We start from the raw sequence: 72,089 nt of genomic DNA, 5'->3' as shown, positions 1-72,089 counted from the left end.
GAGATTTAGTGTGCTTAGGAGGGGATTAGGAGTGATTGATCCATCCTAGTGGTAGTTTCCACTAGATTCATTGATTTTGATGATTAGATTGTGGTTAAAATAGAGTTTCTTTTCAATGATCATCAAATCAGATCATAATGTAGTGATTTTCCCTCATTCGGCACGAACATAGCATGATTTTTAGGTGCGTGCCAAAGTTCGAGACGACTCGAGTAAGTTTTAGAGTCGGCTCGTAAGGGGGAGTCGACTCGCGCTTAGTCGGGAGTCGACTCGAGGTCGATGGCAGCAGAGGTGGAGTCGACTCGCATACAATCGGGAGTCGACTCGTGCATAAGGAGAGTCGGGGTCAATAGGCGCATAAGGAGAGTCGACTCGCGCATACTTTGGAGTCGACTCGAGGTCGAGTCGACTCGCGACTCAGAGGAGTCGACTCGCAGTCGGGATCCGACTTTTTAACCCTAGCTCCATCGTTTTCAAAACATTTCTATTCTCCGCCGCCACTGTTCACAAGCCCTAGAGCCGACTCCTAGGTCGTCTCCGGTCGTCCCCAAGCTTTTTCCGTCGACTTTTCACCGTCCATTAGGGCTTTTCCTCCCATTCTAGGTCACTATGCCTCGTAAAGCCGTCGTCCGGAAGAGGCCCCAACCCGAGGCCGGTCCCGAGAGGCGCTCCAAGGCTCGGCACGATCCCGCGAGGTCACAACCTCCGGCTCGTTCCCCGCCGAGGGCGGTTCCCGCGAGGCTGTGCGCCGGGAAGGCGGTCTCCACCGGGAGATACGTCGATTTCGACTATCTCTCCCGGGAGGGCTTCACCATAGGTGAGAGATTGCGTGTCCAGGGCTTAGAGTATTTCCTTACATTAGATCTCCCCACTTACCCTGAATTAGTTAGAGAGTTTTACGGTACCGTCCATCGGGGAGATGGGGGTATCGAAGGCACGGTAGCCGGTGTCCCTTTGTTCGTTACGAAGGATCTTATTGCCCACATCCTCCACCTTCCACAAGTAGGGGTGGCTCCCACACACCCCGAGGATAGGACTGAGGCCCTTACGGCCATTCTAGGTTATCCTCCTCAGTTCCCTTTAGACGAGGTATCCGCTAGCTCACTTCCTGTTGAGGTGCGGATCCTCCTGAGTATTTTGTCTAGGTCCATTTTTCCGAAGACTGGCCGCTTCGATTTTGTGTCTGAGAGGGACCTCGCCCTTATGTTTTATATTCTTCAGGACACCCCAATCAACTTCCCCAAACTCATTTATAGATATCTGTGTGAGCCCCTAGATAGACCTAGGCTCACCCTCCCCTACGGTATGATGTTCACTCTGTTGTTTAGGGAGTACGAGATTCTCATTCCTGAGGGGGAACCCTCTAAGGCGTTGCGATGGACTGATCGCATGCGTCCGGGGACCCTACACAGGATGGGGTTTCGGAAGGTAGAGGGAACATGGGTTAGGAAGTCATCCACCTCCACACATACCTCCAGACACTCTCCTAGTCCTGAGCCAGATTCTGACTATCCTGACTTTCCCTCCACTTCTGCTCCTACCACCTCAGCCGGACCTTCCACCTCAGCTCCACCACCTATGGAGGTCCGGATCGCTCCTGAGCAGCTCCTGGAGTTGCGGCAGGAGATTGTTAGAGACCTGCGAGATGAGCTACTTCGGGAGCTCCGAGGTTCAGTGCCAGCTCCCACTCCTGCACCCACATCTTCTGAGTTGGTCCCTTCCTTGACAGCCGTGACTGACATGACGGCCCATGTACGGGAAGAGATCTACAACGTGAGGAGTTTGATTCAGGCTCAGTTCTCCAGTATGAGTGAGGTCACGGGCATCACTCGGAAGATGCGCGATGACATCCGGAAGGACATGAGCACCACTACCCAGGGGGCCGAGCGCTTGTCGAATGTGCTCATCGACAAGCTGGACGCACTGCAGAAGTTGGTCCTCGAGCTCGATACGACACAGAGCAGGGTCATTCAGGCCGTTATCCGACAGCTCAAGAACGTCACCAATGCGGTCCAAGCACTGGTTGAGCGCATGCCTCGGGGAGCCACATCCTCGAGAGGAGGAGCTACATCCTCGAGGAGACCGTAGCTGCTTTTGTGTTTTATTATGACATGTACTGTTTTGCTTTACTTATTGTATTCTCAAATGTATTCACATACACATCAATACAATGAGTAGACATCTTATCTTCATTTCTGTGCAATTTGATCTATGATTGATTGTGTGTTCTGCTTACCTACTTTTTGCTACGATGACAAAAAGGGGGAGAAATATTGAATAGATATGTAAATGGAATCAACATAAAAGAAATCAAAATGAGAATCAAAAATTAAAACATAATTTGTTCTTAGTGGATTTGGTACCTCGAGGCTCATTATCTCTCTTTTGGGGCTCCTAATGGAGTAATCTCCAGAATCTATTCAAGGGATATTCGGAGATTAGCTGAATCCAACTCAAGAACAAATTGACAGATTTTTCCTCTAAATACCAAAATTTAAAATTCAAAAACTTCAATATACTAAAAGGAAATTCAGAGAATCAAAACATAGTAGAATGCATATGTTGAGGGGGAGAATCTGAATTTTTAAGAAAGCCAAATCATTAAATATATATAAGCCAAACAATTGATTGCATGATATAAAGGCTTATTTAATTCCAAATGAAAGGGGGAGCTTTAACTCCAAAATTTATTGTTTCACACCTTTCAAGCTTGGATAAATTAAATATCCAGACATTTGAATTCATTTATGGATTTTATCTCCTTGTTTATTAAGCAATTCACTTTACATATACTCAATGTTTTGTCATCATCAAAAAGGGGGAGATTGTGGAGTGATTGATTGAAACCCTATTTGATTTTGATGAGCTCAAAGCATTTGAGTATATCTTATATTTTACTAATGAATTCAATTGAGTGTTTCAGTGAAAATCTTGTCTAAGTGTCTCTAGATTTGGTTCAAGGTATTTTGGATAAGTTAAGAAGTCAGTTTGAACCAAAATCTGAGACGCGAGTCGACTCCGAGATATTACGAGTCGACTCCAAGCGTATCAGAATCACTGGCACTGGCTCGAGTCGACTCCGGATCAGTACGAGTCGACTCCGACTGAGAACAGACAGATGGACAGAAGGACACAACTTAAAACCTGTCAGCGAGTCGACTCCTGAAGTGCGCGAGTCGACTCCGATGTTTACCGAGTCGACTCCGGAGAGGTATGAGTCGACTCCAAGGAGTTACAGGCAGAAAAGTCAGAGAGCGTTTTCGACCCTGAGATTCGAGTCGACTCCTGTGGAACGTGAGTCGACTCCGATGGTTGGCAGGTCGACTCCAAAGATAGTGAGAGTCGACTCTCAGCAGTACACAAGGCAAAAGTCAGAGAGCGTTTTTCGGACTCTGAGATTTGAGTCGACTCCTGCATTGCACGAGTTGACTCTGAGACACCGCGACCCCAAAGAAGACAGAAGACCAATTTGCTGTCTCTGAGATTCGAGTCGACTCCCAGACAGCTCGAGTCGACTCCAAGGCAGCGCTTCACTAAAAACACAGAAGACTAAGTTTCGGAAACTGAGAGCCGAGTCGACTCCGGAACAGTTCGAGTCGACTCCAAGACTGGACGAGCCAAAAGACAGTAGATCGAGAGTTCGGGCTCTGAGCGCCGAGTCGACTCCCAGGATTGTCGAGTCGACTCGAGTGGACCAAGTTCAAAAATAGATTCACGGACTCCATGGGATGAGCCGACTCCGAAAATGCCAAGTCAGCTCCAGAAGTTGGCGAGTCGACTCCGGGTCAAGTCGAGTCGACTCCCAGTCGAAGAGGCGACTTTAATTCAAATCCGGAACAGTTGCCGAGTCGACTCCAGAAAAGCATGAGTCGACTTCCGCTACAGCCGAGTCGACTCCTGATCGCGCGAGTCGACTCCAACCCACCAACGGACATATTGTCAGGCTGTGCAGAGTGTGCAGAACGGGCAGAAAAAGGTCTCTAACGGCTAGTTTCCGTGGGGGATGGCTTAAATAGCCACAGAGGACTGTAGGAAGGCAGAGAACAACTATTCCACTCAAAGTAATCAAGCTTTCAATCTCTGCAACCTGGTTTTCAACGAAAAAGAGGGAAGAGCAACATTAACTGCATCCACCTACTTCTTCCCAACATTGAAAGAGATCTCCTCCTGCATTCAAGTCGACCAGACATTCAAGAGGAGACCCGAAGTTCAAGAAGCCCTACTCTACTCCAACTCAAACGTGTTTGAGGGCTTCTAACTTCTCTTTTGTTTATATTGTTATTTATCTGCTTTTGAGAAGCTCTGTTTTTCTGTTACTTCTTTTTACTTCCATCTTGTCTTTGGTTGGTTCAATCGGGGGATTGAATCAAGGGTATTGAGGTTGGTTGGTGAGCCGAGTGTAAAACCAACGTGTAAGGGTTCGATTGTGATCCCGGGAAAACAATCGGATTGGTTCTAGTCGGTGAGCCTGGGAAAACCGACCGAGTTCGTTGTGAGCTCGTAAAACAACAAGTTTGGTTGTGAGCTTGGAAAACAACCGGCTGTAATCCAAGGAGTTATAGTGAATTTCCAAGTGAGACTTGGGGAGTGGACGTAGGAGCAAGGGTTAGCTCCGAACCACTATAAAACATTGTGTTTGTGATTGTTTGTCTCTCTCTATCTCTCGCATTTCATTCACCGCACATAGAAACTAATTAATCATCTCGCAAAAGCATTAATTAGTTATCCACAAAAGTTTTAATAGCCAAATTATTTTAAAACCCAATTCACCCCTCCTCTTGGGTTGTCTATCTGGGCAACAGCTTTGTTCACGGCACCTGACATATGCTTAAGGACAAAAGTGTAATCCTGGAGGAATTGAACCCACTTGGCATGTCGATGATTAAGTTTTTTCTGGGAATTAAGAAAATGAAGTGCTTCATGGTCAGAATAGAGAACAAATTCATTAGGAAGAAGATAATGTCGCCACTACCGTAGGGCCTGGACTATGGCATAAAATTCTTTGTCATATGTGGAATATCTTTGTCTAGCCTCGTTCAGCTTTTCACTAAAATAGGCGATAGGATGACGTTCTTGACTAAGCACACCACCTATTCCTAAGCCAGATGCATCACATTCCACCTCAAAAACTTTGCTAAAATCAGGGAGCCGCATAACTGGCGCCTCCGTCATTCTTTCTTTATGGCACTAAATGCGTTAGCAGCTACGCGTGTCCACTGAAAATCATCTCGTTTAAGGCAATCTGTAATAGGTGACATAAGTGTACTGAAGCCCTTTATGAAACGACGGTAAAATGTGGCAAGGCCGTGAAAACTACGGATGTCAGTAATATTCTTAGGTTCCGGCCATTCAACAATTGCAGTGATTTTCGCAGGGTCAGCAGATAAACCCTCAGAGGAGACTATATACCCTAAGAAGTTGACGTGAGTAGTGAAAAATGAACACTTCTTAAGGTTAGCATAGAGGCTCTCGTTGCGTAAAGTCGTACAAACTTGCCTTAAATGACCTAAATGTTGCTCCTTAGATTGGCTATAAATAAGGATATCGTCAAAGTACACGACTAAAAATTTGCCCATGAAAGACCGGAGTACTTGAGTCATCACTCGCATAAATGTACTAGGAGCGTTTGAGAGGCCAAAAGGCATTACCAGCCATTCATAGAGGCCATCTTTTGTCTTAAATGTTGTCTTCCATTCATCTCCTGGACGAATCCGGATTTGATGGTAGCCACTTTTTAAGTCAATCTTGGAGAAAATCGTGGCACCTGCCATCATATCCAACATATCATCGAGCCGGGGAATAGGAAAACGGTACTTGACCGTGATTCTATTAATAGCCCGGCTGTCTACACACATTCTCCAAGTCCCATCTTTTTTTGGAGTAAGAAGGGCAGGTACGGCACAAGGACTTAGACTCTCCCGAATAAATCCCTTTTGTAGAAGCTCGCTAATTTGCCTTAGGAGCTCTGCATGATCAGAAGGGTTCATCCGATAATGGGGCAAGTTAGGAAGGGTAGCTCCCGGGACTAGATCAATGGCGTGCTGAATATCACGCAAAGGGGGTAAATGATCCGGGAGATCCTCAGGAAAAACTTCTTTGAACTCCTCGAGGATAGCGAGGGATTCAGCCGATAATGTGCTTTTAAGATGTGGCTGAAGTTCTTTAACTAGCAGGGCAAACACCGGAGAGTCCTTAAAGACGTTCCTCTCAAATTCCGTGGGATTAAGGATATGCAGTTCCTTCCCCTTTGATTTACTCTTGTTCGTACTCTTATCTAGCGTTTTGGGCCGTAAAGGATTAAGCTTAATCTTTTTACCCTGGAATACAAAAGAGCAAGAGTTAGTTCGACCGTAGATGGTGACATCGAGATCGAACAACCAAGGTCTACCTAATATCAGATGACCTACGTCCATTGGGAGTACGTCACACCAGACGGTGTCTGTATAAGAAAGGATTTGAATAGGTACAAGACACCGTTCCTCAATGTGAATGGACGACGTGTCGATCCAGAAAACCTTATATGGTTGAGGTTGGGACACAGGAGTCAGACCCAAGCGGGCGACAATGCTGGAAGATATCGCATTAATGCAGCTCCCACTATCAATGATAACTTTACAATCTTTTTCTCCGCATTTAATGTAAGTGTGGAAAATTGAGGTTCGTCTCCAGTCATCAGTCTCCTTAGGCTGGGTAATTGCACACCTTACTACATTCATAGTGGATTGGTCAGGTTCGTGGGCAATTATCTGGGAAGTAGGTCGGATACAACCTAAAGTGTGTGATTCTTCCTCGGGTTCGTCTTCGACATCTTGAATATCATCTAAATTAGGCTCATAAATTTGTTCCTCCAAATTATCTATGTCATCCTTCTGTTCATGTGCATCAATAACAAGGGTCTGATTTGCACATTGGGAGGCAACATGACCAAACCCTTGGCATTTAAAGCACTGAATTCTTGAGCTTGTTTTGGGAGGTTCACCTAAAATTCCTTTGCCTTTAATATCTCGGTTTTGGATAGGTGGAGAAGAAAAGGGTTTAGGTGGGACAGAACCGACTGGGGGTCTGGGTCCAGATGGTTGGGCACTAGTGGGAACACGCCTGGTGTCAGGGCGCCTAGCAAACATAGATTTGGAGAATTGTTCGTAGTTTTGCACAAATGTATATGCTTGGTCTAAGGTGGCCACTTCACGAAGGACAAGTTCTTTCCTAAGCTCATCATTTAGGCCTCGTCGAAACCGGCTCAAGATCATACGTTCATCTTCAGCTATATTACTTCGCATCATAAATTCATCAAATTGGGCGATGTAATCAGTAGCTGTGCGGCTACCTTGTCGTAAATTGTTCCATCGATCTAGGAGGTCAGCTTGATAACTTAGTGGAAGGTATTTTTCTTTCAATTTTTCTTTCATTTCTACCCAATCTGTAATAGCAGGCTGATGTCTCCTGGCTAACAGTTGTTCGGTATTTTGCCAAAACAACTTAGCTCGACCAAGGAGTTTCATTCTAGCGAATCGGACCTTTTTTCCCTCCGACAGATTGTACCACTCAAAGAAGTGGTCCATTTCGTGTAGCCAATCGGAGAAGACCTTTGGATCAAGACGACCATCAAAAGTGGGGGCTTCAATCCTAATGCCTCACATTATATCTTCATCAGGGTCACGAGGTTCTCTGGGTTCTACGGTATGTCGGTGACCTTTATCAACATGAGGAATGGACCAGGTCCTCTAGGGCGAGGGAAGGCATAATGTTGACCTGGAACAGACCTATTATCAAAGTTGTCCTGCCGAACCGAGCCTTGTTGTTCTAGGATTTGTTCTAAGGTGTCGTCCTCATCAAGACCCGGTAAATGGGGAGTACTATCTCTTTGGGATTCAATAACCCTTTGAAGTGAAGCCTCAATTGAATCGAGTCGGGCATTAACCTGGGTGGATATTGTGGTTAAGTCATGAATTTGGGCATTGTTTGCTTGGACTTGGGCATTGGTATTTTGGACTTGAGTATTAGTTTTTTGAACTTGGGCATTAGTGTCGTGGATAGCTTTTAGTAGGGTTTCAATTTTGGAATCCATGTCTAGGTGGGACTCAGGATGAGATGCGACACGACCACTACGTAGATGCATAAAATGAATGACAAAATGTATGAGCCGACCAACTATAAAAGGTTCCTAAGTAGACCTAATGCATGAAATGAATTCAAAATTGCAAAGTAGATGCTCAATATAAACTAAAACTACTCCCTAGCAAATAGTTATTGCAAACTGAAAATTAATATAAGACGCAGGCCAACAAGTAGCTGCAAACAAGTAATACCAAGTTCTCGGACTATGCAAGGTGTCACGGAGCCACATATGTCTCCTCGATTTGATCTAGCTCCACAGTTAATATTAAAGAAATGTGACTACTAGGGTTTCTGGTTGTCTTGTGGATATATGTGGTTGCATGTGTTGGAATATGTGGAACTAATCACCAAGCACAAAATTTGATAATTAATGCCAACTTAAATGAACAAATTTAACCTGCGGGGAGGGGAAACAGAGTTGACCCAAACCGGATAGAGGCCTGTGCTTGCAGAAGATGTTCAAGCTGAGATGATGCTGGGAAGATGGTCACGGCATTGCAGGGTCTGGTGGAGGTGGTCGGAGCAACTGATGGCAGGGACGGTTGGAGCGGTCTGCGGTGATGGCTGTCAGAGCTGACAGTGGTGGTGCAACAGTCGACGGCGGCGACGGCAACGCGGCGGCGCGGCGGTGAGAGCAATCCGGCGGCGCGGCGGTGCGGCACCAACTAGCAGCGGCAAGCGGCGGTACGGAAAAGGCGTGAGCGGCGCGCGGCGCGGTGGTGCAAGCAGCGGAGATGGCAGTGGCGGTGGGACAAGGGCGGTGGCGCAGAGAGCAATGGAAGGCCGCGGGAAATGTTGGTGGTGGGACGGCGTGGGAACTGGCGTGGGGCGGCGGGAGGCGGTGATCGGAGACGAAGAAGAGGATCGGGAGAATAAAGAAGAAGAGAAAAGGAGAAATGAACACCGCGGCACGTGCGTGACTTACGCGTCACGTGCAGCGCTTTTTTTTTTTTTTTTTTTGATAACCCAAATGGACTCGGGTTATTGGGTTAACAGACCCAACCCGTTAAGATAGTCCGATCCGCAATATTGAAATTTTGAATTTTGAAATTTGTTTTTTTTTGAATTGAATCGGGCTAATGGGTGATGGGTTAACGGGTCTAGATCTTACCCGCACTGTAGATCATCTTCAACCTTCAACCGTCCGTTCGCTTCCGCCGGATCTCGCCTAATTTTGCGGTAGTGGGTGCGGGGAGGCGTTGCACCGACGGAGGAGGGTGCTGGGGCGGCGTCTCGTGAGGAGGTGGCGTCTTTCTCCGAGCTTCGGCCATGGGCGGTGGCCCTAGGGTACGGCCGAAACTTCCAGGGCAACGTAGTGGCTTCCAATGGTGAATCGGCGGCGCTGCAAGGTGAAGGCGGTGGTTGGTGCATGCGTAGCGGTGGCCGGAAGGGAAAACGGCGAGGGGGGGGGGGGGGGGGCTTATTTGCCTCTCGGTCCACTGTGGGGGTAGCCGGCAACGGGGTCTTCCCCTTCTGTGCAGGAACCGAGAGGGAGGGAAAAAGGAAAGGAGACGGAGGCGGTGGTGATGGGGGACGAAGGCGACGACGGAGTATGGTGAAGAGGGCCGGTGGAGTGGCGACGGGTGGGAAGCGACCGACGGGAGGGTTTTGCCCTTTTTTTCCTCACGGGAGATGAAATGAGGGAGAGGGAAGAAAACAAAGAAGAAAGGGAACGCCCCTTCTTCTTCGAACTACGTGCCGTGCAGCGATCCTCCGTGCGTTCCGGCGTTTGCGGTGCAGCTACTCCAGCAAAATGCAGATGAGGGAAAGGCCGAAAAGGAATCGGCGGGGGTCCGTCCATAAACTGGATCCCTTGACTTCAGCAACAGAGGTAAAGTCAGCCCTGCTCTGATACCAAAGCTGATGCAGGACGGATGTAAAAGATGGAAGGCAGCGTGAAAGAGGAGAAGAAGAGGGGAAGAAGAAGAAAGAGGAGGGGAGGAGGAAGAAGAAGAGGGCTAATTTTCTGGAATTTATTCATCCAAAATTAAGCAAATGCATGCCCTATATATATAGGGCTACCAAATAACAAATAAGTCCCTATGAAGAAAACAATTCGAAAGAGGCCCTCAAAAGACAATATGCAAACTAATCCTACCCACATAAAATAAATAATAAAAATGACATCAATCAATCCAGCCACAACGAAAGTGGCTGGACCGTCTTCCTGCGACAACCATGATCCTGCAAAATAATCAGTCCAGTACTCGTGTCCGCACCACATAAACCATTAACCTTTAACCACTAATCAACTATTACCGGAAGAATACAATTTGTAGACATTTTCTCACAAGAAATATAATCCGACCTTCTTTACTTGTCAATGTGCAAGCTTGTAGGAGTTCAACTAAAAAACAAAAGGATGGTTCAATAAATAGGGTTTTTAATACATAATTAAAGATTTTCCCATCCCACTTCATCCGCATGGAAGTTCAACCTCTGGCTTTATAAGCATATTAATATTCTGAATCTTCAACGACATGCTAATGATATTGGAGACGTTAATGATATGGTCTTTAAAGTTTGTTTTGCTTTATCCTTGCATGATGAGAAGTTTAGTTCTGTTAGGAAGCCAATAAGAAAGAGAGAGACAAAGCCCTTTATGAGGTAGTGCTACCACAATGGTGGAAGGGAAAGAGACGGCGGCGAATGATAGAAACCTTGACCGTCTGACGTCCCCTATATCAGGCCATCCAGTCTGCAGCTCCATTAACCTTTCTATAAATATGCCCAACTTGAAACTCAACATCGTCTCTCACCATAATCCGGATATCTCGGAGTAGGCGATGACACCCATCCGTGCCACCAGTGCCTCTCTGGATTCAGCCGATCACTATGGCCAAGTCACCTTCCAACAAAAAATGTTCATATATCCAAAAATTGGTCATATATGAGACCTTGGATATGTACTCTAGAGCTTGAGATCTCATACTAGAGCTTAGACTTCATATTGATTTGCTTCGATTAAGTGAGGTCTATAGACTTTTCAACAAATAGAAAACCAAGCTTCATGGATCCAAAAATTGGTCCTTATGCATTTAACCTAGACCTTTTCAACCAACAATAACTTTTAAACAATGGCTGGATAAAGTAAGTAGGGAACAAATAACTTTTTATGATTAGCTAATCAGCATCCAAACACAACTTAAACAAATAATCCAACAGATTACTACTCTCACCTCTTTTTCTGCTATACAAACGGCTCTTAGGGGTGTTGAATCTAGAGATTGTAAGTCCAAGATGCTAATATTTTCCCGGATCATCATAATTAGGAAGACTTCCTCTCTTTGAAAAATTTAAAGCTTCTTAAGTTTCCAGGACTTCTATCCTTCCTTTTTTTTTTTTTAAGATCCTTTTTACAAATTTTCTTCCGGTTCCAACTGTGAATGACAATTTATGATTCGATCCCCCTACCCAAACCCCAATCATCTTGACTCAAAATTTAAAAAAATTGCAAATAATTACCCAAAATTCAGGATGAATTCATGTAAACAAAAATTTTAAAACATCAAATAAACAATATAAATTTATTAAAATATGTATATATCTACTCATGAGAAAATAAGTCTGTGAGAAGCAAAATCAAGCAATAAGCCATACCATCAAGAAGCAAGCACATAGCTTCATTAAGTTATAATTCACAAAGGTTTGATTAATGGATAAATCATAAAATTCATAAATATATATAATAAATGACTGGATCATTTTTGTTATTTCATCCATAAAATATTTCAAAGATTAAGGAAAAACAAAAAAATACTGTAAGAAATTTTCAACAATCCAGAAAATTCCCAACAAGAAGTGCAAGCAGCCACGGTAATAAGACAAGTAGCCAATTCCCAACAAGCCCAAGCAGTAAAAAGGTAAGAACCATAAAGATTGTGGATTGTGGAGAGGATAAAGCTCATCCTTGGGAGATCTAAAATGAGTACTTTGTATCTAAGCCATACCCAACGCAACCCTCCCCACATAAGAAGGACAGCTAACCTTTCCAGAAGCAAGGGTTTTAGGAGCTGGAATCACATCAGGTTGGCCAAGCCACAGCGAGAGATACATAGAGAGAGGGAGAGACGGACAAACAGAGAGGGAGAGAAAGGTGAGTATAGTTTTCCCTGAGCCCGTGTTCTAAATATGGTGGAGACAGCAAGATCGCTCCCCATAGCTGTAAATTCTCACCCCGTGGTCAGGATATTGTTGGGTAGGTTTGCTGTTGGCTCGCTAGTTTTTTGGATTTTTATAAGTTTCTTTCTTTTGATGTGTAATTTCAAAACTTGTTCTCTTCACGGGCATGATATATGTTGGTTTTTGGTTGGATCTTGAGCTTGGTTTTGGACATCGGAATTTGATTGTTGGTCTTCGATGGGTCACAGATTTTTCTCAGGATGGTTTTGGTGGTTGTTTTGGATTTTGACCTTTCGATTCTGTAGTTCTGGCTCTGTTTATTTGAGAGGACTGGCGATTTTTCCCCCCTTATATTTTTTGTCTGGAATTAAGGATTCTATGGGTGTCTATTTGAATCTATGTGTTGCTGTATCTTGTAACCATGGTTAAAGGCATATTTTTCATTGATTATAGATTAGAAAAGTTCCATTTTTTTTGAGTGAAAGATATTGATTTTATTTTGTCTCTTGGAAAATTAATTGGGCAGACGACATCAGTCTTACATTAGCTATTTCTTGTTTTTTTTTTTGCCTCTAAACTTTCTTCAAGTTTGGGGAAGATGAATTACTGTTCATCTCAGATTAGTATATCTGTGCTACTTCTCTTGTATAACTTTTTGTTGAAATTTTAATAGGATGTTCATTATTCAGTGTTGGAATTTGGAAAGAATGGATAGATTAGGATGTGTGATTGGTTTTGCTTTGAATCTATATAGGTTGTATTTTTATTACTGCAGCATTGTCTTGGAGATAAAATAAAGGAAGAATGAGGATGAGGAACAAACACCGGAAATCATCTGCTTTCCATTGCAATGCAGGAAGCAGATGCTCCGTATCGTTAATTGTGTGGAGCTTGGTGGGATGCATCCTCATGATTCATTTCTATTCCCTGATCCATCACAAGGATAACGAAAAGATCCATATTGGTTCGAGCCATTTGTCTGTCACCAGAGAATTGGAAGAGGTTGAGGAGGAGAATTTATATTTTCCACGCCCTAGAGGAAAGCGGTCGCCGCATGCACCGAAACGAAGGGGACCACGAAAGCCGCCTTCGGTGGTTGATGAATTCTTAGATGAATCTTCTGAAGTGCATGCCCTTTTCTTTCCTAATCGAAAGAGCACAGTAGACCCAAATAAGAAAGGGAATGGCAGCATGTATTACTACCCAGGTAGACTGTGGTTGGACACCGAGGGAAATCCTATTCAAGCACATGGAGGAGGAATTTTATTTGATGAGAGGACAGAGACCTACTATTGGTATGGAGAGAACAAAGATGGCCCAACTTACCAGGCACATAGGAGAGGAGCTGCACGGGTCAGTTGAAAGTTAGATTTTGTTTTGCTTAATTTTTGGTTTGGCAATTTCATTTCCTTTCATTAATGTCATAAGCAATATGCGACACATTTTATATATTGAAAGGTATCCACAATTTTTCAAGACTGGCAACTTTAAATTTCTCTCTCTTTTTTTTTTAGAGAATGGCAACTTTAAGTTTTTCAAGGACCATCCCTGGGTAATAACTCAAGGATTGATGTGATATATGTTATCAAGAGGAATTAGTAATTTCAATTCACTTACCATTAGGCTTTTCATATTCTACCTCTGCGATAGTCATTAAACTTCATGTCTTTTCAAGAAAGTGATAAAAAAATTAATTTCACCCTTAATAATTTTGCTTTCTCTTATCTTGATTCATTATAGATTGTATCACAAAATCCAAGAACAGGAAAAAAAACTTTGTAAAAGTTATTGTAATAGTGAGTAGCAACATAATTAATTCCTTTTGAATGTGAATGCATTTTGCTTTTCTAATAGACAATCTACTTTGTAAAATGTTTACTTGCCATGGGAATCAACAAGGAATTCTAACCTAATAGAATGATAATGTTCATTTTTTTTGTTAGGTACCAAGGAGCATGAAGTGTTTATGTAACTTCAACATGAGCAGCCAAAAAGGTTTTATAGGTGTGTAAAATGCCATTGACTTTCATAAATAAGGTATTAAGGAATTGGATAGCCATGTCGAGACGAATATCTGGCTTCTCCTAGCTTGTTTTGAACTTACAACCTCAGGTTTGGACTTGACTAGGATAGATTGATATTTAGTGGACCTTAACTGAGTGACATTACCCACAATCAGGAGCCCAGTATATAGTAGTGCAATTACTGCGATTAAAATAATAATTACTAAGGTGTAAAATATTAATTAAAACTCATGGATCTAAATTTATATGATTTTCAAGGTTCACCCTTAAAAAGGTATATCATCTTTTAAGTATAATTTATTAAGTATCTACCTTTTTGAACTTAGCTAAGTGTAATTAATGGTTTTAAGGCTGAGACTTGGCTTGTGAACCTAACAACTTAGCATGGATTAATAATAGTATATTTAGCCTTAATAAACTCACCATGCCTCGGAATTGTTGAGGCATCAGGAGCTTCCTCATCTAGCCTGGGCACCTAGGCAGGCACCGGGAACATAATTGACAACATTGCTTCTTGCCCAGCCCATTAGCCTTGTTATTTTCTTTTGTTAGATAGGGATAAGCCCTTTTGTTGTATACTACAAATATCCACGTTCCACATTCCTCTTCCTTATTTGAATTAACCTAGGGCCTTCTTAAAGTTTCATGCCTTAGGAATGGTCTCTTAAAGGATTTGGACCTGTATTGTCTGTATAGATTTCTATTTTTGGACTTCTTTTTTTGTATTCTTGCTGCTTGCCACATACACTTAGTTTGTATGGTTCAGCGTGGACCTTGACATGGAGAAATTATATCCTACCCCATGTGCACCACGTGGCGGTGCACCACACCAATCATACTATCCATGATTGTGACAAAAATCAGGCATCTTGATTTTCAGAGAAACTGCCTTTTTCCAAAGATGTCAGTTTTCCCCCCACTCCAGCAGGCTCCCTGAGGCACACACACACACACACACACACATGAAGGAATATTTGGAGAAGGCAGAAACAAAGACCTGGCCCTAAATGACAATTGAGGTCTGAACTTGTATACTGTTATCAGAGCATTCTAACCAAAGTAATTCACTCAGCTTCTTGCTTAGACATCCTTCAGATATTTCAATGAACTAATTTATGTAAACATTTCTTGGTTCATCTGGGTTCCAAGGAAATGAATCTGACATCTCGGCACATGCACATGCATGATCAACAACATCTCTATTGTCATCATGCTCTTCATTATTGTATTTCTAACGATATTTCATTGGAGATCATAATTAACGATTTGGTAAAATGATTTTTGGATAACATGGATTAATATGAGACCTTGCACCTCTGCCAAGAAAGACCACAATGTTGCCTTTATTTTAATTTTTTATTGTTCATGGTTCATCCATCTATTAGATGAATCTATAGAATGTCTTTCTTCATAATGACCTATTTGAGGATGATAGCCTGCAACTCCCTCTTGGCTTTTCCCATTCTCTGCTCAATGTTTTTTTTTCCTGGTCAAGTTCTACGCTAAATGTCCTTCACCTATATTTGTGCTATTTACAACATTAAAGAAGCCTTGTTTGCCTAGTTTAAACAGTTCCATTACCATATTTTCTGCCACCATTTCATGAGTGCGATCGTTCCTATGTTATTTTAAGTTGAAACTCAGTCAGTGTATTACAGTTCTTTTATTGGCAAATTGGTGATACTACTGTGAATGATGCACATCTGAATCTGCATTCCCATTACTTCCCATTCGAATCATCATATCAACAGTACGCTGGTCCTTTGACTCCTTTCATTGCTATTTGCATTGACAGTTTGACTTCTTTCTCATTGTGGTTATTTGTAGCTTTGCACAAATTTGATCTAATTAGTCATGCTTAATTTATCATAAATGCATCATTGTTTCCTCATGTAACTTTGTTTGTTCATTCTAATAATGGCAAGCCCCTTATTCATCCTACTCTCATTATTATTGGATGTTTATAGTAGCTCATGTCTGCCTTGACCATCTCTGATAGGATATGTGCATGTTGATTTCATGCTGAACCAGTTTAACAGTCCTCCTAGCTCTGTCTACCTTGCAGTCCTCTTGCACATTCTCTAGTAGTACTTATGCACCTGTGATTTTCTTTTATTTGTTTTTGCCTTGCTGGAACTCAAATCCTTCACTTCTGTTGCTTCGGCTTGTGATTCTATCAATTGGCATTACACCACTTGCTTTTGCATCTTCTCTCTACTTCTTGTCATATTCTGAAAAAGCAGAAAATGAGAATTTTCTCTTGCTCTAGTGCCAAATCTGGTTACTGTTGGTAGCTCATACAGCCATACAGAAATTATTTTTCACTTATGCGTTCTTCTTTCTTAGGGAATCATAGGGCTACTTCAATTCTTTGTATCTGTAATAACAGTAAGTTCTAATCAGATTAATAGCTATCCAGTCCTTTAAGAGTGAATTACAGTTATGGTTTGGTGCCATTTTGTTGACAATTCTATTTCCTTCCTTCTAGTTTTCCTGTCTCTTGTCTAAAATGCAGCTGGGGAACTTTATCGTGGACATGTATAGTAATGCTCCTTTATACATTGTGGACATGAGGGTTGTCTAAGGGATACGTTTTCTCACTTTTGTATGAGAGGGCCTTTACCTATTTTAGTTTCTCGTAAGAATCAATCAAATAAGTAATAGCTGGTCCTCTAGTTAGATACAACAGCATTCTGTACATTAAAGCATAGAGAATAAAAAATGAAGAAATATACACATTTGTATGTTTGTGAGTGCGTGTGTGCACACACACCACTCACAGAGTAGATCTTTATTATTCATGAGCTCCCATGTACATAGAACAAGTATTTGGCAATCATGATGTTTGACCATGCTACTTGTTGTAGTTTCTTAATGTCATTTAGAAAGTGATAATTATTTATGTCAACATGTCAGCAACTAGCATTTATCATTCAGGAGAATAAATTCTGTTTTTTTCTTCTTTGGCGGAATATGATGACTATTGGTATTTTTGTAGCCTCAAGGCCCCCAATATATGTTGGACATACCGTCTGCCAAGTACTTTTATTTTCTTGATTAATAATTCTAGTGATGATTTATAAGATTTATATGACAAGTAAAGAAAATACATAGAATTGATAAAAGTAATTATTGATTTAGTAGATTAGGCATATGATTAGTCTGTGGGTAAAGCTCTCTTGGACAAACTTAAACTTCAACTAGGCTATAGCGGTCGTGGTTATGTCTGTATTGTGGGCATTTTTGGTGGTGAGGTGCCTCAAGGACTGGTGTTCATTTTCACTGAAGCTGGAGCTTCGTTTTTGAAATTGATATCTGACTAATCAATATCTGAAGTTAACTATTAAGTTGTCAGACTTTTTCTGTAATAAGGTAAAAGCAAGCAGTGCACTTAGTTCTATGCTTGATTAGTAGAATGATATGGCTCCATCCCTTAAGAATTTTTTGTTTATCCATTTTTAAGAAATCAGCTGTATGGCTGGATAGACAATTAATGATAGAACTTTTGTTTGTCCGACATGCTAATGGTCACAGTCTGCATGTTAATATTGTATGGGTTATGGACTGTTAATGGGGAGTTGATCTAGAAAATGATTGGATACTACTGGTGAAAAATTGCACAGAGGTGCAGTTGTAGGTCCAGAGTCGTAATTTTGTGTGATTATCTAGTACTACTGAACAAGGCCAATCTCTCATAGGGTTGGTGGCATTGATATTACATGAGAGGAGGTTGAAGGGTTGTGTACAGGATAGTGAAAGTACATAAAAGAGAAGTCACTGAGGCTGAAATGAAATGAGTGAAAGGAGGATCGGTTGTGATACAAGTCTGTTTTCTCTGTTTATATTAAGGAACTGGATTCACGGCTTAGGCTCGCATGACTTAAAATGAATAGGCCTCAGAGGCTTGTGTTTTGTTGAGGTCTGTGTACCTCACGAGCCACACCTTATACCCATATCATATTCTACATTTCTGATATGATGAAGAGAAAAAATCCAAGAAGTTGTAACTCCTATATTATCCATGACATTGTAGGATGTCCGAAGAGCCTGCTTTATATGTGCTTCAAGCTCAACTAAAATGTTTACTTGCATCCCACAGTCATATCTGGATATGATATCTCCTCATGATATCTCTAGCTTTTACATTTTGGGGCTTAATAGGCTTTCATAAATTTCAAACTAAACTCATAAATGTTCCATTGTTCCCCAGGTTGACATCATTGGAGTTAGTTGCTACTCCTCGAAGGATTTGTGGGAATGGACGAATGAGGGTATTGTGCTCTCAGGAGAAGAAACCAATGCCTCCCATGACCTCCACGTGTCCAATGTGCTTGAGAGACCCAAAGTGATATACAATGATGTGAGTGGTCAATATGTCATGTGGATGCACATAGATGATGCTAACTACACCAAAGCTTCAGTGGGTGTCGCTGTCAGTGACTCCCCAACAGGACCTTTCACATACCTTTATAGCTTCCGCCCACATGGTTTTGAGAGTAGGGACATGACCATCTTCAAAGATGATGACGGCAAGGCCTATCTGATCTACTCTTCTGAGGACAACAGCGAGCTCCATGTTGGTCCATTAACTGATGATTACCTCAATGTCACAACAGTGATGAGGAGGATTCTGGTGGGACAACATAGGGAAGCTCCTGCCCTGTTCAGGTACCAAGGAACCTACTACATGGTCACTTCCGGTTGTACTGGGTGGGCTCCAAACAGAGCACTGGCTCATGCAGCAGAGTCAATCATGGGCCCTTGGGAAACAATGGGAAATCCTTGCATTGGAGGGAACAAGATTTTCAGGTCGACCACATTCTTTGCTCAAAGCACATTTGTAGTCCCGGTGCCAGGGTTGCCTGGTTCATTCATCTTCATGGCAGATCGGTGGAATCCATCGGAGCTGAGGGATTCCAGGTATGTGTGGCTGCCTTTAACCATTGGGGGAGTGGCTGATGAGCCTCTAGAGTACAATTTTGGGTTCCCATTGTGGTCCAGAGTGTCCATTTATTGGCACAGAAGATGGAGGCTCCCAGAAGGGTGGAGAACTGCATAAATCTGGAGTCTTTATAGTTCTTTCAAATGATACCGTCTAGATCATTCAGTTTCTATTGATAGTGTGAATATATTTTCCCAATATGTGCAGTTTTTGGTGATTACTCTCTTCTTTGGAAGATTTGATCCTCCTCTCAAAGGCGACTGTTGTAATGTATGTTATGCTGTTGTGGGATAACTAATCCAACTTCATGTTACTTTCTATCAATAAGATAGGGAGGGAATGCTTGGAAGGTTAAATTATCATGCAAATCTTTAAAGCAATTTATTTTTTATGGAGTTCTTGGGCACATGGAATTAGCATTTGTCATGTTTTAGATCTGTTTTTGCTTCCTGGATTGGTTCATATGCAACCTGTTGTCTCTGATGTAGGTAACATGCTGTGTTATTATTGCCCTTTTCTGAGTGCACTCCAGTAGGATGCTCGGTAAAAAATATTCTGGTCAGAATCTGAGCAATAATGTGGTCTAATTTTCTGAGTAGAGCCAGGTTAAACAAGGTTATCCATGGTGTCTCATTCTTTTTCTTTTTAATCTTTATCTTAAAATTTTCTACACATATTCTTGGAAAGCATTACTCCTTGGGCAATTTAATACTTCATTAATGTGAACCTGGTCAGTATAAAGATTCACAAAGGGTCGAAAGAGACTGTAGATCACTGAGACTAATTATTTGGGTTTCAACACAGCAACAAATATCCTTTTAGTTGTCAAGGTGGTGGTGACTTATATCAATTTCGCAGGCTTTTCTAAGACTTGTTTCATTCAGTAGTATGCTTGTCCCTTGTCTTCAGATTTAGAGAACCTGAAGCCTCCTGAGAGATTCGGAAACTTAGTATCTGTGACTTAACCTATTGTACCTTCTTCATTGCAATGATAAAATTAGTACTTAAGAGCAAGGGTGGCAATGTGTGTGCTGTTTGGTTTATATTGGATCAGGTCGACCACCACCATCAAAAATAATATGTTTGATCCAGACCGGAAATGTGGAACGTATTAAGTAGCTTATCGATATGTTCGCCATCAGTCTATCTTTAATATCTGTTGACTTGCCCTATTATATCTCCTTCTCTTGCATTGGAATGATAAAATTAAGCACTTAATCATAAGCATGGCAATGTGTGTGCTGTGTCTGGTTTAGATTGGATTAGGCGGCCGCCATCATCAAAAGAATGGGTTCGATCCAAACCCGAAATGTGGAACATAACAAGTAAGGTTTGCCGGGTTTGAAAGTGATTGACTGGATCAGGTGTGGGCATGCCAGATCAGATCTAAACCCACTAGTCTGGGATGTTTGCCATCTGTTGGAGAGTCTCAACTCAATTGGGATTGTACTTGTACTTCGAGAGGCAAACAATGCGGCAGACTGGATCGTCTCTTTCGCAGCACATTATTTCAGAGCCTTCTCTTGGAATGGCTCTAAGGCCATTGCACGGGGACTAGTCCATGTTTTGCATTTTGATTTCTTTTGGCGTACTCATATTTGACAATCGTAAGATGCCGACACAAAAAAAAAAAAAAAAAAGCAGGTTAAATAGATTTCTTTGTATCAAAAATTGCTAATTCTGTTGGGCAACGGGTTGGGTCAGGTAAATATCCGTTATCAAGGCCAATTGTACATGATCTGTAGAACCCAAACATTAGGCAGGCTTGGTCTGGTTATGGTCCATTGTCTTTATTGCTGCCATGTTACCATTTCCCAAGAAACGTCCCCATAAAGGGTGTGAACCTTGTCTTTGGTGTCATACACCAGCTTGGGGCATTAGTTTGGGGTCAAAATGCATGCTACTTTTGTCCTTGGCTATTCCTACAAAACCATAGTTTACAGCCAAAATACAGCATGCCATATAACAAAAATATAATAACATGGTTGCTGCCGGGGTTCCCCGGTCAACAGCATAGTCCCACACCGGTCCGAGTAGGAAAAACGAGTGTGTCCCTCTGAAGGTATTGTCCACTCTAGGGATCGTTGACTGCTCCGGGCGCTAAGCTCGCGGAGGGAGCCACCCCTCACGGTTTTGCCCCATAAAAAGGCGCTTTCTCAGGGGGATACATACTGAGCGCCTGTAATTCGAGTGGTAGAGCTCTCCTGTTTCAGTATTGTCTGCTTTGGGGATTGTAGACCGCTCCGGGCGCTAAGCTCGCGGAGGGAGCCATCCTTTACGGTTTTGTCCCTCTTACGTGGGCGCCTCCTCCTCAGCCCGCAGAGGGAGCCATCCCTCACGGTTTTGTCCCTCTTACGTGGGCGCCTCCTCCTCAGCCCGCGGTCGCCCCCGGGTCCAATTTTCAGCAACAATGGTTATAGTACAAATGGGATGTAGAAAAAGGAGGTTGTGCTCACAATAAAATTTAATGTCATCATGTGGCAAAATGAAAATTCGAATTGTCGTATATGATCTAAAAAACTAATAAAAAAAAAGGGTATGCATAGCTTATTTGATGCATAGTTATTTTCCAATTAAAAATTGGATAACTAAAATAAGTATTTGATGCATATTTTAGCCATGTCCAAAGTGTATACTATACTATTCATATTGGATATGACTAATACATGTATTTCGAAGAATCTATCCATCCATCCTAAGCAGAAAACTAGGCGATAACATTTACTTTGATGTGTTACAACAAGCAGCTCTCAAACTAGAAGACAATGGCTAAAACCAAGTGATCACTCCAAAATCCAAATGTGCCACGTAGAGTTGGAAAGCTTGCAAAGAGTGACTTTACTAAACTATGCCATGACCATTATGTCACATTATAACAGGGAAAGCACCTTATGTGAAGACTTCGACATGTCAATTTGGTTACAACTTGTAGCAGATGGACGTTCCAGATTGAAGGAATACATCTAATGATAGACACAAGTCCCCCCTGAGCATATCCTTTTATTTCCCAGTAATCTCATGATCCCTTTTCTTTTTCTTACACAGGAATGCTTAGCTGCTTTCATTTTACTTTTAAGGACCCAATATGCTGCAGTTATTTCTTCACAGGTTTTTCAATCATCAAACCCCATTCTATGGGTCACAAGCCAGGCTCCAGAATTAAATGATGTTTATTGGCCAAATCTTTGGATGCCGTACAAACAACTTTTGATTCATCAAATAATAATTCTTGTAGCTAGCATTTTTCTCATGATTTTGTTTAGTTCTCTCTAGTCACATTTCTACAAGGTTTATCTCAACCAGAAGAATTGAAGGAGATGCTAGCCTATGTGAAAGTTATAATTAAGAGGTAAATAAATCTTATAATTATTTTTGCGATTGATAATGCCTATTCTTCATCAATTAATGCTTTTTGTTAATCATTAGTTCTTAATTGTTCCTTCGGGAATCTGTTTAGAAACTAAGCTAATATTTGAAAAGGACATCCTAAGTTCTTATAAATGCATTAATATGTTGCTGACTTTATTCGTCCTTTATTCCATACATTTCTTTTAGGTCATGATCTATTACGGATAACGTGGTAGTGCAACATCCATTAAACGTCTTGTACTTGAATTTTTTCAGAATTAGGTTTTTTCTCCCCATTTACATAGCAAGATTAATGCATTTTTCCTTTAGTAACGAAGTAGCAGACCTTTTGAACTACTAAATTGATGTGAATGATGATGCCTCCATAATGTACCCTTCAAGCTAGACGATGAGCTATGACTCGTTCAAATTTCGAGCGACAAGCTCGGGCTCAGAGTGTTTTGGATGGGTATGGACCTGATTTTTAAGCCTAGGCTGAGCCTGGTATTTAAGCTCGTCTTTTAAATGGCTCAAGCCCAGGCTAGATGGCTTCACTCTCTCCTAGTCCTATGTTATTTCTTCTCTCACTAAAGATGCCAACTAGTTACACTCAGTTGCCAATTTCTCGGGTCTCGATTCCTATATCTCTATTAACAATGCTGTCATCAATGAGTACAGCAAGAATTGGAACTTGGATGAAGCTGAGTTGGTTTTTCAAGGAAGTGGGCTTTCTCGCGAGATGGAGTTTCCTGGAATTGTATGCATGTTCACTCTAGGGAGCGTGTCAATGGCGTTCACTACTATAAAAGATTTGTTGAGCTGTGAACTCATGCTCAACGACAGGATTCTTGATGCTTGAAGAGGTACGTAGGGTTCAGGTTGTGTCTTTGGTCTTATGCATGAAAGAATAGTTGATCTTTTTTTATGACATCAATCATTGGATCACATCTTGCACAATGCACTCTGAACTCTTTCATTCATTTGCTTACATAGATCTCGAAGCAGTCATTGCACGATCCACTAGTGGATTCGTGTGCAGAAAGGTGAATCCTTCTTTCACGCAAAAGATTTAACACCTGTCTGAGGTAGATGATCCCGACTTTGGTTTGTTGGCTTCAATAATATCAAAGTGCTCCATGAATGATGAGGGTCTCGATTGTTTTCAAGAGATGCAACAGGCAGGGTTTCGGCTTGATGACTGTAGTTTTGTATGCGCAATCAGTGCGAAAAAGTTGAGTGATGACTACGTTAATATCTCCATATGGTAGCCTCCTTGTGATGGCCTACTCTAAACCTTCCACAAAATAACCCACTTTAGACATTATTAGTCTCTGAGCTTGCTAAAGTTATTTCTGATGCTGATTTTTTTTTTGTTGTTGTTTATAAATAAGCACTTCAAGGAGGCTATGTATTGTCAAACAGCATACATGTATGTTGGCTTCTACCTACAGCAGTTTACACTCAGCTCCGACTTTTCAAATGAGCAAGATATGTTTCAAAACAGAAAAATCGAAATGAGTGACATTAACAACTTATGAAAAAGTATATGTAAACTGAGCCTGGCAGTTGCCACAATCTCACTAATATACTGCTTGTGACTACTCATACGTCTCTGTTGGGGTATTGGCATCAAAACCTAGGAGCATCAAAACCTAAAGAATGGAGGCTCTTCCCGGTCTTAACATGGATTTGCATTTTCGTAGCAGTATTGGACGTAGTCTTCAGCTTACATGAACTTTGGAGCATGCACGTTCCCACTGCTGCTCTTTGTACCTATACCTACCAATAAGGAGGCTAATGACTTGATTGTAACTCTTATGTTCTTTTCTCCAATAAATAAAACTTAAGACGTTCCAGTCCTCTTTTCCTCACAAAAAAAGTTGGAGCAAATTCTGCAGCAATCATAGTAGTTATGAAACACCTAGATTTTACAAAGATACAACATAGTGTTTATTTTTTTTTTACCACAGCAGACGACTGGCGCATTCTCAACTAGCTGATTCCGTAGCTGCAAAGGAAACAGATAGGCAGAAAGGGCTGAAGACAGAAGAGGAAAAGTTCTAGCGGGGAAGAGGGACTCCATCGGGGATCGAAAAAGAGATGAAGAAAGAGCCTACCTAAAAGAGGAAGATGGAACCCTCCCGTCAGTCTCAGAGGCAGCATCATCTAAGGTATAGAAGAGATATCTCTTGTATAGATACATTCAAAAAAGTTAAAATAACATATCACAAAATATACTAGGCAACTCTCTTTCTCCGACCTACAGGGTTCCTCCAGAGTGATCACCTACATACGAGGCCACCCAGTCTGCAGCCCTATTAGCCTCTATATAAACATGCCTAGCTTGAAACTCAACGTTGCCTCTTACCATAACCCGGATGTCTCGGAGTAGGTGATGGTGCCCATCCGTGCCACCAGTGTTTCTCTGGATTCAGCCGATCATTGTGGTCGAGTCACCTTCCAACAAAAAATATTCATATATCCAAAAGTTGGTTATATATGAGACCTTGGATCTGTACTCTAGAGCTTGAGATCTCATACTAGAGCCTAGACTTCATACTGATTGAGGTCTATAGACTTTTCAACAAATAGAAAACCAAGCTTCATGGATCCAAAAATTGGTCCTTATGCATTTAACCTAGACCTTTTCAACCAACAATAACTTTTAAACAATGGCTGGATAAAGTAAGTAGGGAACAAATAACTTTTTATGATTAGCTAATCAGCATCCAAACACAACTTAAACAAATAATCCAACAGATTACTACTCTCGCCTCTTTTTCTGCTATACAAACGGCTCTTAGGGGTGTTGAATCTAGAGATTGTAAGTCCAAGATGCTAATATTTTCCCGGATCATCATAATTAGGAAGACTTCCTCTCTTTGAAAAATTTAAAGCTTCTTAAGTTTCCAGGACTTCTATCCTTTTTTCTTTTTTTTTTAAGATCCCTTTTACAAATTTTCTTCCGGTTCCAACTATGAATGACAATTTATGATTCGATCCCCCTACCCAAACCCCAATCATCTTGACTCAAAATTTAAAAAAATTGCAAATAATTACCCGAAATTCAGGATGAATTCATGTAAACAAAAATTTTAAAACATCAAATAAACAATATAAATTTATTAAAATATGTATATATCTACTCATGAGAAAATAAGTCTGTGAGAAGCAAAATCAAGCAATAAGCCATACCATCAAGAAAAAAAGAAGCAAGCACATAGCCTCATTAAGTTATAATTCACAAAGGTTTTATTAATGGATAAATCATAAAATTCATAAATATATGTAATAAATGACTGGATCATTTTTGTTATTTCATCCATAAAATATTTCAAAGATTAAGGAAAAACAAAAAAATACTGTAAGAAATTTTCAACAATCCAGAAAATTCCCAACAAGAAGTGCAAGCAGCCACAGTAATAAGACAAGTAGCCAAATCCCAACAAGCCCAAGCGGTAAAAAGGTCAGAACGATAAAGATTGTGGATTGTGGAGAGGATAAAGCTCATGCTTGGGAGATCTAAAATGAGTACTTTGTATCTAAGCCATGTCCAACGCATCCCTCCCCACATAAGAAGGACAGCTAACCTTTCCAGAAGCAAGGGTTTTAGGAGTTGGAATCACATCAGGTTGGCCAAGCCACAGCGAGAGATACATAGAGAGAGAGACGGACAAACAGAGAGGGAGAGAAAGGTGAGTATACTTTTCCATCAGCCCGTGTTCTAAATATGGTGGAGACAGCAAGATCGCTCCCCATTGCTGTAAATTCTCACCCCGTGGTCAGGATATTGTTAGGTAGGTTTGCTGTTGGCTCGCTATTTTTTTGGATTTTTATAAGTTTCTTTCTTTTGATGTGTGATTTCAAAACTTGTTCTCTTCACGGGCATGGTATATGTTGGTTTTTGGATGGCTCTTGAGCTTGGTTTTGGACATCAGAATTTGATTGTTGGTCTTCGATGGGTCACAGATTTTTCTCAGGATGGTTTTGGTGGTTGTTTTGGATTTTGACCTTTCGATTCTGTAGTTCTGGCTCTGTTTATTTGAGAGGACTGGCGATTTTTTTCCCCTTATATTTTTGTCCGTAATTAAGGATTCTATGGGTGTCTATTTGAATCTATGTGTTGCTGTATCTTGTGACCGTGGTTAAAGGCATATTTTTTTATTGATTATAGATTAGAAAAGTTCCATTTTTTTGAGTGAAAGATATTGATTTTATTTTGTCTCTTGGAAAATTAATTGGGTAGACGACATCAGTCTTAGATTAGCTATTTCTTGTTTTCTTTTTTGCCTCGAAACTTTCTTCAAGTTTGGGGAAGATGAATTACTTCAAACAAAATGCCCTAGCAAATGTAAAATTATGTGCAGTGCCCCCCACCCTTATTAGATTACTCTCGGTGTCTAATTAGGTTCCCTGAATAGCTTATGTGATAATTTTTCACTTGGCACATGAAACTCCTTATGGATAGCTTAATGTTACTGTTCATCTCAGATTAGTATATCTGTGCTACTTTTCTTGTATAACTTTTTCTTGAAATTTTAATATTTTCCACCCCTTAGAGGAAAGCAGTCGCCGCATGCACTGAAACGAAGGGGACCACGAAAGCCGCTTTCGGTGGTTGATGAATTCTTAGATGAATCTTCTGAAGTGCAGTCCCTTTTTTTCTCCTAATCGAAAGAGCACAGTAGACCCAAATAAGAAAGGGAATGACAGCATGTATTACTACCCTGGTAGACTGTGGTTGGACACTGAGGGAAATCCTATTCAAGCACATGGAGGAGGAATTTTATTTGACGAGAGGACAGAGACCTACTACTGGTATGGTGAGAACAAAGATGGCCCAACTTACCAGGCACGGGTCAGTTGAAAGTTAGATTTTGTTTTGCTTAATTTTTGGTTTGGCAATTTCATTTCCTTTCATTAACGTCATAAACAATATGCGACACATTTTATATATTGAAAGTTATCCACAATTTTTCAACACTGGCAACTTTAAATTTGTCTCTCTCTGTTTTTTAGAGAATGGCAACTTTAAGTTTTTCAAGGACCATCCCTGGGTAATAACTCAAGGATTGATGGGATATATGTTATCAAGAGGAATTAGTAATTTCAATTCACTTACCATTAGGTTTTTCATATTCTACCTCTGCAATAGTCATTAAACTTCATTTCTTTTCAAGAAAGTGATAAAAAATTAATTTCACACTCAATAATTTTGCTTTCTCTTATCTTGATTCATTATAGATTGTATCACAAAATCCAAGAACAGGAAAAAAAAACTTTGTAAAAGTTATTGTACTAGTGAGTAGTGACATAATTAATTCCTTTTGAATGTGAATGCATTTTGCTTTCCTAATAGACAATCTACTTTGTAAAATGTTTACTTGCCATGGGAATCAACAAGAAATTCTAACCTAATAGACAATCTGATAAACCGTCAGTCAAATGATAATGTTCATTTTTTTTGTTAAGTACCAAGGAGCATGAAGTGTTTATATAACTTCAACACGAGCAGCCAAAAAGGTTATATAGGTGTGCAAAATGCCATTGACTTTCATAAATAAGGTATTAAGGAATTGGTTAGCTGTGTCGAGATGAATATCTGGCTTCTCCTAGCTTGTTTTGAACTTACAACCTCAGGTTTGGACTTGACTAGGATAGATTGATATTTAGTGGACCTTAACTGAGCGACATTACCCACAATTAGGAGCCCAGTATATAGTAGTGCAATTACTGTGATTAAAATACTAATTACTAAGGTGTAAAATATTAATTAAAACTCATGGATCTAAATTTATATGATTTTCAAGGTTCACCCTTAAAAAGGTATATCGTCTTTTAAGTATAATTTATTAAGTATCTACCTTTTTGAAGTTAGCTAAGTGTAATTGGTGGTTTTAAGGCTGAGACTTGGCTTGTGAACCTAACAACTTAGCATGGATTAATAATAGTATATTTAGGTAAATAAGACTTTTTTAAAAGTTGATTAGTTTAGAAATAAGTCATGCCAGCATGATTTCATTTACTTTACCATTAATGCTACTAGGAAGTCACAAAACTTGTAGGTGAAGTCTTGTTTATCTTTTGTTTGTACCTTAGCATTGCTCTATGATGATAGTAGATTTTCTGTTACACTGTTGCAAGAAAAACAACATGTTAAACAATTTAAATGGCACACATGTGCTATTGTGCCATTCTCATGGAAACAAGAAATATTAGTGCATGAGATATACTAATTAATTTTTTGAAACAGTTAGGAAAAAAAAAAAGAACTACTATAGTTTCATTTGAAAAATTCATCTATACCCAATGATTTGAATCTAGGTTGCCTAGTTGAGTAGGAACTAGTATTGGTTCATTTGAAAAACTCATCTATAACCAATGACCTGAAAGTAGGTCAATTGACTTGAGCCATCACCTACCAAGCTTTGGTGGTTGGGTCGAACCAAAGCCTGAACGTGTCCAAAATCTATTTGACCTGACTAATAGGGTGGTCCAACTGTTTGGATTGTTTGATCAAAGTAGATTTGTCGCATGAAGATAACTATTTACTGGAAAATGGAACTCCTTTGAGCATTTTTCCTTCTATCAAGGCAAACTAGAGAGTGGGGGATAGTAATGGGAGGAGGGTAGAGGCAGTGGCTGAATGATGCAAGGCATTATTGTCGATAAGATGTAGAGGTTGGGAGGGCCAGAAATGGATGGAATCTAGGCATCATCTTTTATAAGGAGGGTAGCAATTAGAGGAAAACTTGTGGCAGTGGAGGGGCAGGAGGGCCAGAACTAGGATGGGAGTAGCTAGATCTACTAAGGCCCCGTTTGTCATTGCTGTAGGTAGTAGAGCCTTGGTTAGCATAGCTTTCGCTAGGAAAGCTTTTAATAAAAAGACTTTTGTTGGTTGGTAACTATGTTTTTGAAGTGCTTTGGAACTTTAACATCTTTGGGTAATGAAATTGAAAAAGTACTTTTAGTATCAAGAAATGATAATTAAGAACATTGTATAGTGCTTTCAATTGTCTAACTGCTTGTACTATCAAAAACTATTATTATAAAATATTCTTAGTTTATAAATTATTTGTCTTGATTTTCAAACTAAATAATAAATAATATTTTTATTATAAAATATAATAATATTTTTATGATTTTATTGTACTATAATAATAGTAATATTCTAATATATTAATAAGATATTATTATTTTAACATAATATTATTATATTATTATATATAGTATTATTATATTATTTATTATTATGTATAGTAATATTATTGTATCACACAACATTAATATGCTATACTATACTATACTATAATATAATTTTATTGTATTTTACTATATTATATTATATTTTTATTAGTTTGTAGTATCAAAACTATTACTATAAAGTTTTATTAATTTAAAATTTTTCTATATTTTAATCTAAATAATAGAGTAAATAATATAATTATTTTTTAAAGGTGATTACCGAGTAAGAAAGAATATTATGAGGTTGAAACTCAAAATCCTTAAAATCATGATTATGGCAAAAAGAGACAAAAATAAATGATTATGTCAATTAAAGTATTTTAGATTAATTTAAAAAAATTTCATTGTAGGGATTCAAATCTAGGTTTCTCGGGTGCTGCCCTCCGAAAAAAGGGGCTTTTCAACACATCTTTGGTAGAGCTTTTGCTTGAAAGTTCCAAATTAGAGCTTTTCCATAATAGACTTCTATCAACTTTTGAAGGAAGTGGAAAGCTATTTGAAGTTTTTTTCCCAAACATATCAAAATCACTTAAAAGAACTTCTGATCCTCCAACAAATACTTTTTGGCCTTCTAAAAGCAACACCAAAGGGGGCCTAAGTAGGGGAGCTCATTATCCTCTTTTCCTTTTTTTCTTCTTTTGCTTTAAAGTAGGATTTCAGGTGGGTGACCACTATGAATGACTCGGACACAAATTGGGGACAACGTGATTTTGGGGTATTGGCACTTTGGCCTCTTGGGAACAGAAGTTAAGGCTACTGGTCTGGTCATGGTTGAACCAAGGAATATCGTACCGTCCTGAACTGCTCGATTCGAGGCGTACCGAATTGTATCGAGGGCGGACCAATATAGTTCAGCTCCTTGGTTCGAGAAACCGGTGAGGGAGGGGGAGAGGGAGAAGAAAAGAGAGGAAAATAGAGGGGGGAGGGAGGTAGGGCTATAAAGGAAGGAAGAGAGGGAGAGGTAGGGGGTGAGAGAGGTCGAGAGAAGGAGAGAGAGGGGGCTTCCTCGGTTTGAGAAACCGGTCAGGGAGAGGGAAAGGGAGAAGGAAAGAGAGGAAAAAGAGGGAGAAAGAGGGAAAGGGAGGGGGTGAGAGAGGTCAAGAGAAGGAAAGGGAGGGGGCTTTTGAGCCTTCTCTCCTCTGGTGCGGCGTAATAGGGGCGAAGCCTCTATTTTTGAAATGAAATAGGGGCTCCATTTTCTTTATAATTTTTTGAAATTTTTTTAAGTGATGTCGGCAGTTGTTGCCAACTTAACATGAAAAAAATTCAAAAAAAGGTAAAGTCAATAGTCACTATTGTCTTCACTTAAAAAAAATAAGATAAAAATCTAAAGGGGACAGAACCCCTATTTCGTTTCGAAACAAGGGTTCCGCCTTGTTACGCTACATCAGAGTAGAGAGGGTTCGAAAGTCCTCTCCCTCTCACTCTCTCGGCCTCCCTCTCCCCCTTTACCTCTCTCCATCTTTCTCTTTTCATCTTTCTCTAAATAAAATAGGGGCTCTGCCCTGTTATGCATCATCAATGGAGAGGGGGCTCAAAAACCCTTTCTCTCCCCCTCCCTCTCCCTCCCTCCCTCCCTCTCCCTCTTCCTCCCTCCCTCTCTCTCTATGTCTCTTTTCCCCTCTCTCTCTCCTTCTCCCTCTCCCCATCCTTTTTCAGTTTTTCTTTTGTTGGTACGGGCCGGAATGACACTACACAGTACTACAACACTATACCGTTCTGCCGGCCTACTGACACGGGTGCTAGTTCTGGTACTGTGGATCTCTATTGAACTACCGACTTGTGGCCCAAACACCAAATCAAAGTTGCTAGGTTTTGAAACACACACTGCATCTTATAAGATGGGTAAAGTTCAAAATGTTGCAGTAAGTAAAGGAAAACTGAATAAAGTTCCAAATGGTATATCCTTCTTTGCAAATTGCAGGTCCTCTTAAATTCCCCACACAGTATGCATTAGCATAAGCTTCCTTCTTGGCAAGGCTATCAAAAGCAAGAGACATCCTTAAGGCAACAAGACTCCTATATTGCTTGAGGTGCTAGGCACCAAAGAGGCACTTGCCTGAAGAAAGTAACATGGTAATTTAATAAAAGTTCAATAAATGTATTTGAAATAAATGCTAGATGTATCTGGAAGCAACACAAACATTATAAGATTAGTTATTCAACTGTCAACACTAAAATCATAATCGCCTTGTAAATTAGATGTAGCGTTTCATATCTTTCAGAATATCACATTAAAATCCCCCTTCCCATATTTTCTTTTTAAACAAAATCCAGCAAAAACCATTGAACATCGTTTAGTAGCTTCAAAATTCAGTTATGATAGCAAAGTACCACTTCCAAAAATCTGTTTGAAGTTTAGATCAAAACATGATAGTATGACACAAAAATGTAAATCATTGGATATCCTAGAGTAGCCCTTTTTATAATAATTCTAATAGATCAAAATAACCTCAAAGTACAGCTAACAAAGCTCTAAAAAATAGGCAAGAAAGGGATATGAAGAGTACTGCTGGAAATTGGAGAGGTGCCTGCCTGGATGCTTTTTGCCTTGTCCCATGCACTCAGCTAGGTATCGCCTTAATAAACTCACCATGCCTTGGAATTGTTGAGTTATCAGGAGCTTCCTGATCTTGCCTGGGCAACTAGGCAGGCACCGGGAGCATAATTGACAACATTGCTTCTTGCCCAGCCCATTAGCCTTGTTATTTTCTTTTGTTAGATAGGGATAATACTAGCCCTTTTGTTGTATACTACAAATATCCACATTCCACATTCCTCTTTCTTATTTGAATTAACCTAGGGCCTTCTTAAAGTTTCATGCCTTAGGAATGGTCTCTTAAAGGATTTGGACCTGTATTGTCTCTATAGATTTCTATTTTTGGACTTATTTTTTGTGTGTTCTTGCTGCTTGCCGCATACACTTAGTTTGTATGGCTCAACGTGGACCTTGACATGGAGAAATTATATTCTACACCATGTGCACAATGTGGCGGTGCACCACGCCAATCACATGTGCTCGTTCTTGTGGGCCAATCACCGAGATGAGTGCATGATGAATTGGGTCCACAGAAACGAGCGCATGCGATTGACATGGTGCACCGCCATGGGGTGAAATGGTGTAGGCTATAATTTCTCCTTGACATGTGATTCTGATTTGGATGCATGTCCAAAAATGTCTAAAACCTGGCAAGTGATCAAAATTTAGATTTGGGGACATATAAAAGATATTTTATGTTAAAGAAATTACTATTAATGCTTTGAATGTTGGAGATCAAAATCATTAAAAACTAATACTCATTAAGGTATATTATTTTTGCAAGTTGCTTCATTTTGTTTATTAAAAATGGAGTTTTTGTCTTGTTATTGGATTCTCATTGATGAGATACATTTTAGATCTTGGCCCATATTTTCCCAGCTGATATAAACTAATATATCTCAAGACATTGTCTAATACAATATCAGTAAATCAGCTGAGATCTCAGAATATCTCAATTCTTCTTAACATTTTTTCCACCTCTCATTTGAATCAAGATATATTGAGCCCTTGGTTCATCTTAGTATGGGTCGCCACCAAGATGGCTGATCTCTTAGTATTTAGAAGCTTCGTTAAAATCTAAGTCATTGATAACTAATCAATTCATACCATCACAGTGTGTCATTTTTGTGTTCACACATTTCAATGATTACTTGTTTGATGTGTATGTTAAGAGGTGCATTACTACTAAATCAATAATCTTTGATGAACCTTGAGTATAATATTATTCTTTTGTTGTACTTAATTGCAAATATTTTGAATGATGAATAAAAATACTACTATGGATTCTGGCATAGCAGATAGCAGTTTATCTTTGAAATATTCCCCCCCCCCCCACAAAAAAAAAAAGAAGAAAGAAAGAAAGAAAGAAAAGAAAAAGAGGCTAGCGGTGTATGGCTTAAAATTGTAGCAAAATCAAAATGCATGGTTCTTTCAACACCACAAACTTAGCCAAAGTGGATCTTATGTTGTACCATGAAATTATTAATACCACTATCCTCAACCAAGTTCCAAGAACATCAAAACCCACAGCTGATGTCAGTATGTTGGGATTTTGTTTGAGAGCCATGTTGATTTGCTATTAAAGAGTATGCTTTTCCATCAATCCTAAAAGTCCCCAATTTGGTATTAGTGAGTCTTCCATCTATCTGAAGTGCTCAATATGTATCTGATGCTAATTTGTGCTTACACTTTCTTTTCCTTTTTTCAGTATATCCAGATGCATGATTCAGTGTTATTATGGCTCTTGATCATCATTATTGTCATCATATCACCCCTTGAACATTGCATCTCACATTACAAAAGTTTTCAAGTACAGTCTATTCATCATTTATGTTTATGTTGTCCACAATATCTAGGTAATCAGTTGGTACTACTGCTAGTGCTGTTCCCTCACCCTTGCCCTGTTTATTCACTATGTCTGGTATGTTTTCCACAATATCTAGATAACCGTTTGGTGCTACCTGCATAATTTCATTTATAAATAATACGAACAGTGCTACTGCTATGCCCTCAGCCTTGCCCTAAACACAAAGTGCTGTCAACATTGTTGGAACAAATAATACCATTACTTTCCTTTTTTCATGGCATTGTCATTGGCAACACCTCACTGGATTCAGTGGGATTGGTGGGATGAGTGGAAGGGGAAGAAGAAAGGGAAGGAGCATGGGAGGGAGGGGGGAGACAGAAGGGGGTTGTGCGCGCCCAATTCTAGCTGGATTAAAAGAAGTTGTGGACACATTTTCTAAGATCCTGTAAGGAATGGGCCTGCGACCCCCGCGATCTCCCTCTCTCTTCTCTTGCTACCTCCCTCTCACACCTTGCTGGCATGATTAACAATATGCAGAAATTAATACGGAATGTGTGCTTTTTGCAAGATTTTTTCTTCCTTGTGGTGCCTATGACAAAATTCAATCTCATCTTTAAAATTTTAAACATCTTTATCTTTGTGTACTCATCTCTGCTTGCATTCACCAATCAAAAAGACTTGAGGAGGGCTTTAGTACCATAGAATAAGTAAATAATATGAGATTTTGGCTTTGTAAGCAATATTTAAGTGGTCTCTTCCACTATCTGCATAGTCTCTCTATTTATAACCATAAATAAAAGCTTCTCAACCATTTCCATCACCACATAATTCCTGTGTAGATTTGTAAACTTCTTAATTCTCTAACATTCGGAGAAGCCAACAAGATCTCATCCTTTATCAAATAATCCACACCCTCCCACCCTTCCAAGAGGGGAGAGATGAACACAACTCTCATTTAGGAAAGAAAAGTAACAAATATTCTTATGCATTTTGCGATATTTATTTTTTTTTAAAAAAAAAATCATACTATACATGATTGTGACAAAAATCAGGCATCTTGATTTTTAGAGAAACTGCCTTTTTCCAAAGATGTCAATTTTTCCCCCACTCCAGCAATCTCCCTGAGGCTCGCACACACACACACACGAAGGAATATTTGGAGAAGGCAGAAACAAAGACCTGGCCCTAAATGACAATTGAGGTCTGATACCAGAGCATTCTAACCAAAGTAATTCGCGCAGCTTCTTGCTTAGACATCCTTCAGATATTTCAATGAACTAATTTATGTAAACATTTCTTGGTTCATCTGGGTTCCAAGGAAATGAATCTGACATCTCGGCACATGCACATGCATCATAAACAACATCTCTATTGTCATCATGCTCTTCATTATTGTATTTCTAACGATATTTCATTGGAAATCATAATTATGATTTTTGAATAACATGGATTAATATGAGACCTTCCACCTCTGCCAAGAAAGACCACAATGTTGCCTTTATTTTAATTTCTTATCATTCATGGTTCATCCATCTATTAGATGAATCTATAGAATGTCTTTCTTCATAATGACCTATTTGAGGATGATAGCCTGCAACTCCCTCTTGGCTTTTCCCACTCTCTGCTCAATGTTTTTTTTCTTTTTTTTTTTTTTCTGGTCAAGTTCTATCTAAATGTCCTTCACCTATATTTGTGCCATTTACAATATTAAAGAAGCCTTGTTTGCCTAGTTTAAACAGTTCCATTACCATTTTTTCTGCCACCATTTCATGAGTGCGATCGCTCCTATGTTATTTTAAGTTGAAACTCAGTGTATTACAGTTCTTTTGTTGGCAAATTGGTGATACTACTGTGAATGATGCACATCTGAATCTGCATTCCCATTATTTCCCATTCGAATCATCATATCAACATTACACTGGTCCTTTGACTCCTTTCATTGCTATATGCATTGACAGTTTGACTTATTTCAAATTGTGGTTATTAGTAGCTTTGCACAAATTTGATCTAATTAGTCATGCCTAATTTATCATAAATGCATCATTGTTTCCTCATGTAACTTTGTTTGTTCATTCTAATAATGGCAAGCCCCTTATTCATCCTACTCTCATTATTATTGGATGTTTATAGAAGCTCATGTCTGCCTTGACCATCTCTGATAGGATATGTGCATGTTGATTTCATGCCAAACCAGTTTAACAGTCCTCCTAGCTCTGTCTACCATGCGGTCCTCTTGCACATTCTCTAGTAGTACTTATGCACCTGTGATTTTCTTTTATTTGCTTTTGCCTTGCTGGAACTCAAATCCTTCACTTCTGTTGCTTCGGCTTGTGATTCTATCAATTGGCATTACACCACTTGCTTTTGCATCTTCTCTCCACTTTGTCATATTCTGAAAAAGCAGAAAATGAGAATTTTCTCTTGCTCTAGTGCCAAATCTGGGTACTGTTGGTAGCTCATACAGCCGTACAGAAATTATTTTGCACTTATGCATTCTTCTTTCTTAGGGAATCATAGGGCTACTTCAATTCTTTGTATCTGTAATAACGGTAAGTTCTAATCAGATTAATAGTTATCCAGTCCTTTAAGAGTGAATTACAGTTATGGTTTGGCGCCATTTTGTTGACAATTCTATTTCCTTCCTTCTAGTTTTCCTGTCTCTTGTCTAAAATGTAGCTGGGGAACTTCATCGTGGACATGTATAGTAATGCTCCTTTATACATCGTGGACATGAGGGTTGTCTAAGGGATACATTTTCTCACTTTTGTATGAGAGGGCCTTTACCTATTTTAGTTTCTCGTAAGAATCAATCAAATGAGTAATAGCCGGTCCTCTAGTTAGATACCACAGCATTCTGTACACTAAAAGCATAGAGAATAAAAAATGAAGAAATATACACGTTTGTATGTTTGTGAGTGCGTGTTCACACACACCCACTCACAGAGTAGATCTTTATTATTCATGAGCTCCCATGTACATAGAACAAGTATTTGGCAATCATGATGTTTGACCATGCTACTTGTTGTAGTTTCTTAATGTCATTTAGAAAGTGATAATTATTTATGTCAACATGTCAGCAACTAGCATTTATCATTCAGGAGAATACATTCTGTTTTTTTGTTCTTTGGCGGAATATGATGACTATTGGTATTTTTGTAGCCTCAAGGCCCCCAATATATGTTGGACATACCCGTCTGCCAAGTACTTTTATTTTCTTGATTAATAATTCTAGTGATGATTTATAAGATTTATATGACAAGAAAAGAAAATACATAGAATTGATTAAAGTAATTATTGATTTAGTAGATTAGGCATATGATTAATCTGTGGGTAAAGCTCTCTTGGACAAACTTAATCTTCAACTAGGCTATACTGGTCATGGTTATGTCTGTATTGTGGGCATCTTTGGTGGTGAGGTGCCTCAAGGACTGGTGTTCACTTTCACTGAAGCTGGAGCTTAGTTTTTGAAATTGATATCTGACTAATCAATATCTGAAGTTAGCTATTAAGTTGTCATACTTTTTCTGTAATAAGGTAAAAGCAAGCAGTGCACTTAGTTCTATGCTTGATTAGTAGAATGATAAGGCTCCATCCCTTAAGAATTTTTTGTTTATCCATTTTTAAGAAATCAGCTGTATGGCTGGATAGACAATTAATGATAGAACTTTTGTTTGTCCGACATGCTAATGGTCACAGTCTGCATGTTAATATTGTATGGGTTATGGACTGTTAATGGGGAGTTGATCTAGAAAATGATTGGATAGTACTGGTGAACAATTGCACAGACGTGCACTTGTAGATCCAGAGTCGTAATTTTGTGTGATTATCTAGTACTAGTGAACAATGCCAATCTCTCATAGGGTTGGTTGCATTGATATTACATGAGAGGAGGTTGAAGGGTTGTGTACAGGATAGTGATTGTACATAAAAGAGAAGTCACTGAGGCTGAAATGAAATTGAGTGAAAGGAGGATCGGTTGTGATACAAGTCTGTTTTCTCTGTTTATATTAAGGAACTGGATTCACGGCTTAGGCTGGCATGACTTAAAATGAATGGGCCTCAGAGGCTTGTTTTTTGTTGAGGTCTGTGTACCTTACGAGCCACACCTTATAACCATTTCATATTCTACATTTCTGACATGATGAAGAGAAAAAATCCAAGAAGTTGTAAGTCCTATATTATCCATGACATTGTAGGATGTCCGAAGAGCCTGCTTTATATGTGCTTCTAGTTCAACTAAAATGTTTACTTGCATCCTACAGTCATATCTGGATATGATATCTCCTCATGATATCTCTAGCTTTTACATTTTGGGGCTTAATAGGCTTTCATAAATTTCAAACTAAACTCATAAATGTTTCATTGTTCCCCAGGTTGACATCATTGGAGTTAGTTGCTACTCCTCGAAGGATTTGTGGGAATGGACAAATGAAGGTATTGTGCTCTCAGGAGAAGAAACCAATGCCTCCCATGATCTCCACGTGTCCAATGTGCTTGAGAGACCCAAAGTGATATACAATGATGTGAGTGGTCAATATGTCATGTGGATGCACATAGATGATGCTAACTACACCAAAGCTTCAGTGGGTGTCGCCGTCAGTGACTCCCCAACAGGACCTTTCACATACCTTTATAGCTTCCGCCCACATGGTTTTGAGAGTAGGGACATGACCATCTTCAAAGATGATGACGGCAAGGCCTATCTGATCTACTCTTCTGAGGACAACAGCGAGCTCCATGTTGGTCCATTAACTGATGATTACCTCAATGTCACAACAGTGATGAGGAGGATTCTGGTGGGACAACATAGGGAAGCTCCTGCCCTGTTCAGGTACCAAGGAACCTACTACATGGTCACTTCCGGTTGTACTGGGTGGGCTCCAAACAGAGCACTGGCTCATGCAGCAGAGTCAATCATGGGCCCTTGGAAAACAATGGGAAATCCTTGCATTGGAGGGAACAAGAGTTTCAGGTTGAGCACATTCTTTGCTCAAAGCACATTTGTAGTGCCGCTGCCAGGGTTGACTGGTTCATTCATCTTCATGGCAGATCGGTGGAATCCATCGAAGCTGAGGGATTCCAGGTATGTGTGGCTGCCTTTAACTGTTGGGGGAGTGGCTGATGAGCCTTTATTGTGGTCCAGAGTGTCCATTTATTGGCACAGAAGATGGAGGCTCCCAGAAGGGTGGAGAACTGCATAAATCTGGAGTCTTTATAGTTCTTTCAAATGATACTGTCTAGATCATTCAGTTTCTATTGATAGTGTGAATATAGTTTTCCAATATGTGCAATTTTTGGTGATTACTCTCTTCTTTGGAGGATTTGATTCTCCTCTCAAAGGCGACTGTTGTAATGTATGTTATGCTGTCGTGGGATAACTAATCCAACTTCATGTTACTTTCTATGAACAAGATAGGAAGGAAATGCTTGGAAGTTTAAATTATCATGCAAATCTTTAAAGCCATTTGTTTTTTATGGAGTTCTTGGGCACATGGAATTAGCATTTGTCATGTTTTAGATCTGTTTTTACTTCCTGGATTGGTTCATATGCAACCTGCCGTCTCTGATGTAGGTAACATGCTGTGTTATTATTGCCCTTTTCTGAGTGCACCCCAGTTGGATGCTCGGTAAAAAATGTTCTGGTCAGAATCTGAGCAATAATGTGGTCTAATTTTCTGAGTAGAGGCAGGTTAAACAAGGTCATCCATGGTGTCTCATTCTTTTTCTTTTTAATCTTTATCTTAAAATTTTCTCCACATGTTCTTGGAAAGCATTGGTCCTTGGGCAATTTAATACTTCATTAATGGGAACCTGGTCAGTATAAAGATTCACAAAGGGTCGAAAGAGACGGTAGATCACTGAGACTAATTATTTGGGTTTCAACAAAGCAACAAATATCCTTTTAGTTATCAAGGTGGTGGTGACTTGCATCAATTTCGCAGGCTTTTCTAAGACTTGTTTCATTCAGCAGTATGCTTGTCCCTTGTCTTCAGATTTAGAGAACCTGAAGCCTCCTGAGAGATTCGGAAACTTAGTATCTGTGACTTAAACCTATTGTACCTTCTTCATGGCAATGATAAAATTAGTACTTAAGAGCAAGGGTGGCAATGTGTGTGCTGTTTGGTTTATATTGGATCAGGTCTACCTCCACCATCAAAAATAATATGTTTGATCCAGACTGGAAATGTGGAACGTATTAAGTAGCTTGTCGATATGTTTGCCATCAGTCTATCTTTAATATTTGTGACTTACCCTATTATATCTCCTTCTCTTGTATTGGAATGATAAAATTAAGCACTTAATCATAAGCTTGGCAATGTGTGTGCTGTGTCTGGTTTAGATTGGATCAGGCAGCCGCCATCATCAAAAGAATGGGTTCGATCCAAACCCGAAATGTGGACATAACAAGTAGGGTTTGCCGGGTTCGAAAGCAGGTTGAACAGATTGCTTTGTATCAAAAAGTGCTAATCCTGTTGGGCAATGGGTTGGCCGGTTGGGTCAGGTAAATATCAATTATCAAGGCCAATTGTACATGATCTGTAGAACCCAAACATTAGGCAGGCTTGCTCTGGTTGTGGTCCATTGTCTTTATTGCTGCCATGTTACTGTTTCCTAAGAAACCTCCCCATAAAGGGTGTGAACCTTGTCTTTGGTGTCATACACCAGCATGGGATGTTAGTTTGGGGTCAAAATGCATGCTACTTTTGTCTTTGGCTATTCCTACAAAACCATAGTTTACAGCCATTGTGTTCAGGTTTTAAGGGAGTGGAAGCATTCCAATTAACATTCTCGTGCAGGATTTTTATGCATGAGATCAGGATTCCTGACACTCAGAAGGCCTCAAAACAGCAGCGAGCCTGCTGTAATAGTAGTTTAGTCGTACAAAAATGCTCGTAGAAAGATTCATAGGACGTTCTCTCCACTTTAAAGGCACAGTGCATGGCCAGTGAAGCCCTGTACTGTTAACCCCTAAAGCGTTACAAACTCTAAAAAATCTAAATGCATGCGACGAACATGCACACGGCCTGCAGTATGAAGATTAAAATGTGTCATTGACGTACAAAATCTGTCTTTTTTTGAGGCTAACTTTAGTTCGTCATGTAACTGTTGCACAATAAATGTTCCGCACAATACCATTCATCGACCCCACAGGCTACGATGAGCTTGGGAAGTTCATTTTGCTTTACACCAATCCCTTTGTTTGGGGTTTGGGAGAGGGGAATGGATCTTGAAGTCCTACTTGTGCCATTTCATGAGCACTACTTTGTATTTTAGGCATGCAAAATAACAAAATTTTTCTCATTGCTTTTGACAAGGAAAACTCTTGGCATGCATATCTAATGAATGTAAATTAGTTTTTTTTTTCTGCATTTTCTTGGTCCAGCAAGTGGAAAAATCTCAATTTTTTATTTTGTCTAATCCAGCTTGTTTTGTCTAAATCAAACAAATTTTCATTTGGTTTTCGTCCTATCATTGAAGTTATTTCATGAAGTAATTTTGTTAATGCCGCAAAAATTTTGTTAATTTTTTTGTTTTAATTATTTCTTTAACAGACAAGACACCCTATACAATCAATTGGTTATTAAGAACCAACCAATGGTCTTAGTTTTTTTTTTTTTGTTTTTTTGAGCATAAAATTACATCAAACATGTGCTCAAATATATGATATGGATGCAGCATGATATGGGTATGCTAATAAAAAACAATCTTAAGAATATAGCATACGATATAACCAAAATATAATAACATGGTTATAGTACAAATGGGATGTAGAGAAAGGAGGTTGCACTCACAATAAAATTTAATGTCCTCATGTGGCAAAATGAAAATTCGAATTGTCGTATATGATCTAAAAGACTTAAAAAAAGGGTATGCATAGCTTATTTGATGCATAGTTATTTTCCAATTAAAAAATGGATAACTAAAATAAGTATTTGATGCATATTTTAGCCATGTCCAAAGTGTATACTATACGATTCATATTGGATATGACTAATACATGTATTTCGAAGAATCTATCCATCCATCCTAAGCAGAAAACAAGGCGATAACATTTACTTTGATGCATTACAAACTGCAGCTCTCAAACTTGAAGACAATGGCTAAAACCAAGTGATCACTCCAAATGGGCCACGTAGAGTTGGAAAGCTTGCAAAGAGTGACTTTGCTAAACTATGCCATAACCTTTATGTCACATTGCAATAGGGAAAGCACCTTATGTGAAGTCTTCGATATGATTGAAGGAATACATCTAATGATAGACACAAGTCCCCCTGAGCATGTCCTTTATTTCCCAGTAATCACATGATCCCTTTTCTAGTTGATAAACTTATTAAGTAATATGAAGAACTTAATTTTCCCTCTTCTTTTACACTTTTTTTTGGGAAAATTTTCTTTGTATAGGTATGAATCCTATAGTAAGATGATGTCCATTGGCTTGTTAGGACTGTGGAGCTAGAACCAACCATCAACCTACCAACTAGCATCACCTCCTTAAATATGTTGCTCTCCAGATAAAGCCGAATCCATGCGATATTAATTCCAACTTGGATAACTGATACACTCTGCACGCAAGCACTCGGCATTTAGTTTACAATATACGATCTCTTTCCTAAGGACCTAAAGCTGAACTCTCTCTCTCTCTCTCTCTCTCTCTCTCTCTACGATCTCTTTCCTAAGGACCTAAAGCTGAACTCTCTCTCTCTCTCTCTCTCTCTACGATCTCTTTCCTAAGGACCTAAAGCTGAACTCTCTCTCTCTCTCTCTCTCTCTCTCTCTCTCTCTCTCTCTCTCTCTCTGTGTGTGTGTGTGTGTGTGTGTGTGTGTGTGTGTGTGTGTGATCATTTTAACTCTCTTTTACTTTGCGCCTAGGAAAGAGAACTACTGGTACAAAGAAAAGATGTTTCTTTTCCTCCTCTTTTTCCTTTCTTTGGTAGAATTTCTTGCTTTGAGCAGTGCTAAACCTGCAGCTCTTATAGGCGTGGCCTGAATATTGCGTCCTTTATATTGTGAGTCAAGTGAGAGCATTGAGTGGAGGCACAAAATTCATATTGATAGTTTTTGTCTGAGTGTGAAGGTCTAGCTAGCGTTTTTACTGCATTTGTATAACGTTCATAGTTATTAAGTGGGCGTGTTTAAGAAACAACAGGGAACAAGAATGGCTGTCTCATCAAAGAACTATACTGGAAAGAGATTTACACAAGACGGCAGGGTGAAAAGAAAACCAGTCCCCTGCCTGCTCTTAAAAGAAGTTCCCACCATCTCATTCCACCTCCTGTGGCCCAAAAGCTCCACCCTGGACATTATGAAACCCTCACGCTTTAGTGGCGGGGTTAGAGCCAAAAAGCCTCAAAAGTTAAACTCCCATCCATCCATCCATCCATCCATCTCTCTCTGTGTGGAGAGAAGAAAAAGAGGAAAAAGATAAAAATGGGACCATGCAGGCCACTAGCCAGTCCACCACCACCACCAACACCACAATCTTATGCTAGATTCCAACAGCACTCGTCCTAAGATTCGCTCCCCCACCACTCTTACCTCACTAGATAACGACCCCTCCTATATCTATCTATAATCTATATAAAGCCTTTCTTTTCCTTCTTTTTATAAATATCCCCCACTTTCCACTGATATCACCTTGTCACCTAACCCTCTCTAACACCTTCATCTCCCTATTTTTTTTCTCTCATTTTCTTACCATAACCCACTAACCACTTTTAATTAGAATACAAAATCTCCTTTAATTATCTGTCCTCACTAACGTACAAACTCCCATAGACCCTCTCTTCTCTCTTTATATTCTTTTTTTCAACTCATACGCCCATAACACAATTTAAAACATCAACAAATCAACTCAGATTAAACTAGCCGGAGCCAGCCGGTTAACATTCTATATAACCAATTGGTTTCTACATGCAGGTTGAAATTTATGAATGTAAATATGATTAATCTGTATAAATCCAAAGGTTTGTTAGAGGATTATTTAAAGAAATTATTTTTTGTTAATCCAAACTCTCCAAACATATGTGTGAGTCTTACATAAACACCTAAAACCACATATAAGACTCACATACAAAACACGAGCAAAGAAAACAAATGAAAAAAATAAAATAAAAAGAAGTGAGAGAATAATAGCCATCATCATGACACATAAAAATTAAAATGTTGTTTCTTTCTCTCTCCATGCGTATTTCCGTTCATTCCACCCTCCTCCTCTCTCGCCTCCCCTTCCTTCGTCTTGTTTCCATTTCCCACGTGCCAGCCATTTTAAAACACGGCACCTCCCGCTCCACCACACGTGCCAATAGCTGGCCTTACTTCTCTCTCCTCTCCCGCCATCTTTCATTTCATGGCTTCCACGCGCTCGCCCACACCACCGGCTGGTCCTTCCACGCGAGGAAGATTCCGGGCGCGGCGCCGCCGGAGTCATCTGCCCCCTCCGCCGACCGCATTAACCACCCCTCCCTATACCTCCTCAGCAGCGCCCTCACGTCGTCCGCCACGTCCTCGCTGAACGCCGCCGGCGCAAAATCCGCCGCCCGCATACGCCGTGACCACCCCGCCGCCGTCTCCCTCCGCTCCGCCGACTCTGCCGCCGGGCACGCGACCAGGTCCACCACCGCCCGCCCCGCCGCCCGCTCCAGCGCCAGCTTCTCGTTGCTCGTCCTCGGAAAGCTCTCGTCCAGCGAGTCGAAGTAAGCCGAGAAGAACCTCAAACTTTCCCTGAACACCTTCAAGAACCCCTCCTCCCCCTCCTCCCCTCCGCCATCGCCGCCGCCGGCGGTCTGGAGGTCCGCCTCCTCCTCCACCACCGTCACGATCAGCGGTTGCAGCCGGCGGAGGGCGGCGATGAACACGTCCCGCCGGCGGACGGCAGGGGATACGCTGTGGAGGGCGTTGACGCAATTGACTGCCAGCAAGGCGCCGCCACCTTCCCGAAGATCGAGGCAGTCGAGGTCGAGCTCTGATAGATCGCCGGCGTGGTGGATGACGTTGAACTTGAACGGCACGCCCATGAGCCGGGCGAACTTCTCCATTCTTTGTCCGATCTCCTGCATCACCCTCTGGACGGCGGCCGACGGCGAGGCCGAGGAGACGACGGTGGTGATCGAGAGGTGCGGGGTGTCGTCCGATGACCGGGTGGCGAGCGCCTCCAGGAGAGTAGGCCACTGGGTGCAGAACGTGTTGCTGAGGTCTAGAATGTGGAGCCTCTGCGTCTGGGACCCACTGCTGGCGGCGGCATCGAGAAAGGACTCGAGGATGGCGCCGTTGGCGGCGACGTGGCCGAAGGAGGACCAGGGGCTGAGCTCCTGGAATCTCAAGGCCGTGCGGCGGGTGGACTCGAAGGAGCACGTCCGGTCGGAGGCGGCGGCAAGGGTGCGGAGCGTGCGGGGCCCTGCAGAGGTTAGCCGGGCGAAGAGCGCCTGCAGAAAGTACGAGGCGACCTTCTGCTCGGTGTCGCCGTACGGCGACGCAAGCTCGTTCAGCATCCACATCAGCTGCTGGACGCGCTGCGAGTCGCGGGCGGCGACAGCCCGGGCGCACTCCAGCAGCAGCTGCACCGCCCACCGGCCGCCGCCCCCGCCGGCGGCGGCGGCGGCGGCGGCCGACGATGAAGAAGATGGGGAAGCGAAATCAAGATTGAGGTCTGGGGGGAAGGAAAAGTCGGCCAGCTCGAAGAGTAAGTGGGTGGTGGAAGCGGTTGTGGTGGCGGCGGTGGTGGAGGGGGTTGCGATTGCAGCGGTGGTGGTGGTGGAAGGGTGAGGATGGAGGTACTTGGACGAAGAGGAGGACGAGAAGTCTTCATCCATGTAAAGGTGGATGTTGTTTCCATTTCCACATTCTTCCCTGTGCTGCTCCTCTTCTTGGTTTTGGAAGGGGTGATGGAAGAAGTGGTGGTTGGCTTTTGAGGATCTCGAGCTGCCCGACGTGCGACTGGAGTTGAAGGAGGACTGCTGGTCGGATGACCGTAGGCTAACCCATCTAAACAACGTATCCATCTAGCCAGGAGTGGATCGGGAATCATTTCCCGTCCTATTTATACTTCAAATCTATTCCTACTTTATTTTGCTTTTTATTCCAAAAATAATTGAAATAGTTTTTCTTTTTTTGGTGCTGGTCCATTTTAGTTACATTGAACTTTAGGCTTAATATATTTGAGCATGTTTTTTTTTTTGTTGAAGTAGAATAGCTATAATGTTCTTGACATGTAGTGGGAGAGTAGTTTTATAAATAGAAGGAAAGAGTTACGTGAAGGGTTGGAGAGAATATATATATATATATATATATATATATATATATATATATATATATATATATATATATATATATATATATATAGATATATATATATATATATATATATATGGAGAACCTTTTATGAGGCGTTTTGGCAAGAGCGGGCTCAATTCATTATTTTGGCCTTTGTTTCCTTTTGAGAAAATTTATCTCTTTTCTTCCAATTTTTTCTCCTATTATTATTTTCTTATTGTAATTCTTTGCAAATATTATTTTTATGTTTAATGTTTATTCTGGATCTTGGACTGGTACAGTTGATCTATTCTGAATAGTGTGTCGTTCTATATGGTATCAGGTTTTGAGATTGGCGGTTCATGTATTTATCGTTCTACATAGTATTTGAGCAAGATTGAAGTATAGACAAATAGAGTATGGTTTCAATCAGATTTATTTGGAATGTAGTTTTTGGAGCAACGATTTGATTGCTAGTGGTTTTTGTGTTCATAGCTTGGCATGGTTGAAGGACTTTTAGTAATTCGCTATGTGGCGGTCCAAGCGTATCAACTCTTATTTTGGTGATTCAAGAGATGAATCATCATAGCTGATACTACCACATTCTCTTTCAATAGTTTTAACATGCTTAACCTCACCAATATCAATATAATTACTTTTGTTACTATCACCGCTCTCTATAAGTTGAACAAAACTTATTATCCAGTATGGAAGTCTATTATCAAGTTTTATTTGAAAGAACAAAATTTATAGGATATCTTGGATGAGTCAGAGATAGTACTAATAGATATTCTCAACAATGAGGTTGCGAAAAAAAAGTGGAATTCAAAATCTGGAAAAATAATGTGGATTATTCAAATTTTAGTTGATAGAAAAAATTATCTCTATATTCAGGATGTAAAAGAGCCAAAGAAAGCATGTGCTATTCTTGCATCCCCCCACTCCAGTTCTAATAAGGTGAGACATTAGAAATGAAAATTATCTAAAGAGTAGTTTTTGGTTTTAGGCTTCCTTGAAAGTTTGGAAGAAGAACAAAATTGGTTGAAAATAGTTTTAAATTAAAAATTAGCATCTACTTGAGACTATCCACAGTAAAATTCAAGCAAAGAATGTGAAGGCTGAACTCTAGGTAGAGTGTATGCAAACAACAGTATATGTTAGGACATCTTTGAGAAGTATTGACAATATGACTCCCCATGAAAGATTGTTTGAAAAGCACCCTGATATTTCTCATCTTCATGTGTTTGGATGTGACATTTGTTTTGTGCATGATTATAATGCATTCTCTAATAAGCTAGATAAGAAGTCTATCAGATGCATATTTCTTGGTGATGATGAGGCTAGGAAAGGTTGGAGATGCACTATCTTGAGACAATGAAGATTTATATCTCTAGACATATTGTTTTTGATGAGAGCTCTTCTTGGTGGTCTTTTGATGGGTCCTATTTTCTAGTTGATGAGTTTATAACACTTTCTAATGCAGATAGGTATCTCAAAAGGATGTTGTTCTCACAAATATTGATGAACCTTCTTCCCCTTCTCCAGCTCTTCTTCTTCAGTAGCCAAAGTGTTCATCTTTGCCTACTTCGAGTACTCATAAAAGTCCATGGAAAATTGGTGTATATGCTTTAAATTCTAAGAAAAAGAAACATATTGTTAGAGAAGAAAAAAATATGAAGTTACTTGAAGATGAACCTGAAGCTTTCAAGGGTCCATCACCACTGTAGAGAAGTAAGAGAAATAAGAAACCACCTGACAGGTATAGAGATTGAGATTATTCTTGTCTTGTTTATTGTTATGCTTTTATTGTTGTTGATTAGCTAGACCTCACTTCATATCATGAGGCCAAGGCATAGGCGTTTGGGAGGATTTTATGAAAGAAGAGATTGTAGCTTTTAAGAAGAAAGAGACATGGGATTTGGTTCCTTCGCTTAGTGATGTTTCTCCGATTTATTGTAAGTAGATATATAAGACGAGAAAAAAAAAGAGATTTCCGTAAAAAACTAGCTGATGGATATCTTCATCAAAGAATTGGCGGTCAAACGATTCAAAGATTTGCACAGCAAGCTCGATGTTGTAAGTATAGATTTCGTAATTAAGAGTGTTAAGAATCATTACTTATTCTACCTGTATTAGGATTCTATTTTCTGTTTATCTTTGTTTCTTATTACAACACTATATAGTTAGAATAGTTTGTCTTTAGTGCTTTTGAGACACCTTTGTACGAAAGAGCCGGACAAATTATTACAACTTTTATTTTTTTTTTGAATAAATTTATTTTTTCTCTCCTATTTTTTTTTTTCTTCTTATAGTTTTTGCAAATATTTTTTTACGTTCGATATTTGTTCTAGATCTTCTGCTGGTACGATAGATCTATTTCAGATGACATACCGTCCTACACGCAGAGAGATTGATAAGAGATGCATAAGGAGACAAAGGAGTATGGTAGTTAGAAGGTGGAGGCCGGAAAGGGAGGAGAGGAGGTGGGCGAGGAGGAGTTTAAAAGGAGAAGGGAGAAAGGGGAGGATCTTGGGGTTGGAATTTAGCTAAGAGAGAGCTTAACTTAGAGAGGAGGGATGGGAGGGTGGAATCTACGGTGGGTGGTGACCGCATTCTTTTCAATGAGGGGATGGGGTAGGGGGTGGACGGTGGTGCCTTTCTTTTGGGGAGACCGAAACTTTTGATGCGATCGAGGAGCGATACGAGTAGGGGAGTGGGGTTCCTTTTTTCTGCGCGTTGCTTTGCCTTGCCTCTCTTTTATGCTTGTTTGCCAAGGGAGTGACTCGTGTGTGGGCCTTCCTCTGTCGCATACAAACATATAATAAAAAAGAAGAACCTTCGGGGGTTAAGCAGACGGCCAGAGGGCTAATGACTAATGAGAGAGGAAGTTAGGTGTGCCTTGGGTTCCAGAGACACAGGAAGGCGTCCAGAGACAGCAGCTCCTAAAACATTCTTTTGCCACCCTCCCCTTAATCCCTTCTTGGCTCTCACAAATCCTGCCCATGCTCCGCCATTCTTTTGCTCTTTTTTCCATGCAAGGTTTAGTTAATGTTTGTTATCCTGTAACATGCGGAAAAACCAGTACGTGACCGTATATTTTATCGACCATTTTAATATATTGCAGAGAAGAATGATGGGCGTGTAGTTTAGACATGGAAGGCGGCAATGACCATCTTGACTACCATGCCTTTTTGTGCTGCGTTTCTCATTTATCCTCCACTTCCAAAGGAACTTCTCCTAGCGTCAGAAGTCCTGTCTTCTAGCCGACCAACGACTTTTTGGAAGTCATCATGCTGGACCTCCTTTAGCTCAAGGGATCTACAAGGTGGATATCAAGCTCGAACTGTAACGAAAAAAATGGAGGATAGAGATTTGAACATAGCCATGTTGAAATGTAATTTATGATAGGATAACTGTGATAGGTTTGCTGTGGTAGAGGCATTATATATAAGCTTTATATGATATATAAGTTGGCTTTGTAAAATTGTTTTCTATGTAGTTTTTAAGAAGAATTCCAGGAGAATAAAAATTTTACTAAAATAGTCAAAGCGTGAGATTGAAGTGGAGTAATGCATATGAAATGGTTTCGAACATGCTTCTACGAGTTTGAAATTGATGTGGAACACCAAAATTTAGCATCATATTATGGATTTTAGGGTTCAAGTATACCAAAATTTAGCAGGGTTTAATCTAGATTAAACTAGAAAAAAAGTTCATTTTTGAGAAGAAAAAAAATGCATGTTATGTATGATTTAGGGCTTAGACATCTGCTTGAAATGAAAGTGATGCAGAATTAAATAACTTGGTATATTGCTTGAATAAGTAAATAAGAGGACATAGGAGGTAGACCTTGTGGAAGCCAAATTAAGGTGGTCAACAAGATAAAGCTTTTCTAGTCCAGGGCCCCATAATGGTGAAAAGGTGCTAACCAAGCCCAGGCTAAAATATGCCCTCAAGTTCGACATTAATGTTAATCTAGATGATGTAACAATCAATTGAATGCAACACCAAATAAAAAATCATTTTTCCTTGTATCTATCTTTTAATCATTTTTTTTTAATATGTATAAACTAATTGTTTGAAGATAAGGTTCTTTAGTTTTGGGTGTGAATTAACTAACCTTAATATGATCGGGACAAATTTATATTCCTCACCGACTTCTACATTTCAAGCATCCTTGCCTGAAAAGTCAAAGAAGGTTGCATTATTCCTTCAAGCATCACATTAGGGCTGCCATTCGATGTCGACCATTACCGCAAGGTTACTAACCTTATACATGGTATACATGTTATGTAATTGACTTCATTGCATGGATCAAAATGTTAACAATCAATGCAAGAGGCATAACAAGTTTAGTAGGATGAAGGTGTAAAGGTGGATGTGTGTCTAATAAGGATGATAGAGTTTGAGTATTTCATAATGAACCCAAATTCGAACACCGATAGAGGTTTTATTGGAAAAACATTTGATGGTTTGAGAACATAAGCTGAAATGGCAAAACAGAAGAAAAATTAAGGAAATATCTAACATTTGTGTTTGTACACTTTAAATTGGATAGTAGGATACTGTCTGGGCTGAAAGTGCTTTTTAGCACAGGAGGGGAGCGGAAAAATAAACCCAATATCTGAACACTCTCAAAGCGTAGACTCCTAGATCTACCTTTAGATTTTCTACTTTATTATCATGTTAATTGACATACCTTAAGCAGAGAGCATATATAGACATAATTCTCAATTAATAAATTACCTTTCAACTTCTTTACAAAGTTTTAATCTACAAAACTTTGGAAGAAAAAGATTAATATAGCAGACCCATATCATGTATGAGATCGTTGAAATCCAATGTAAGGGTAACACAATATATATATATATATATATATATATATAACATCCGAAAGCTTGCTATTTTGTCATAAATTTGATAAAGTACAATCACAATTGAATAACCTACATCACCAGCACAGTCAAAAACGAATCACATTCATGTTCAGAAGTTGTCTATGGGAAAGGGCCTCCCATCATGAACCCAACTAATAGCACTCGGATAGGTATGATTGCTGTCCCTTGAAGGGCTTTTTAATGGTCTCCATTCGTTCTCCTTTGTTTTGCCTCTTCGAATCATCATGAAAAATCCCATGGCTGGAGCTCTTCCTGTCTTTTGTCTGACATGAGAATAGGATAATGTTTTATGGATGGGCTCTTGGCTGTGCTCGTGGTAGCTTTCCTTTCAATCCAAGGAAGCCAAAGTACGCAGGCATCATCCTTCAGTTGTCTTGGTCAAGAGCAATTGGGGCACTAAAAAAAAAAGATTGGGACGGTTTTGGCTTTTTCTTGCCCCTCCTAACACGACGACTTCCCGCTGCTTAATTAAATATCCAGTTAATTGATGTAGAGAGCATCCACTTCAGAAAAAAATACTCGCAGTAGGCTGCGTTTGGTTCGGAAATAGGAAAACTAGGAATAACAAAATTTATATCTACGGAAATATCTACATCATGGATTATTTTAGACTTTTTTGTTCAAAAAAAGAATAGGTAAAAATGATGCATCTATACTGAGGGATCGATAGTTTAAGCTGAGAGCTTCTAAAGTTTAGATTCTAGAGCTAAATTGATTTTAACTTCAATAAATTTGGATAAAAAATATATACTTGGAATCAACCTAATTAGATATGAAAATATTCAACTAAATCCAATGCAGATTGGTTATATAACTTTTTTCAAGTCATTGGGCATACCAACCGAGTTGACAAGGTTATTAGAAATTAGACACCAGCTTTTAGCCAGTTTTTTTTTCTTTCTAATCTTATATTTCAGCATTCTCTAAGAGAAAGTCTACAATTCAAATCATGGATATTGCTAAAAAAAAAAAGGTCGTGTCAGTCTAAACATAATCAAAAAATTTTAAAAAAACTGTTTGCAGAGTAGGACTAATATCTAAACCTTACACTAGCTTACAAGGGACATTCATATGTGAAATTAAGCTGCAAAGTATGTATATTAGTTGATTGGAATCATTATTGACCTTTTTTATTCTTTGAATGACCTCGTTGCTATTAATCCTTTAGAAAAGCCTTCTGGTTAGGTCATTCAACTAACTAAATATGATGTTTAAATGTGGTGGATATTTGAAATAGAATGATGTGGGGTTCACTTGGCTTTTTTTGTATTTGATGGTAGTGCCTACAGTAACCAAATTCCTATGAGATGTCGATGGCTCAACGAAAATGGAGAGACCATTCTGGATTTTGGACCAGCACGGGTATAGAACTAGTTATTGTGTATTTTGAGGGACAATTAATTACCAGTTGTATGTGTTGTTTCTTTGCAATGAGGTTTTGGTTTTGCTGCCTCTTATTTTGTTGATAAGATGTAATCATAAGCTTGTGGGTTTTAGGCAGGAGTGTTGAAGGGAATCTTGCTACTTTTCTTTTGTTGCCATTGAAAATCGGCCTAACCTAGATGCCAAGTTGGTGAGGGTTCCTGGAGATCTTGGCTCATCTACCATCTGAAACAAAGAGATCAAATGGGATCGCTGCATGTCTACGCGATGATGTTCCGATGGTTGCTGCGCTCGATCAACGGTGATCCTGATGTTAAACACTTATGAATCGGTATTGGACGATGGAGGAATAGCTTCGGGCGGTGCTCTGATGCCAACTTCAACTTGAAACAGCAAACATAAAGCAGTTCACCCACCAGAGCATGTCGAGAGGGGGAACCTCCAATGCTTAAGTCAGATATGACTTTTAAGGAATATAAAGAGACCCGAGAGGAGCTAGCAGAGAGGTAGCATAAGAGAGTCGAAAGACAACTTGCCTGGAGGACCCTAGGAATACAATATATAGTGAGGGTTGAAGCCCGTCGCCCAAGTACTTTGGGGCTACACGGTGGTTGATAAGATAACAAACTACATATCTCGCTTGTGAATCTCACTTGTGCTTCTGGATCACAAGACTTGCCTGGGTACTATGTTTGTTAGAAAATAGTTTGCGATTATGGCCGAATTGTTACCAACTATAGAAAAAGTTTGAAATATAGAGAACGGTAGAAAAAGTTGGCGCATTTTTTGTGACAACCTATTTTTGGGCATGGGCCAGCTGGGTGGAGCTTGCCGCGATCCTCACTGCAAGGGAGGGCAGGCCGCCCCTCTTCTTTCATTTCTGGCGAGTCTCTTTGGTGGTGTTCTGATTTTGGAAGAATAGCACGAGGAGATCGTGGAATCTGTGGTCTCCTCCCTCTATTTCTTCCCTTCCCCAACTACTTGGGCTCATTGAGCCTTTCTTCCTCCTCCATATCTCTCCCTTCTCCTCTCCCTCCCTTTCTTTCTCTCTTTTCTTCTTCCTTCCTCTGCTTGGGAGAGAGGTCCCATCTTTGGTGCAACCATTCTCTTTCAATCTGATTTATAGATCCTAGTCCGATTTATCGAGTCGGTACTTGAAGCCTGCTTAAGTTCATTTCGGGTTTCTTAGAGATTTTTAATTTATATCTACATTTTAAATAGTGAATGGCAAGTAATTCATTCTTTTTAAATAGTTTTGATAGGTGCAATGAATTTGCCTAACTGAACCTAGTGATTCTAGGGCGAACAATGATAAGTGACCCTGGCACAATCCTTATTAATTTTAATTTACGGATTAATTTTAGGTATAACATTATGAATTATATTTGACATGATTGATCCTGCATTTTTTAAAAAAATTTAGGATCAAGCATATGATTGTAAATATTCCATATTTTTGGCCAAATAGCATCCTTACTAAATACTTTATTATAAATAATTTACGTATGACTTATGATTATGAAAAATTACATGAAAATGATATGTGGCATGATTATGCATTTTAAACGTTTGCGATGTAATTTAGCATTTCCAACCTATTTATAAAAGTATGATTTATGAAACAAATATGAAGTATTTGACGAGCTCTCAATAGCTATGATTGTCTTTAGAAATGGAGGCCAATCTACACCTTGGAGCTGGCATCCAACAAAAACAGCTCTCTGCCAACAGGTTAAAATTGATAACGAATATAAAATGATATCTCGTCAATTACGAAGATGACCTTGCCACGAGTTATAATGATCATAGTGCAAAAAATCTGTGAGCACTATTTTAAATAAAAATATGGATAAATGACAAACATTTGACGATCACAAATATTTTAAATTACGCCTTTAGCTTTACAAACTTGCATGAATTGTACATACATGATTGATTTGTTATGACACAGTTTGTTATTATATTTATAAAATATTTTACTTTACTATATAATTTTACTTTTAAATGACGCATTGAATCATGTAAAAATTTTATACTTGATCTAGTAAGGTAGTGCATGGTTACTTACTGAGCCGCAAAGCTCATTTGTCTCTTTATGTCTTTTTCAGATAATTAAGGTTGCTAGAATAGGGGGAAAAAAAGAATGAAGGATGAAAGAATAAAGCTAATTAAGATAACATTTTACAATCTAGTAATAAGTGTAGTTATGACTAAAAAGTTTAGGTTATGTAGTCGAGAAAATTTAAATGTTGGATTTAGATGCTCTGTACTTGCTTTTTTTTGTTTAACAAATAAAATTAAATTTTTTTAATCATGCTATATGAATTTTTTTAATGTGGGCTTCGTGTTATTGTGAGCAATACCCTACAGTAGCACGACCATGTTATGCTCCGGATTTAGGGTATGGCATCTTTTGGGTTGGTTATATGGCAAACTTTAAATGATCAACTTATGGCTAGATGGCGGGCTTTTATTAGTTGTTTGTATTATAAACAGTGATCGGTTTTGAGGTGTATCACGTGCCGGGTTTTTTTTTTTTCCCCTTCTCTAGTAGCTACTTTTTTTTTTTTTCACTTTATATGCGCGTAAAGCCGTGGCCTCGAGGACGCTTTGGAATTAAGGCCCCTTTTTTTTTTCTCTTTGGTGAGAAGGGCCCTTTCCCCGCGTCTCTAGGAGCAGGGCTATAAAGTGTATAGAGAACCTAGCAGCCTAAAATAATAAAGTGTGGAATCTAAAGCTCCAAGCAGTAAGCTCATGTCAAATTATAAGAATATTATTTTAAAACTATAACGTAAGTTAGTAAATCAATCCCAGAATTTGTTCAAAAGATCATGGTCATTAATAACCATTAGTTATTTGGTTTTTTAAAAGGAGAAACAAGAGAATAAAAAACCTAATCGCTATTAACAGGCAACGGAACTTTCATTAGCCTGTTGCCTGGACTTCTCTCCAGCGTTTGCATTTAGGACGGGTCTAAAGTTTAGAATAAAAAAGAAGGATTTGTCATCATGATTCTCCAAAAAAAAAGTTGTTGTTAGATAAAAATTACTTACTATCATCAAAATAAATTGTATTGCAAATGTAAACATTAGAACTGTTAAAAATTAATAAAAATAATAAGTTTTAGAATTTATTACAGAGTTTTTGAATTGTAGCTATTAGTGCAAACTGAAATCAAATATTTCTTTTAGACAAAATGGTGGGAAGCCATCTCAATTTCATTGATAAAATGAAACAAAACAAGAGCAAGCAAACAGAGAGAATAAAGCAAAAGACAACAGGAAAAAGAGAGGAAAAAGAGGGGAAAGGAGACAAATTCAATAATGTCAAGTTGGGTTTGAATCTTGCTTGGATGTGGCCCAAATCAAATTTATGTACACCTCTATCTTGAAGAGTCAGTTAAACCGTACCTTTATCTCACTTGACTTGAAGGAACCTATACAAGCAAAAATGAAAAGAATTAATAAAGAGAAAGTTAGAGTCCAGTCCCTTCTTTTCTTTAATCATAGAATCTAGTCAACCGTTGCTCACATTCTTCCGCTGACAAGCTGGCCCTAGCCGTACCCATGGGTCCTTCATGTTCCCTCATGTTGGTTAGCTGGATGTCTAACCATTGTGCTCCTTTTGAAGGGCATTTTACTCCATGCACCTACAGCCGCATGCATGCATGCATGCATTGTCGTATTACTTAATGCAGCCTTCTTCATTCAATACTAAAAGAATTAAATTAGTCATAGAAATCTTTTCTCTTTTTTTTTTTAGGATTTTTTTTCATAAATACCATTTTACAAATTCAAATTTGCATGAATATCCTCTTCAAATTTATATTTATTTTCGCACCCTAATAAAATACTGTTTTTGCACATATCCCCCTAATATAACGGTTCTTCTAATACCATTAATAAAAACTATATATATTTTAATTAAAAATAAAATAAATTTTGGAAATTACTTTTTTTTTGTCCACGATCACTTTATAAATATTTGTTTTTGCACATCTATCTATTAAGAATATTTTAGTAATTTTAATTTGAAATTGTTAATTTTTTAACGGTAATGGCGTGGGTACATATGCAAAAATAAGAATAAAAAATAGTACAATAGTAAAATAAGTATCTTACGAGGGTATACATTCAAATATCAATTTTAGAAGGGTATTCATTTAAATTTCGATATTTAGAAAGATATTCATGCAAAAAGGGTCTCCTGTTTGAGTTTGAGTTCCGGCGATGCCATGTCCAATTGTGTTTATGCACCGTTGGATTTCAGCTTTTTTTTTTTTTCTTTTTTTTTGGGACAATTTTAGAGCTGGTTCTTCGGGGATGTAATTATTAAAAAGTTAAGCTAAGTCTTATCATGCACTATGAATGGTCATGTCCATTCCCAGGAAAAGTAAAGAGCAATATTAGCTTGTATCCAAAAAAAAAAGCAAATGTAGGGGACAGCTGATGCAGCTTAAATATTTTCAACTGTTTGGTATCAACATATAGACTCAGTTGATGTCATGCTAAGGAAACAGCAGAAAACAAATCGTCCCCTAAATCTGTTTCATAATTGAATTCACCATTTTTTTAAGTTGCCGACAACCGCATGTAAAAAAATTTGAATCTTTTATCTGAAATTGCTAGTCGCCACCAGCTATGATAATAGAGCGCCCCACAAAGAATTGTCTTTTCTTTCAAAGCCATTAAATAATCTTTTGAAGCAACAAAAGAAAAATTCAAAACCCTAGTTGGTAAAGTTATAACATAAAATGGAGACATGGAAAAAGTTGAAATGGCATAAATCCTTGTACCCATATTACATCAGCTAGACCTGCATGCCTCGATCTTTGAATTTCATGAAGATGGGAGACATGCTGCTTTGTTGTCTCTGATTTATACCTTGTAAATCAGTTCATTAGGTATTTACAGTAGAAAATCACTGGTTAGATTTTATTAGATTCTGGAATCTCATAAATCGTAGGATGATGCAACTTTCTGTTATCTATTGCTCAAGAAAACCTACAATCATGCTGTCTTAAGAAAAAAAATTACTATCATGCTACTCACTCTTGCAAGAAGAGAGAGCAACATATCCTATAATAGTTGCTGAAAAAAAATCTCTATGATTTGTGGCATAGAAATTTGAGTCCTTCGTGAATACGTTTTGTGGCATTTCCTATTGTCATAGGGCAAGGCATGCCATGTGGGTTGATATAATGACCTACTTGGATAAGGCAATAAGGACTCATTTAGTTCATAGAAAGAATTTTTTTTTATTAAATTTTTTTTTTGTAAAGTAGATGTCTGAATATATGATGTTTGAAAATGTGGCTTTTGCATGTTTAGTTGACTATGAAAAAGTAGCATATTCCAAAGTTCTTGTATTTGGTTGATTATCTATTTTTCTGAAAATGTTATGTTGGGGGGAAAACCCAAGTCATGCCTCCTCGGAGGTGCTCGACCAAAGAGCGCCGACCAGAGAGGCGCTCGACCAAAGAGCGCCGACCAGAGGCGCTCGACCAAAGAGCGCCGACCAGAGGGGCGCTCGACTAGAAAGCGCCGACCAGAGAGGCGCTCGACTAGAAAGCGCCGACCAAGAGAAGCAACCCCGCCACAGGACACTCCGCTAAGCAACCGGCTCGGCTCGGCACCCGTGCCGGGCCCGTGCCTTAGCCAAATATCCAATCTCCACCTAATCCTCTAAAGGATCTCACAACTAAATACATGACTCCACTGCAATCTGCCACCATCCCTAAGTCATCAAGGCACGTGATCTCCGTAGGCATTCGGCACGCCCTATCATTAATGCATGAGACCCCCTCAGGCCTCCGATGCACTCGGTCATTAAATGAACACGGCTCAAGATGATCTCCGGATCACTGAACCATCAAAGCGTATGGCTCTCCCTGACCACCGGTTCACTCAGCAATCAATGCACTTGCCATCTACGAACCCCAGGCCCACCACGGCCGGCGGTTCAACCACCCCAATGGGTCCGATCAACCGTGACAACTCCCTGACTCCGGCCTGATCCGGCCTTATTCTCCACAACGCCATTAATGAGCGTGATCGTGCCCAATTATCACAAAAGAAGACAAATTCCCCTGTCACCTCCCAGGTAACATAATATCTTCCTATAAAAGAGAACCCGGGGGAAAAGGGAAACAGGACACTCAAACAGAGACACAAAAAAGCAAAACATTCTCCTCCTTTACTCCACACATATTAGCCCCCTCTGACTTAAGCTTCGGAGGGCCGGCGCCGGAAAGCCCGGCCACCGGCTTTCTTGCAGGATTCTCCAGGAGGACGCCACCAGTCGACGCACCGTCACCTACTGTCCCGGCAGCGGAGCTCCTCCCCTCTCGGTTCGCGGCAGCCCCCGGGTCCAATTTCCAGCAACAGTTGGCGCTAGAGGAAGGGCCCGAGTTGCAGCCATGAAACTGAGAAGTAAGGGGGCTTCCAATGCCTCTCAACGTCCTCCACCCAGTTCTGGACACTCTGTCCAGAACTCGCCGCCTCCAGCCAAGTCAATTCCTCAAGTTCGGCCGGAACAGTTCGATGCCCTGGTGCAACAGGTGCAGGCCTTGGCCACCGCTGTCCAAGGCTTGCAACCCAGGGGCATCCCGACGGCACCGCTCCCTCCGGTCCCAGTTCAACCGGTACCTTTTACAAGCGGACTTCCCCTTCAAGGTCAGGACTCTCAAGTCCAGGCCTCCCTCTGGAGAGAACATCCGGTGAGAGACCCTGGTGGCTGGCCACAGCCCTCGGAGGCTGAGTCAGTTCCAGGGCAACTTGCACATGAGCGAACCGCTGCAGCGATCCCCCAGAATGATGAACTCGACAAAAAGGTTGAGAAGCTGGAGCGCCAGATTCAGGCACTCCACGGAAGGAAGCCGGGACGTGATGGTGACTTCGAGTTCACCACGAGGTCCCCCTTCTCCCAGCAGATTGAAGACGAGCCAGTCCCGCCGCGGTTCAAGATGCCGCAGGTGGAGCCTTACAATGGCAGGGCCGACCCCCTTGACCATCTGAAAAGTTATCGGGTCTTAATGGCCCTACAAGGAGCCTCGGAGGCCATGCTGTGCAAAACTTTTCCAGCTACGCTCCGAGGACCAGCCTGGCTTTGGTTTACCGGGCTGAAGCCGAGTACTGTTTCCTCCTTTGAGCAGCTCGGCAGGCAGTTTGCCAGTAATTTTGCCGCTAGCCAGCCCCAGCGGCGGACATCGGACTCCCTCCTTGACATCAAACAAAAGGAGGGAGAGTCCCTCAGGGAGTACTTGGATCGGTTTACTGCCGCAACATGGGAAGTCCGGGAGCTGGACCAGTCAATCGCCATGTCGGCACTGAAGACTGGAGCCCGGTCTACAGGTTCCTCTTCTCTATCGAGAAGAATTTCCCTACGGACCTCACTGAAATGCTTGTTCGGGCGCGGAAGTACGCCAAGGCTGAGGAAGCCGTGGCTGTTAGGCGGAGCGGGGCTGAGCAGACCCCCAAGAAACAGAAAAGACGCCGCGAGGAGCGTGGCCAGCCCAGAAGCCCGTCCCCGCGCCGAGCCAAAAATCCACCCCGCCTGAAGAGTCCACCCCGACTACGGGGACTGCCTCAGCAGAGGTCATCACTCCGCCCGAGGTTTCCACCACGGGCCCGTGCACCCGAAGGGAGGTATGAAAACTATACTCTCCTCACCGCTCCTCGGGCCGAAATCCTTATGGAGATTGAGGGTCAGGATTACATCCGGCTCCCACCTCCGAAACGAGATTCCGGAGCTCGGCGTGATCCTCGGAAGTACTGCCGTTTCCATCGGGATCACGGCCATGATACTGAGGACTGCTATCAGCTCCGAAACGAAATCGAAGCGCTCATCCGCCGAGGGGTGCTCGATCGATTCGTGCGAGGCCGGCGTGAAGAAAAGAAGCCAGCCGAGGGAGCCGCACAGCCTGAAGGTTCAAATGCCAACAGGCCCATCGCCGGCACCATCAACACCATCCGAGGCGGGGCCTCGGTTGGAGAAGCTTCAGGGGAAGGAACCTCCTCGAAGCGCCTACGCGCCTCGGAAGCCATCTCTTTCTCAGACGATGATCTGGCGGGAGTTGAAACTCCCCACGATGATGCTGTGGTCATCTCCATGATTATAAATAGATTTGATGTAAAACGCATCTTAATCGATAATGGAAGCTCGGCGAATGTTTTGTATTTTGATGCCTATTGTAAAATGGGGATGACAGAAGAGCAACTACGGAGGATGAATGCTCCGTTGCTCAGATTTACTGGGGATTCAGTCCCAGTAGAGGGCGAGGTCGACCTCCTGGTCACGGTCGGGCTCGCCCCCCGTAAAAGTACCGTGAGGATGAGCTTCCTTGTGATACGCCTGCCCTCGGCCTACAATGCCATCCTCGGAAGACCAGGTCTCAACGCCCTCCGAGCAGTGGTCTCGACTCGCCACCTGCTCATGCAATTCCCCACCAGCCAAGGAGTCGGCGAAGTTCGTGGGGACCAGACGGTAGCAAGACGATGCTACATGGCGACCAATGAAGCGAAGCGACCAGCTGAGGTGCCCATCCCAGCAACCGACCAGCCTTCAGCTAAAACTCTGGAGGCACGAGTCAGCCCTCAGAAAAAACGGGTAGAGCCTGGTGAGCTACTAATCCAAGTTTCTTTGCGCGAAAACTTTTCCGAGCTAACCGTGCAGGTCGGCTCTGGCCTCAACAAGTGCGAAAGGGACCGCCTCGTCAACTTCTTGCGAGACAACATGGACGTCTTCGCATGGTCGCCCGCGGATATGCCCGGGATAGATTCAGAGATCATGGTCCACCGGCTCCAAGTAAAGCCAACCTGCAAGCCCGTGCGGCAAAAGAAGCGAGGCGCCGCCCCGGAACGACAACGAGCAGCAGCTGAAGAGGTCGACAAACTCCTTGAGGCTGGCTTTATCCGGGAGATATCCTACCCGGAGTGGCTCGCCAATGTGGTCCTCGTCAAAAAAGCCAGCGAGAAATGGCGCATGTGCGTGGACTACACCGACCTGAATAAAGCCTGCCCAAAAGACAGTTTCCCACTCCCCAGCATTGACCAGCTCGTGGACTCCACCTCGGGGCACGAGCTGTTAGCATTCATGGACGCCTTCTCCGGATACAACCAGATCCGCATGGCGTCAGAAGATGAAGAAAAAACGGCCTTCATCACCGACGGGGGTACCTACTGCTACAAAGTAATGCCATTCGGCTTAAAGAATGCCGGGGCAACTTACCAGAGGCTGGTCAGCCGGATCTTTAAAGACCAAATAGGCCGAAACATGGAGGTCTATGTTGATGATATGCTGGTGAAAAGCAAGGTGGCGCAAGACCATGTGGCCGACCTTGATGAAGCATTCTCCACACTCCGAAGGTACCAAATGAAGCTCAACCCAGCCAAATGCGCATTCGGAGTCACCTCCGGCAAATTCCTTGGTTTTATTATTACACAACGGGGAATCGAGGCCAATCCTGAAAAGATCCGAGCACTCCAGGAGATGACGCCTCCGAGGACAGTCAAGGAGGTACAACGGCTTACGGGCCGAGTTGCAGCCCTCGGGAGATTCATCTCCCGCTCAGCCAAGCGCTGCCTTCCATTCTTTGCGGCTCTTAAGAAGCCGAAAAACTTCCTATGGTCGAACGAGTGCCAGCAGTCTTTTGAAGAGCTCAAGCACCTTCTGGCCTCCCCTCCCCTGCTCACAAAGCCTCAACAGGGTGAACTCCTCTACCTGTATTTAGTTGTTTCCCCTGTAGCAGTAAGCTCGGTCCTGGTCCGAGAGGAGGGCAAGCTCCAAAAACCAGTATATTACACCAGCCGGGTCTTGAAGAATACTGAGACCCGATACTCCAAGCTGGAAAAGACTGCTTATGCCTTGGTCATTTCAGCTCGGAGGTTCCGGCCTTATTTCCAAGCCCACACAATGGCCGTGTTGACCGACCAGCCAGTAAAGCAGATCCTGCAAAGATCAGACCGCACAGGCCGGATTACTAAATGGGCCATCGAGCTCGGAAAATTTGACCTCGAGTACCGACCCAGACCGGCGATCAAAGCGCAAGCACTCGCCGACTTCATAGTCGAGTGCACCATACCGGACGAGGTCGAGCCTGAACCTGAGCCTACACCAACGGAGCAGACCCCAAGTTTGGCATGGACTTTGCATGTCGATGGCTCTTCAAACTCGGGGGGTAGCGGAGCAGGTCTCATCCTCACTAGCCCGGAGGGGGTGGTCGCTGAGCAGGCCCTGCGCCTCGAGTTTCCTGCTTCCAACAACATGGCGGAGTACGAAGCACTCGTCGCCGAGCTCAAGCTAGCCAGAGAGCTAGAGGTGAAGGACCTGAAGGCCTTCAGTGATTCTCAGCTCGTCGTCAACCAAATCCTGGGTGACTTCGAAGCCAGAGACCCCACAATGCAGAAATATCTTCAGAAGGTACGGGATCTCGCCTCGACCTTGAATTCTTCCCGCATCCAACATGTTGCCAGGTCGGAGAATCTTAGGGCTAACCAGCTATCAAAGCTGGCATCCTCTCGCATGAGCGAGCTCCCCAAAACGGCGGCACTGGAGTATCTCCAAAAGCCCAGTACGGAGGAGCCCGAGCAGGCCCTTTGCATTGAGTTCGAGCCAAGCTGGATGGACGAGCTCATCGACTATCTGCAAGACGAAGTCCTCCCCAGTGAGGAACGTGCGGCTCGCCGAGTAAAGCGTTCCGCCACCTGGTACATACTGCATGAGGAAAAGCTTTATCGGAGATCTTTCACCTCTCCCCTCCTCAGATGTCTCCGCCCGACAGAGGCTGACTATGCAATGCGTGAAGTCCATGAAGAAATTTGTGGAAATCATCTGGAAGAACGAGCATTGGCCCATAAGATTTTGCGCCAAGGGTACTACTGGCCAACACTCCAGAGGGATGCTGTGGACTTCGTCCGAAGATGTGACCGATGCCAGAGAAACGCCAATATTCAATGCCGACCCTCGGTTCCGTTAACTTCTATCAGCTCCCCTTGGCCTTTTGCCCAGTGGGGAATTGACATTCTGGGACCATTCCCTCTGGCTACCGGGCAAAGGAAATTCCTGGTCGTCTCCATCGACTATTTTATCAAGTGGGTGGAAGCCGAGCCACTCGCCCAGATCACCGAGCAGAAGATGCGGAATTTTGTCTGGAAGTCAATAATTTGCAGATTTGGGCTCCCCCGCATCCTCATATCAGACAATGGCCGCCAGTTCGACAACCTTCGCTTTAGAGAATTCTGCTCCGAGCTCGGCATCGACCACCGCTTCACCTCGGTCGCGCACCCTCAGACGAACGGAGAAACCGAGGTAACAAATCGTAATATTTTGCAGGGGCTCAAAGCCAGGCTCGACAAATCTAAAGGACAGTGGGTCGAAGACCTATGCAATGTCCTGTGGGCTTACCGGACTACATTCCGTGTCCCCACCGGCAAGACTCCCTTCAATCTAACGTATGGAACGGAAGCTGTCATCCCGTTGGAGATTGGACTCCCTTCTCCGAGGGTAGAACTCCATGATGCCAGCTCCAACTCCTCACAGCTCAGGAACAACCTTGACCTGATTGAGGAAACAAGGGAGGCCGCCCGAGTTCGCATGGCGAGGTACCAGCAAAAGACAGCACAGTACTACAACGCCAGGGTCAAAGTCAAATCCTTCAAAGCAGGAGACCTTGTTCTCAGAAGAGCTGAGGCCTCCCGACCGACTGAGCAAGGAAAACTGGCTCCAAATTGGGAAGGACCTTACCGAGTCACACACATCCGCCGGCCCGGAACTTACAAGCTAGAGTCTCTAGATGGGACTCCCATTCCACGAAGCTGGAGTTTCGAAAATCTCCGCGTGTACTACCAGTAGAACCCCGAGGGGTCCCCTACTATTTAACCATAAATTTCATTTTATGACGGCTTGTGCACTCGTTCGAACTCACCAATTCTCCTAAATTGTCTCATGGTACCAGGCTCGTTCTCCATCGGCCAACGAGCTCGGCTCGTTCTCCATCGGCCAACGAGCTCGGCTCGTTCTCCTATCCTGACCACGGTCGGGATGCCCCGATATTTCGGGATGATGGAGTACCTACGTGGACTCCCTGAAGATGTTCGTGAGTTCGTGATGCGGTCTCCACCGACCAACGAGCTCGGCTCATTCTCCATCGGCCAAGGAGCTCGGCTCGTTCTCCTACCCCGACCACGGTCGGGATGCCCCGATACTTGGGGATGCGGTCTTCATCGACCAACGAGCTCGGCTCGTTCTCCATCGGCCAACGAGCTCGGCTCGTTCTCCTACCCCAACCACGGTCGGGATGCCCCGATACTTCGGGATGCGGTCTCCACCGGCCAACGAGCTCGGCTCGTTCTCCTACCCCGACCACGGTCGGGATGCCCCGATACTTCGAGATGCGGACTCCATCAACCAACGAGCCCGGCTCGTTCTCCATCGATCACAGAGCTCGACTCAATTTCCTGTTCGTGATCAACGAAAAGTCAGTGATTGACAACAAACTGGATTCTTCGATCTTGCCGGCATCTCCAAAGAACGGACCCCGAGCAGAAGAGCGTCTTCAGTCGCCAGGCGAAGTTCATAGCCCCGGCATAAGAACGCTCACGGTACCAGGTACCCATTCAATCACTGTCTTTACATTATCTCATTTATTTTCATTCTCGGATTCTTCTATCTTACCGGCGTCCCCAAAGAACGGACCTTGAGCAGAAGAGCGTCTTCAGTCGCCAGGCGAAGTTCATAGCCTCGGCATAAGAACGCTCACGGTACCAGGTACCCATTCAATTAATGTCTTTACATTATCTCATTTATTTTCATTCTTGGTTAATTAATTACCTAAATGAACCCCCGACTGGCGTCGAGGTACCTGGTCGGGCCAATCATTGCTCGGCCTCGCCCCTCCTACGTGCATCGTCCAATAGCAAGCTTAGTTTATACCGTCAGCTCGATGAATTCCCATCTCGAGCTGACGGGCGTTCAACCCGTTTGTCGAAAAAAAAAAATCCGATCATCCGCCTCGGCAACCCGAGGTCCGGGCTCAAAGTTCGCTAAAGAATTTTAAGTCTAGTGACCCTAGTCCTAGGGCTCGGTCGAATTCTGAGCTAAGCTCGAAAAGACCCCCCGAGCCCAAGCACGTCCTAGACATAAGCATCGCTATATTACTGGTCTTAGGACCTAAGCTCGACTGTGCCGAGCCTAAACGCAAGTCCAACTATGTGGCGGACGAAGTTGGGGCCGTAGAGCCCAATTCCTTGGAGCCTAAAAGTGGATCCAAATGAAAGAGATCTAAGTCAACCGAAAATCAAATCAAAGCACAAGTCAAGCTGCAAGTTATAACAAATATGTATATTCATTTCAAAAAAGCCCGTAGGCTAAGTACAAAGCTCGGGCTCGGCCTTAACAAGTATAGAGGCCATCCCGACTTACAAAAAAAAAAAAACTATACTAAGGCTCGGGCTCGGCGACTTCAGGAATGGCCGGCTCCGCGATCAAGGCCTCTTCCTCGGCAGCCTCGGCAGTACCAGGAACAGCCTCGGAAGCCATCTCGGTGACCTCGGGGACAGCCTCGGCCGCCTCGGCCGGACCTTCCTGGTCGGCCCCCGGAACTTCTGCCTCCGCCTCCGACCTTTCGACCCCTGCTCTCGGTTTAAGCAGGTTCAGGTCAAAGTCCGGAAGGAGCCGCCGCAGTTGGTTGCGGAAGTCCTTGAAGCCTTGGATCAGCCCGTTCACGCCTTCCTCTTCCAGAAGGTCACGGAACTCCTCCGACTCGCGGAAGAGCCTAACCGCGTCTTGGGCCTGCTCCCGAGCCTCTTGCTCCCGAGCCTCGTGGTACGCGGCTTTCCGCTCGAGGTTTTTTATTTCCCGCTGGAGCTCTAAGGTTTTGAGGCGGGCGTTCCCCACCTCTTGCTCGCGGGTGGCCAGCGCCAGCTCGGCCTCGACCAAACGAGCCTCCACGGCGCGCACTTCAGATCTCGCCAACGTGTGCGCGCCCTTCTCCTCTTCGAGCTCGGCGGTCAGAGCTTGAACCTCGTCCTCGGCCACTCCCACCCTTGCTTGGAGCGCCTGGCGCTCGGCCTCGGACGCCAGGCACCTTGCCTCGGCCTCCTCGTGCCCCCGCTAATGCCTCCGAGCTCGCTCCCGGTAGTCTTGCACGATGTGCATCAGCGTCTCCGTCTCGTGCAGATGCTGTAAAAAAGAGACGTGAAAAACGTGAGAAATTAAAAATAAAACTTGCATAACTGTACAAATAGGAAGACTAACTTACCCGGACGGCAGAGCAAAGAGTGGAGTCCATGAAGGCGCCGTAGTTCATGGACCGAATTTTGGTCTGGTCGGCCGGGAGCAGCGCGACCCGGAATACTTCGCGCGCTACTTGGGGATTATCAAGGGCCGAATTGCCCTCGAAGACCGACCAGACGGGAGCGTAAGGCACCCGCTCCCGTGAGCCCGACGAGCCCGGAAGGCCGACCTCGGCTGGCCCAGGCGGAGCCGGCCCCACAGCTCCTTGGCTGCTCCCCGGCTCGGAACTGGAGGACTGGGGTCGGACAGGCGGCCGATCTGACTGCCGCAAAACTGGAGCAGGGCGCGCGAGCGCCAAACTCGCTGAACTTTCTCCCTGGTCGGCGATTGGGGCTTCCTGCCGACCAGGAATCTGTGAAATTGGCGTCGGGCACGGGAGCGCCACCGTAGCTCCACTAGAGCCCGCGCCCTCCCTCCGACCAGCTTCGGAGTGCGCAGGGCGAGGAGCGCCCGTCTTGACCGCTGCGGTCGCCGAGACCTTCGCCTTTTTCCTCGACTCGGTCGACTCTCCCGAGAGCTCGGCCGCCCTCTTTTGGAACCGGGCGTATAAAACCTCGCTCTTGGTCACCATCTTTGCGATATCTGCAAGGACGAGCAGGATTAGAGTTCAAAACTGTAACAAAATGAAAAAGACACCCTACTGTTACCCTTACCCTGAGGACGCGCCGAGCTCAGGCCAACGTTCACTAGAGCGTCCTCACTTATGAGGCCGCTTAGTAAAATACCGTCCCCGAGACTGCGGATGGTGTCGATGATCCCCTGCTCGCGCGGAGAAAGCTTGGGGACTTTGTTGACGGACCTGAGTTGGGTCGGCCCCCACCTAGGGTCAAACCCCCATGTCCGTTCAGAACCTAGAAAGAAGAACTTCTTCTTCCAGTCATGAATGGACGAAGGAGCACCCTGGAAGAGTGGCCGGCCCGCCCGAAGGGCAATGTAGAGCCACTCTCCGTCTCCCGGATTCGACTTCAACACAAAAAGTCGCCGGAAAATGTTGACAGAAGTCGGAATCCCGTACGCTAAACATAGCGACAGGAAACCGACCACTGTCCTCCAGGCATTCGGAGCGAGCTGCGCCGGAACCAACTGGTATTCCGTCAGCAACTCGTTCACGAACCCGTGAAGAGGAAATCGTAGGCCGGCCCAGAGTGCCTCCAGGTACACTCCGATCCGGCCTACCGGAGGATTGGTTACCCGATCCCCCCGCCTGGCGGGCTCCAAACGGAACCCTTGTAGAGGAAAAAACCATTCCTCGGTCATTTCGACCTCCAGTACACCCATGGTGGACTCGACTTCATTCGGACTGGGACCCATTAGGAGGAAGGAAGAGAAAAAGTTCGAGAGGAAAAGGGACCTGTAAAGGATGCCGGAGAAAGGAAACTTTGGACTGAAAAAAGCTGGAGGAAGGAGACAATAAGAAAGGAACAGGAGGCCAGGTGAGGGTTTACATAGATCCCTCCAACGGCCCAGATCAGCGAGAAAAATGCTGCACCCCGTTCGGATTACGACGCGTGTCGGCCCAAAAGACGGAGCGCCACACTTAACTCGGGCTGACGCTTCGAACACAGAAGCGCCCCGTCGGATCATGCGGCCCCATCATGAGCCCACGACGCGAGGACGCTTCGGAGAAGGCGTCCCAATAATGAGGCATTTTCGGAAAAGAAGAGACGCTGCCCATTAGAGGCACCTCGAAGCGCCTGATAATTCGAAACGCGCGATAATTTAAAATTCCCACAACTCATGATGACCCAACTAAAACTACTTCTCGCACTCAAGCTGGTAACCAGCTGGAACTCGGAAGTCGGGGGGTAGTGTTGGGGAGAAAACCCAAGTCATGCCTCCTCGGAGGCGCTCGACCAAAGAGCGCCGACCAGAGAGGCGCTCGACCAAAGAGCGCCGACCAGAGGGGCGCTCTACCAAAGAGCGCCGACCAGAGGGGCGCTCGACTAGAAAGCGCCGACCAGAGAGGCGCTCAACCAAGGAGCGCCGACCAAGAGAAGCAACCCCGCCACAGGTGACTCCGCTAAGCAACCGGCTCGGCTCGGCACCCGTGCCGGGCCCGTGCCTTAGCCAAATATCCAATCTCCACCTAATCCTCTAAAGGATCTGACAACTAAATACATGACTCCACTGCAATCTGCCACCATCTCTAAGTCATCAAGGCACGTGATCTCTGCAGGCATTCGGCACGCCCTATCATTAATGCATGAGACCCCCTCAGGCCTCCGATGCACTCGGTCATTAAATGAACACGGCTCAAGATGATCTCCGGATCACTGAACCATCAAAGCGTATGGCTCTTCCTGACCACCGGTTCACTCAGCAATCAATGCACTTGCCATCTACGAACCTCAGGCCCACCACGGCCGGCGGTTCAACCACCCCAACGGGTCCGATCAACCGTGACAACTCCCTGACTCCGGCCTGATCCGGCCTTATTCTCCACAACGCCATTAATGAGCGTGATCGTGCCCAATTATCACAAAAGAAGACAAATTCCCCTGTCACCTCCCAAGTAACATAATATCTTCCTATAAAAGAGAACCTGGGGGGAAAGGAAAACAGGACACTCAAACAGAGACACAAAAAAGCAAAACATTCTCCTCCTTTACTCCACACATATTAGCCCCCTCTGACTTAAACTTCGGAGGGCCGGCGCCGGAAAGCCCGGCCACCGGCTTTCTTGCAGGATTCTCCAGGAGGACGCCACCAGTCGACGCACCGCCACCTACTGTCCCGGCAGCGGAGCTCCTCCCCTCTCGGTTCGCGGCAGCCCCCGGGTCCAATTTCTAGCAACAGGTTATATAAAATATCCGTTATGCTCTCGATAAACAGAAAGATCTTGTCACATTCTATGTAAAAGTTTAATGGTATCTTTGAGAAAAACTTACCTTAATTTCCCGTCGATAAGAATTGGACATTTCTATATTCCACAAGAGCTTTTCTTTTCCAAAAAATATAAAAATTTTATTCTTATAGAAAAGCTACTTTTATATTTCTCTTTTTCGAAAACTCCAATCATACATGAGTTATTTCTCTATTTTTTTATTGATCAAATTTTTCTATCTCTTTCTGCAAATCAAACGAGTCCTAAGAGTAAAAGCATTCACTATGTGCCTACAACGGAAGCCAGACAACAATAGCTATAAATGTTTTAAGATTGTAAGTTTGTAACTTGCAACTCCACAACAAGACAACAACTATCACAGATGTGGCTTTAGACTGGTAGTTCTCATTCAAATTTTTTAAGTATACCTTTTCTTTATTTCCACATATAGAAAGCTATCTAATGGAACCAGACTGTAATAATGGATGCTACCAGTAACCTGAGTTGAAGTCCTAGCTACACTACTTGAAAATTCATTATGTTAATAAATTAGATGAGTACTAGAATCCCCTTCCCATTGTTTTGTAGTAACACCAATGCGAATGTTGTGCAAATAGCCATCTACTTAGTTCTCTCCAATTAAAGTTAGTGGAAGCAGATTGCATACAATATTCTTGAAATTCATTTGCTTTTTCCTTTTCTGTCTCCCTTTCAATTTTTGGTCTCTCTCAGTGACCTATAATTATGTGCATCTATTGGAAAGAGTTCATATTGGTGGTTTCCATTTCCTATCTACTTAGTGTTTTAATGGACCCAAATGATGATAATGATGAGCATGAGAAAGATGTCCAAACTCCGAAAACCGAACAATTGATGTTGCATATGTGGTCCAACCGGTTTGACTTCAGGACCAGTGATCCAATTCTTTGGCCTGGTCAACGTCTGGTTCAGAATTGACAACTATGGGCTCAATCAAAAGGTACAAAGGCTAGAAGGCACTGCCAAGAGAATATCTCTCTGGAATCTCACACCTTTAATCTTGAATCACACCTTTAAATTAGATTTCTTTGTCCAAGAGAAGAAGAATCAAAATGGGAGGTCTTCTTAGCAACTTTCATCCACACGGGATATGACGAGGTGATAGCAACTGAAAATAAGACTTAACACTTGAATGATATGGAACAGTAGAAGTGAGTGATTTTAGGGTTGAAATCGGATCGAGATATCAGTATATTTTTACTTATTTTATTTGATGAATACAAATATGATACGGATATTAGTCGGATACAAAAATTCATATCCATATTTATTTTAAACAAATATCGATGCAAATTAAATACTATGAAAATAAATATAGATATAAGTCAGATAATTAAATTTTATAACTATCATTAAGTGAATGATAAATCAAATTAATAGCATATTAATATATTCATTTATTTTTCTTAAAAGTTCATGAATATCATATAAGATTAAATAGAGTTACAAATAGAATCAAATTTTTGGACATGGATAAAATAGTTGTCTATCTATATCCATATATATCTTTTTTTTTGATAGATATAGATAAAAATATGGATATTAGTCAGATATTTCAATTTTTATCAATATCAAGTATGTATATTCATATCTATTTTTCTTGACAGAATAAATACGAATATTCGTCGGATGCTTAAATTTTTATTTATATTTAAATATATTTGAATATAAAAATAGGTTAGAATGAATATTATCCGATTCAATTTCATTCTTAGGTGACTCCCACAAAGAATCAATGCGCAGCTGGGGGCATGCGGGGGCTTCTCAAGTTTAGTGCAAGTACTAAAGTTACGAGTGAGCACCACGGGCCCCGCAGGAATGAAAGAAGGCCGGGTGCTGTCCAATGGTCTTCGTTGAGGACAAATGGTGGAAAACGGACACGGTAGGATGAGAAAAGGGATTCATGCCAAGAGTAAGTGGGAGAACGCTGTGGCATTACAATATCAATGATTTAAGTGAGACAACTGTCCTGGGAGGAAAAGGGAATCAGCATAAAAAAGAATTATGACATCAAACTGTACATGGATTTGCTTGGATGCTTAAGTAATTTGATAAGCCAGTAGAAAGAAGGCAAAGTTACAGTGTCTTCAAATTATTTCCACCTACAATGCTATTATCTCCTACATTTAGTGAAAACTAGTTGGGATAAGACCCACAGGCAGCAGCAGTGGAGGGGACCTCAGACATCCAAAAGCTCCGGATTTTTTAGACCACATTTACCGCCGCCTAAAATGATAGGACGCATTTGATTCGTAATCA

General features: G+C 41.9%; 2 protein-coding genes and 1 pseudogene across 8 annotated transcripts; 2 read left to right on the top strand and 1 right to left on the bottom strand.

Moving 5' to 3' along the window:
* Positions 1-11,939: 11,939 nt before the first annotated feature.
* On the top strand, positions 11,940-19,612 carry LOC113462597 (beta-D-galactofuranosidase xynD-like). 6 transcript variants are annotated; one of them, XM_039117124.3, is made up of 3 exons: positions 11,940-12,214; positions 13,097-13,593; positions 18,475-19,612. In XM_039117124.3, the coding sequence occupies exons 1-3, from the start codon at positions 12,043-12,045 to the stop codon at positions 19,321-19,323; spliced, it is 1,518 nt and encodes a 505-aa protein (XP_038973052.3). In that variant the 5' UTR covers positions 11,940-12,042; the 3' UTR covers positions 19,324-19,612. The 6 variants fall into 6 exon arrangements, with proteins under 6 accessions (XP_038973052.3, XP_038973053.3, XP_038973057.3 ...); XM_039117125.3 differs by having other exon boundaries at positions 12,000-12,316; XM_039117129.3 differs by having other exon boundaries at positions 12,045-12,214; positions 13,016-13,593.
* A 903-nt stretch (positions 19,613-20,515) lies between these two features.
* LOC103705313 (xylosidase 3-like) lies at positions 20,516-39,556 on the top strand (annotated as a pseudogene). The gene is made up of 5 exons (XR_015967244.2): positions 20,516-20,536; positions 22,252-22,314; positions 22,470-22,555; positions 27,114-27,412; positions 38,519-39,556. The product of XR_015967244.2 is annotated as a xylosidase 3-like (transcript).
* A 4,567-nt stretch (positions 39,557-44,123) lies between these two features.
* LOC103705312 (protein SHORT-ROOT 1-like) lies at positions 44,124-46,401 on the bottom strand. Its single transcript, XM_088701094.2, has one exon. The coding sequence runs from the start codon at positions 46,142-46,144 to the stop codon at positions 44,492-44,494; it is 1,653 nt and encodes a 550-aa protein (XP_088557220.1). The 5' UTR covers positions 46,145-46,401; the 3' UTR covers positions 44,124-44,491.
* Between the last annotated feature and the right edge of the window lie 25,688 nt (positions 46,402-72,089).

This window comes from Phoenix dactylifera, chromosome 7 (genome assembly GCF_051530095.1).
Source record: "Phoenix dactylifera cultivar Ajwa chromosome 7, Ajwa_hap1_PhDact_Kaust_v1.1, whole genome shotgun sequence".
Classification (NCBI taxonomy): domain Eukaryota; kingdom Viridiplantae; phylum Streptophyta; class Magnoliopsida; order Arecales; family Arecaceae; genus Phoenix; species Phoenix dactylifera.
The sequence above is the reverse complement of the archived record's forward strand: the minus strand, read 5'-3'. Positions and strand labels throughout refer to the sequence as shown.

What these genes read in the sequence shown, in the direction of transcription:
- LOC103705312 (XM_088701094.2), bottom strand. Translation starts at nt 46,144, where the DNA reads ATGGATACGTTGTTTAGATGGGTTAGCCTACGGTCATCCGACCAGCAG.
- LOC113462597 (XM_039117124.3), top strand. Translation starts at nt 12,043, where the DNA reads ATGAGTACTTTGTATCTAAGCCATACCCAACGCAACCCTCCCCACATA. An exon ending in AAACAGAGAGGGAGAGAAAG is followed by an intron (nt 12,215 to 13,096) that starts GTGAGTATAGTT and finishes ATTGCAATGCAG; the next exon opens with GAAGCAGATGCTCCGTATCG. An exon ending in ATAGGAGAGGAGCTGCACGG is followed by an intron (nt 13,594 to 18,474) that starts GTCAGTTGAAAG and finishes ATTGTTCCCCAG; the next exon opens with GTTGACATCATTGGAGTTAG.